At 61.9% G+C, this 67,012-nt stretch overlaps 3 protein-coding genes and 1 long non-coding RNA gene across 8 annotated transcripts; all 4 read right to left on the reverse strand.

Annotated features, from left to right (window-relative positions):
- Positions 1-5,385: 5,385 nt before the first annotated feature.
- Positions 5,386-7,469, reverse strand: LOC139008173 (uncharacterized). 2 transcript variants are annotated; one of them, XR_011471113.1, is made up of 4 exons: positions 7,328-7,469; positions 7,044-7,149; positions 6,162-6,491; positions 5,386-5,587 (listed from the first exon to the last, which is right to left on the reverse strand). It is a non-coding gene; the product is annotated as an uncharacterized lncRNA (long non-coding RNA). The 2 variants fall into 2 exon arrangements; XR_011471112.1 differs by having other exon boundaries at positions 5,386-6,491.
- Positions 7,470-19,875: 12,406 nt separating this feature from the next.
- On the reverse strand, positions 19,876-31,349 carry TNFAIP2 (TNF alpha induced protein 2). Its single transcript, XM_070411505.1, has 11 exons — positions 31,004-31,349; positions 30,069-30,699; positions 26,793-26,907; positions 26,509-26,631; positions 26,249-26,349; positions 25,645-25,743; positions 24,949-25,057; positions 24,028-24,150; positions 23,637-23,792; positions 23,351-23,472; positions 19,876-21,578 (listed from the first exon to the last, which is right to left on the reverse strand). The coding sequence occupies exons 1-11, from the start codon at positions 31,338-31,340 to the stop codon at positions 21,437-21,439; spliced, it is 2,058 nt and encodes a 685-aa protein (XP_070267606.1). The 5' UTR covers positions 31,341-31,349; the 3' UTR covers positions 19,876-21,436.
- An 11,760-nt stretch (positions 31,350-43,109) lies between these two features.
- On the reverse strand, positions 43,110-53,268 carry EXOC3L4 (exocyst complex component 3 like 4). 2 transcript variants are annotated; one of them, XM_070411516.1, is made up of 12 exons: positions 53,241-53,268; positions 51,639-52,072; positions 50,155-50,809; positions 49,173-49,284; positions 48,770-48,892; positions 48,337-48,437; positions 48,008-48,088; positions 46,497-46,611; positions 45,462-45,581; positions 45,205-45,357; positions 44,626-44,747; positions 43,110-43,604 (listed from the first exon to the last, which is right to left on the reverse strand). In XM_070411516.1, the coding sequence occupies exons 2-12, from the start codon at positions 52,054-52,056 to the stop codon at positions 43,424-43,426; spliced, it is 2,181 nt and encodes a 726-aa protein (XP_070267617.1). In that variant the 5' UTR covers positions 52,057-52,072; positions 53,241-53,268; the 3' UTR covers positions 43,110-43,423. The 2 variants fall into 2 exon arrangements, with proteins under 2 accessions (XP_070267617.1, XP_070267623.1); XM_070411522.1 differs by lacking the exon at positions 53,241-53,268 and adding an exon at positions 52,554-52,592.
- An 8,196-nt stretch (positions 53,269-61,464) lies between these two features.
- Positions 61,465-66,380, reverse strand: LBHD2 (LBH domain containing 2). Of its 3 annotated transcripts, none has more exons than XM_070399967.1 (4): positions 66,293-66,380; positions 64,448-64,534; positions 62,881-63,037; positions 61,465-61,803 (listed from the first exon to the last, which is right to left on the reverse strand). In XM_070399967.1, exons 1-4 carry the CDS (start codon positions 66,365-66,367, stop codon positions 61,649-61,651), a joined length of 474 nt encoding a protein of 157 aa, XP_070256068.1. In that variant the 5' UTR covers positions 66,368-66,380; the 3' UTR covers positions 61,465-61,648. The 3 variants fall into 3 exon arrangements, with proteins under 3 accessions (XP_070256068.1, XP_070256236.1, XP_070256153.1); XM_070400135.1 differs by lacking the exon at positions 66,293-66,380 and adding an exon at positions 66,140-66,213; XM_070400052.1 differs by lacking the exon at positions 66,293-66,380 and adding an exon at positions 64,903-65,506.
- Positions 66,381-67,012: the final 632 nt, after the last annotated feature.

A 67,012-nucleotide genomic window follows, 5' to 3' on the forward strand; every position in this document is an offset into this window, starting at 1 on the left:
TGAGCTGTGTGCTCACATGAGAGTGTGAGACGGTCCACAGGTTTCAAGATGCTCAGCGAGGGCTTCGTCTCCTCCCCGCGTTCCCCTGGCGGCTTCTTGCCAAGTGGGTCCGGACTCTGCAGACACCGGCTCCTACATCGCCACCTCCAGGAGGCCGGGGAGGGGAAGGGACGTGCCCAGGACAGAACATCCCGGCCCGCCACCAGGGGGCAGAGCCGGCTCAGGGGAGGAGGAGCTGCTGTTGTGGAACCTTCCAGGGCGAGGTGTCCAGACAGGGCCTGCGATCCCCCAGAGCCCGCGGCAGAGCCTCGGCAGCCGGGGTCCCAGGGACCTGCTCTCCAAGGCTCCCCTGGGGGAGGGGCCCCCTCCCAAGAGCCTGCTCTGTGGCCACGGTTTCTGTTGCCCCCTAGTGTCCAGGACACTCACTGAGGCTGTGTCCCCACCGTCCTGCGCAGTCTCCGGGACCACGGAGACACCCCTGGAAGGTGGCCACACCCATCCTCCATGGAGGTCCTGTCCCAGGATGTGGGGAGCTTGTGGCCTTTGGAGGACCCTGGGCTGCATCAGCACCAGAGCACACAGGGAGGGCTGGGCAGTCTGCACCCCATACCCCGATCCCCACAATCAGGTGATCAGGGTCGGGGTGAGTGATGTGGACAGGGGGCACGGGATGTATGCCAGCAGGACAGCTATATATATACACACACACACATACATACATACTAAAGGCCGGTGCACAAAATTCATGCAAGGGGTTTGACACCCGCCCCCCCCCACGCACCTGCCGTGGCGGCTGCCTCTGCCTTGGCCCCCACTGCCCCAGAAGGTCGTCCTGAAGGATGTCGGGTCTAACTAGCATATTACGCTTTTACTATTATAGATTAGAGGCCCAGTGCCGTGCACCAATGGGGTCGCTCAGCGTGGCCTGCAGGTATCAGGCCAAAACCGGCTCTCCGACATCTCCTGAGGGGTCCCGGATTGTGAGAGGGCGCAGGCCAGGCCATGCACTGGGGCTCTAGTATGCATAGAAGATCTTTGGTTAATCTCTTCCTGCCCTCTCCCCTCCCCCCTCCCCCCTTCCCCCTCCCCCCTCCCACCCTTCTCTCTGAGATTCATCAGTCTGTTCCATGTTTACATGCCTGTGGTTTCTGCTCCTGCATTGACTGTCTGCCCCCTGGTGGTCAGTGTGCATCATAGTTACTGGTCGGCTGGTCACTTAGACTTTTATATAGAGATATATATATTTTTTAAAATATATTTTTATTGATTTCAGAGAGGAAAGGAGAGGGAGAGATAGAAACATCAATGCTGAGAGAGAATCATTGATCGGCTGCCTCCTGCACACCCCTTACTGGGGATTGAGCCTGAAACCGGGCATGTGCCCTTGACTGGAATCAAACCTGGGACCCTTCAGTCTGCAGGCCGGTGCTTTATCCACTGAGCTGAGTTGGCCAGGTCAGGACAGCTTCTTGTTAAAGCTAATCTCAAGTCCACAGGCAGCTCACCCTGCAGAAGGGTCTGGAAAAATCCTTGGATTGCTTTAGAAGAATAAGAGTTCCCCTTTCTCCTGTTCTTCCAAATCCCACCTCCGAGTGGTGGGGCCTGGGTGCCCAGGGACTCAGGGCAGGATGGACAGACGCTGTGGGGAGCTGAGGCAGAGCCCCTCGCTGGGCTGGGGAGGACTAAGGACACAGAGGGTGGAGGTCAAGGCGACAGAGGGCCTGGGGGACAGTTCCTGCCGTTGAAGCTTCTGGCTCTGCCACCCTGAGAAACAGGAGCCCCTCTACTGGCCCAGCCTGACCCCATGACCCCAGTGACTTCTTCCTGGGTAAACGCCTGCTTGGGTACGTGGCTGCCCCAGCATGGTCTCCTCCTCTGGGTGGCTCTGCCCAAACCAAGACCAGCTGCTCATAACCGGGCAAGACCAGGCAGTGAGGGAGATGGGATTTCCTGCCTGTCCTGGGGTCCACAGCGCCCCCCTCCTCTCCTGGCCCTGCCCTGCAAAGCTCCAGGCTGGTCCTAGGCTTTTTGAGGAGGGAAGAGGAGCCCTCCTCCCCCTCCCCTCCCTTCTCCCCTTCCCTCTCCTTCCCCTCCTCTCCCCTCTCCCTCCCCTTCTCCCTTCCCCTCCCCTTCCCCCAGCCCCTCCTCCTGGACCTTGACTGAACTCTCGCAGAATACCTTGCAGAAGGATTGGCCAATCCTGGTGGGAGGAGGCCCAGCCATGCCTTCGGGGGCTGGTCCCTCCTCCTGCTTCATCACACAATCAATATGTCCTTGTTAGGGGTCCCATTTTTTGTAAAATCCTAGGCATTCTTTCCTCTGTTTTATAGACTTAAAAGTTTTTTTTTCTAGTTCCAAAGCACTGCATTGGAGATGTCCAAATGAAATAAGATCCTATATAATAAAAGGCTAATATGCAAATTGACCAAATGTCAGATCGACCGGTCACTATGACACGCACTGACCACCAGGGGGAAGATTCTCAATGCAGGCGCTGCCCCCTGGTGGTCAGTGCGTTCCCACAGAGGAATCCTGCTCAGCCAGAAGCCCTGAGCCAGGCTCACAGTGGTGAGCGCAGCAGCGGTGGCAGGAGCCTCTCCCATCTCCTAGGCAGCACTAAAGATGTCCTACTGCTGGCTTAGACCCACTCCCCGAGGGAAGTGGGAGTGAGCCTAAGCCAGCAGTCGGACATCCCCCGAGGGCTCCTGGACTGCAAGAGGGCACAGGCCGAGCTGAGGGAACCTCCTGAGTGCACACATTTTGTGCACCAGGCCTCTAGTATCAAAATAAGACATTTAAAATGACTCATAATCCCAACACTCAACTACTACAGACATGGGTGAGTCTTTTTTTGGGGGGGGGTCTTTGTTGGGGTCCAGCCTCAGCAGGTCCAGGGGTTCCCCAAGGTGTGGACGGAGTCAGCGAAGAAGGAATGACACGGAGGTAGCGTTCAGGTGATCATCATGGCCATGTTCCCCTCTTTTTTTTTCTTTTTTTTTTTAATTCTTTATTAGTTAAGATATTACAAATGTGTCCTCATCCCCCCCATTAACCCCCAACCTCCCCCCCCCCCCCCCCCCCCCCCGCACACTCATGCTCCCAACCCCCTGTTGTCCGTGTCCATTGGTTTGGCTTATATACATGCATACAAGTTCTTCGGTTGATCTCTTCCCCTTACCCCCGCCCGCCCCTACTTTCCTTCTGGGGATTGATAGTCTGATCCTTGTTTCTCTGTCTTTGGATCTGTCCCTGTTCATCAGTCTATGTTGTTCTCTATAATCCACAAATGAGTGAGATCATGTGGTATTTATCTTTCTCTGACTGGCTTATTTCACTTAGCATAATGCTCTCCAGTTCCATCCATGCTGTTGCAAAAGGCAAGAGTTCCTTCTTTTTTAACGCAGCATAGTATTCCATTGTGTAGATCAGCTGTGGGCAAACTACAGCCCGCGGGCCGGATCCGGCCCATTTGAAATGAATAAAACTAAAAAAAAAAAAAAAAAAGACCGTACCCTTTTATGTAATGATGTTTTCTTTGAATTTATATTAGTTCACACAAACACTCCATCCATGCTTTTGTTCCAGCCCTCCGGTCCAGTTGAAGAACCCATTGTGGCCCTCGAGTCAAAAAGTTTGCCCACCCTTGGAGATGTACCACAGTTTTCTAATCCATTCATCTGCTGATGGGCACTTAGGCTGTTTCCGGATCTTAGCTATGGTGAATTGTGCTGCTATGAACATAGAGGTGCATATATCCTTTCTGATTGGCGTTTCTGGTTTCTTGGGATATATTCCTAGTAGTGGGATCACAGGGTCAAATGGGAGTTCCATGTTTAGTTTTTTGAGGTAGCTCCATACTGTTCTCCACAATGGCTGCACCAGTCTGCATTCCCACCAGCAGTGCACAAGTGTTCCTTTTTCTCCACATCCTCTCCAGCACTTGTTGTTTGTTGATTGTTGATGATAGCCATTCTGATAGGTGTAGGATGATACCGCATTGTCGTTTTGATTTGCATCTCTCATATAATTAGTGACTTTGAGCATGTTTTCCTATGTCTTTCGGCCTTCTGTATGTCCTCTTTCGAAAAGTGTCTATCTAGGTCCGTTGCCCATTTTTTGATTGGATTGTTTATCTTCCTTTTGTTAAGTTTCATGCGATCCCTGTAAATGTTGGAAATTAAACCCTTATTGGTAGTATCATTGGCAAATATGTTCTCCCATGTAGTGGGTCTTCTTGTTGTTTTGTTGATGGTTTCCTTTGCTGTGCAAAAGCTTTTTATTTTGATGTAGTCCCATTTGTTTATTTTCTCTTTAGTTTCCATTGCCCTAGGAGCATTATCAGAGAAGCAATTCCTTTGGCATATGTTTGCAATTTCGCTGCCTGTGGATTCCTCTAGTATTTTTATGGTTTCCCGTCTTACGTTTAAGTCTTTTATCCATTTTGAGTTTATTTTTGTGTATGGTGTGAGTTGGTGGTCTAGTTTCATCTTTTTGCATGTATCTGTTCAATTTTCCCAACACCATTTATTGAAGAGACTGTCTTGACTCCATTGTATGCTCTTGCCTCCTTTGTCGAATATTAATTGAGCATAGTGTTTTGGGTCGATTTCTGGGCTCTCTATTCTATTCCATTGATCTATATGTCTGTTCTTGTGATTAACTGCCGGCCTGGCACTTAGTTAAGGGGTTTTACTGATAAAAATCCTCACCTGGGGCAACAACCTTTCTCGGAGAGGTGACCTTGGTTAAAACACATAGCGCTTAAGAAGGGGAGCAAACATATTAAGAACAGTATGCCATGTAGGCCAGGTCCCTTGAAACCTAAGCTTTGCAGATGTTTCTTCCCTGCAGCGACTGTGTCAAGCAGCAAGGATAGATTGGCTTCCAGCAAGTCTTAAATGCCTTTCCCCATCCTGTTTGTACAAAATACTGTCTTCTTTTTAAAAACCTGAACAAAGAGTCACACACACCCCATTCTCAGGATTCTGTGAGCACCCCTCCCTCTTGGCCCCTCCAGTTGTCTCAGCCCCTTGAGGCACAGGCCGTGCTAGCATTTGGTACAAACACGCATATTCCTGCAGCAACTCTGCTCTAAACTGTCCTCGGACCCGCACTTCCCCCTTCCCGCCCTGTCAGGACGCCCCCACACAGACCCGCACTTCCCCCTTCCCGCCCTGTCAGGACGCCCCCCACACTGACCAGGACCCACCCCTCTGGACGGGCCACCTGCCCTGCGAGTGAGAGTGTTTGCCTTCTTCTCTTTGGCTGGATGTTTTGGGATTTTCCAGTTTCCCTACAATGAGAACCCTGTAGACAGGAGACAGATGTCGGCCCTTTTGTTTCTGACATGTGCATTTCCTAAGGGGAGAATTGTTACCTCGGAGATCTGGTTTAAGGCCGTCAAGATTCTCAGTCTCTTCGTTCCCAGAAGAGGTCTAGCGGAGGCAGCCATTCTCCTGCCTGTCCGGGAAGTCTCCGGGTGCGTGACCATGTCGGAATCCGGAAATGTCATTCCAGGACCCAGCTACCATGGCGACAGCTCTCCGTGGGACTAGCAAGCAGAGGTCCAGGTTTCTGTCTGAAGTTCCTGCAAAAGCCATGGCAGCCAAGATGAAAGTCTTAGAGACATCGTAGGACCTTCTGTTCAAATCATGGACTTTTGTGGAACAGGAACGGCACCGGGACCTGGCTCAGCGCCCTCAGTACTTGAGTTCTGGCTAAGAAAGAATTCAGAGCCAAGACTCCAACGATAAGAGAACATTTATCTAGGAAATCACAGAGGCAGGAGGAGTATCCCGCAGAAGAAACAGCTCAGGAAACAAGTTAGAGAGGCAACGGAAGGGCCCTGGGAGCCTGGAGGGCGGAAGGTCCAGGTGACGCCCTGGGGGCAGGGGTGGGGCGGGGCGGGGCAGGCCCCCTTGGGAGCTTTTAAGGGTGGAAATCCTAGGGGAGGGCCCGGGAGGGTTTCTTTTTCTTTCTTTTAATGTGTTTTTATTGATTTTGAGAGAGGAAGTGAGAGAGAGGGAGAAACATCAGCGGGAGAGAAACACAGATCAGGGGACTCCGACAGGCCCCCATTGGGCCCGCAACCCGGCACGTGTCCTGACCGGGAATCCAACTGGAATCGAACCAGACCCCTTGGTGCCTGGGTCAACGCTCACCCACTGAGTAACACCGACCAGGCAACTCAATGGAACCTTCGTCCGCTCTCCCGGTGTGCCCTTCAGGGTTGGTCCCCACGGACTGGCTGTCGGCCCCGGGCAGGGTCCTCACTCTGAGCTCAGCGGCGAGGCGGCTTCTCCGGTGCTGCTGCTTTTCTGGGCCTGGAGCTGAGACACCGGCGAGGCCTGGACGGCATCTCCAGGGAGGAAGGGTCAGCCACTCCGCACCTGGGCCCACGTCCTTGCTCTGCTCACCTCCCTGCCCACCACCATGGGACACAGCAAACGAGGTGTCGGTGTGTCTCAGCAGCAGCTGTGAGCTGGAACAGCCTGCAATAAGGTGCATGGACTTGACACACGTGGTTTGTGAATGTCCATATGTGCATGTGCTCGTGAAACAGTGGTAAAGGCAGAGACCCACCCATCAGCACCCACGCGTGGCCCTTCATAACCGTTCCGTCCGGCCCTCCCCACTCACCCACCCCCAGCACCCACTCCCCTGCCTCTTAGCAGCGAATGGCAGGCTGGAGACCACCAGGGGCTCTCACCCACAGCTCCTGGCACAGCCCCTGGGCAGGCCCTCCGCCAGCATCACAGACCCGAGCCCCAGCCTCCCCTCCCAGGAGGAGCCTCACTGAGGCCCCAACATCCACACACAATGACGCAGGCGCCCGGCTGCTGACTTCTTAACAATTGATTTCCGAGAGGAAGGGAGATGGAAAGGTCGGTGATGGGAGAGAATCACTGATCCGCTGCCTCCTGCACGCCTCCCGCTGGGACTGAGCTGCCCCGCACACGCCCTGGTGGGACTTCGAACCGGGCCCTCCTGGTTCATAGGTCGACCCTCAACCCTGAGCCAGGCCGGCCGGGCTGGCTACTTACTTTGTTTGTAGCGAAATATTGGAAAGTCCCTCAGTGCCCGGCAACGGCTGAACAATGGAGCCGAGAACGAGGAGGGAGTGCTCTCTGCTCCGAAGCAGAAATTGCTCTGAGAGGAATGGGAAGGGGAAAGCATGTGTACCCAGCAGAGGGTGGCGTGCGTGCCGCTTCCCTGGGGGGGGGGGGGGGGGCATTCATGAGGGCCGTGACCCTGCCCGCCTCTCTTATCCCGCCCCCCGCCCCTCCCCACCCCTCCCCAGAGAGGGACCAGGCACTCACTCACTCACTGGCAGCTGGTGGAGGGATTAGGCCTCTTTCCCTTGGTTTTATGTTGGGTTTGTTCTGCTTTTCTCCTTGTGTCTCTGTGCAGAAGGGCGTGTCTGCCCGGCGGTCAGCACTGGAGGGCGAGGCCTGCAGGCGGGAGCCACACTCTGCGCCCGCCTGTCAGTACTGGCTGCGCGAGCCTCCCCCCACCCCCCCACCCCCCACCCCCCGCCCGCCTGGCCATCTCAGGTGGCACCTGGCAGGAGCTTTTGTTCCCCCAACCGTGTGGCTGTGCCAACCGCTTACGCACCTGCTGTGCCTGCGGGACACGGTAAAGCGCACATGACACACACGGTGCCATCCGAACCAGTGTGTCCTAGTTACAGCTCCGCGACGCCCACAGACGCGAAGTGCATTGATGGTAGTGTGTTCACATCGCTGTGCAAGCATCACCACACCCGCCCAGCAGCGCCGTCCATCTTGTAAACGAAACCATTCAACAACTGCCCGTCCTCCCTCCGCGTCCCCTGGCAGCCACCACTGCACTTCCTTTTCTTTTTTAAATATACTTTTATTTTTTTCAGAGAGGAAGGGAGGAGAGACAGAAACATCAATGACGAGAGAGAATCATTGATTAGCTGCCTTCTGCACGTCCCACACTGGGGATTGAGCCCAAGACTCAGACATGTGCCCTGACCGGGAATCGATCCATGACCTCCTGGTTCATAGGTCGATGCTCAGTCCCTGAGCCTCGCCGGCCGGGCATGCACTTTCTGTCTTTATGGTTTTGACAACGCTGAGTACTTCACCTAAGGAGGGTCCTGTCATGTCTGTCTTTTGTGACAGGCTTATTTCACTCAGCATAATGGCCTCGTCTCATCCCTGTGGGAGCATCGGTCAGGATTTCCTTCTTTTTTCATTGATTGATTGATGGATGGATTGATTGGATTGAGAGAGACACAGAGAGAAACATCGACTTGTTGTTCCACTTATTTATGCATTCACCTGTTGATCTTGCAGGTGCCCTGACCAGGGATCAAACTTGCAACCTTGGCATATGGGGGGCAGGGGAACACTCTAAGAAACTGACCCAGCCAGGGCGGTCCTTGATCTATTTTGAGTTTATTTATTTATTTTATTATTATTATTTTAAATATATTTTATTGATTTCAGAGAGGAAGGGAGACAGAAAAAGAGAAAGAGAGAGAAACATCAATGGTGAGAGAGAATCATCTATCGGCTGCCTCCTGCACCCCCGCCCCCTCAACTGGGGATGGAGCCTGCAACTCAGGCACATGCCCTTGACTGGAATTGAACCTGGGACCCTTCACTGCAAAGGCCGATGCTCTATCCACTGAGCCAAACTGGCTAGGGCTATTTTGAGTTTATTTTTATACTAGAGGCCCAGTGCACGAAATTCATGCACGGGTGGGGTCACTAGGCCTGGCCGGCAATCAGGGCCTATTGGGACCATCTCGCCCAGCCCCATCAGGGCTGACGGACAAGGCCTGCCAGCTACTGGCCGGTGCCTGTCGGATGGGGGGAGAGGGACAGGGAGAGGGACCACAGGAGGTTGACTGGCTGTGGGAGCACACTGACCACCAGGGGGCAGCTCCTGCATTGAGCATCTTCCCCCTGGTGGTCAGTGCACATCATGGTGACTGGTTGACCGGTCATTCCAGTCACTCGGTCGTAGCGTTCGCTTAGGTTTTTATAGATATAGATAGTATGAATACAGGTACAATTTCATTTTTTTGCATGTGGATGTCCAGTTTTCCCCGCATCATTTGTTGAAAAGACTGCTCTTTCCCCATTGGATGGTCTTGCACCCTTGACAAAAATAACTTGACCACATATGTGAGGATTTAAGTCTGGGCTTTTCATTCTACTCACTGGCCTGTGTCTGTCTTCATGCCAAAACTGCACTGTTTGATCACTTTAGCTTTGTGGTAGTTTTGAAATAAGGAAGTGTGAGTCTTGCAGGTTTGTTCTTTCTCGAGATTGTTTTGGCTGTTCGTGGTCCCTGTAGGTGGCATGTGAATTTTAGAATGGGTCTTTCTGTTCTGCAAATAATGCCATTGGGATTTTGATAGAAATTGCATTGAATCTGTAGAGTGCTTTGGGTAGTATTGAGATATATATATATATATATATTTAAATTCTCACCCAAGGATATTTTTTCCACTGATTTTTATTTTATTTTTTAAAATTAAATCTTTATTGTTCAGATTATTACAGTTACTCCCCCCCCCCCCCATAGCTCCCCTCCATCTGGTTCCCACTCCACCCTCTGCCCTTACACTCCCCCACTGTCCTCATCCATAGGTGCACAATTTTTGTCTAGTTTCTTCCCGCACCCCCCCCACCCCTTTCCCCCCGCCCCGAGAATAGTCAGTCCACTCCCTTTCTATGCCCCTGATTCTATTATAGTCACCAGTTTATTCTGTTCATCAGATTATTTATTCACTTGATTTTTAGATTCACTTGTTGATAGATGTGTATTTGCTGTTCATAATTTGTATCTTTACCTTTTTCTTCTTCTTCCTCTTCTTAAAGGATACCTTTCAGCATTTCATATAATACTGGTTTGGTGGTGATGAACTCCTTTAGCTTTTTCTTTTTCTTAAAAATATTTTTTTATTGATTTTTTACAGAGAGGAAGGGAGAGAGATAGAGAGTCAGAAACATCGATCAGCTGCCTCCTCCTGCACATCTCCTACTGGGGATGTGCCCGCAACCCAGGTACATGCCCTTGACCGGAATTGAACCTGGGATCCTTCAGTCCACAGGCCGACGCTCTATCCACTGAGCCAAACTGGTTTTGGCACCTTTAGCTTTTTCTTATCTGTGAAGCTCTTTATCTGACCTTCAATTCTGAATGATAGCTTTGTTGGGTAAAGTAATCTTGGTTGTAGGTTCTTGGTATTCATCACTTTGAATATTTCTTGCCACTCTCTTCTGGCCTGCATAGTTTCTGTTGAGAAATCAGCTGACAGTCATATGGGTACTCCATTGTTTTTCTCTTGCTGCTTTTAGGATTCTCTCTTTGTCTTTTGCTCTTGGCATTTTAATTATGATGTGTCTTGGTGTGGTCCTCTTTGGATTCCTTTTGTTTGGGGTTCTCTGTGCTTCCTGGAGTTGTAAGTCTATTTCTTTCACCAGGTGGGGGAAGTTTTCTGTCATTATTTCATCAAATAGGTTTTCAATATCTTGCTCTCTCTCTTCTTCTGGCACCCCTATAATTCGGATGTTGGTACGCTTGAAAGTGTCCCAGAGGCTCCTTACACTATCTTCATATTTTTAGATTCTTTTTTCTTTTTGTTTTTCCGGTTGGGTGCTTTTTGCTTCTTCGTATTTCAAATCTTTGACTTGATTCTTGGGATCCTCTAATCTGCTGTTGGAACTCTGTATAATATTCTTTATTTCAGTCAGTGTATGCTTAATTTCTAGCTGGTCCTTTTTCATAACCTTGAGGGTCTCACTAGATTTCTTGAGGATCTCACTAAATTTATTGGCGGTTTCTAGAAAATTCTTGAAAAACCTTATAACCATGGTTTTGAACTCTATATCCAGTAGTTTGCTTTCCTCCATTTCTGTCATTTGTGACCTATTTCTTTGTCTCTGCATTTTTTATGCTTTGCTGTGTTGATAGAGTGGCTTTGTGTGCTAGGTGTCCTATAGGGCCCAGGGGCTCAGCCTCCCCAATTAGCTGAGGTGGACACTCTTGGTGCACCCCTTTGTGGGCTTTGTGCACAGTCTTGTTGTAGCTAAGCCTTGATTGTTGTAGGTATCACTGGGAGGAATTGACCTCCAGGCCAATTGGCTGTGAGAATCAGCTGTGTCTGCAGTGGGAGAACTTCTGTGCTGAAGACACCCTTCTGGGGCAAGACTTGCTTCAGTGGGGCTTTGGTGCTCACTGAGCCTGCCCCCTGAGTGTGTCCCTTATGGATCTGAGGAGTTGTAATCTGGATGGTCCCACTCTGACCACTGGGTACACTGGCACTTGGATCTCTAAGGAGGTGCTAATCTAGCCTCTGCCTGAGGCTACCCAGCAGGGGCTATGGAGAGATCTGCAGATTCCCCTTCCTTGTTTGGGGTTTGGAGGTGCCCAAATGAGGCCCAGCTGTGAAGCAATGCAAGCTACTGTGGGGCCTTGGGCCTTCTCTTGGAAGTTCTGGGTCTGTCTGGCCCAGCTGCAGTTTGTTAGATAATTTTCAGATTGCAAAGGGCCAGGCCTTTCATATGCAAAAGCCTCTGCCACAGCTTGGGTGGAGCGGGGTCTCAGGGAATCAACAGGGAGGAGCAAACAGCTATGGCTGATCCTCAGCCCTGCCCTAAGGGGCCCCGGGTCTCAGTGTCCCGCGGTAATCGCTGCAAGCACCTCTGAGAGAAAGCCGCCCTTGAGTTCCGAGTTCTGCCCGCTGCCAGACAGTCCAGTTTCTCCCCGTATGAGTCTGGGTTCCCAGAGACTCACCCAGAACTGGAGTTCAGAGCAGTCGGGAGCTTGAGACTCCCTTCCGATTGAAAAAGACAACCTTGTCCTCAGTTGCCAGCCCTTTCCACATGCGCCTCCGTACCTCTGCACTTTACTTCCACACCTCCTCTGAGTCTCAGTGTGCTTTTCTCTTTCCTTCTAGTTGCAGAATTTCCACTCGGCCAGCCTTCCTGTGGTTCTGGATGATGTCCGTTTTGTCTTTTAGTTGTATTTTTGAATTTGTTGTGGGAGGCAGCAATTTCCGGTGTTTACCTATGCCGCCATCTTGGTTTCCCCCCTCTACCCACCCTTTTGGCTGCTGAGACACAGAACCACATCTGTGTGTTTTGTTGTTGAGTCAGACCCCACCTCCTGATGGTGATACTCTCAGTTCCGTGTGTCAGGGACACTGGCCTGGGCCCAAGCCCCTCAAGGGAACCCCACAGCCATTTCTCCTTCCGGCCAGCATTGTGGTTGGGCTGGTTGTTGTGTTTCTTATTATGATTGTAGGATGCACGTCAGTAAAAAAACCACAGGGAACTTGAGGAGTAGCTTTATTACTCACCGGTGCTGGAGGACACACAGCACGCATGAGGGTCACGCGGCCAGGCGCTGGGGAGAGAGGAGGACATGGGCCCGGGGGTCTGCCATTGTCGGGGTCTGAGGGTGGGGTGTCTGAGATTTTGCAGGGTCACTTATTATGGGCTAATTTGAAGCATAAGTGTGGGAACTAAAGGGAGCATTTGAGATCTTGCTACCCCGGTATATGTCGTCAGTTTGGCTCAAATAAAGTCTTTTTTTAAAAAAATAAAGAGTGGGAATGAAGGTGTGGGAGAGTGGAGGTAGGTCACTTACATGACCAGCTTTCTAGGTCACCCAGCGCTTCTGAAAGGGGAACTTCATGGGTGTGGGCGGCCCAGTTCCTTAGCTGGTTGATTTGCTAATAGTCATGCCGTGTGTTTTTTTAAATGGATATCATTCTAAACGGAGGCCTCAGCAATCCAAAGCTCAAGGTACAGTTACACAACACTTGTGTTCTCAAAGACACACAGAAATAATTCCATCACCGTCATTAACCTCCTGAACTAGAAAACAGTAACAAACAAGATCTGGAGTAATACACCAAAGCTACAGTAGGACTAGCTTTTACAGTAATGTTTTTTAAAAATATATTTGTATTGATTTCAGAGGGGAAAGGAGAGGGAGGGAGAGATAGAAACATCAGTGATGACAGAGAATCACGGATCGCTGCCTCCTGCACGCCCCACACAGGCTCACCCTGGCCGGGAATCCAGCGCGACCTCCTGGTTCATAGGTCGACGCTCAACCACTGAGCGACCTGTGCTGATTTGACAGCTGCTGACTTTAGGCTGGAGGGTCAGGGACTTGGAGAGAACAGAATCGGGAGCCTGGTGACAAGAAAACCTGGGGAAGAGTGTGAAGACGGCCTCTCCGAGTGGGTGCCTGCGTGTGCCCTGACTGCCCCACGGGCATCTATTGGCAGCAGCTCTCACTGACTGGGTGGAAGGCGTTCCCCGGGATGTCTGGCAGCCGCTGCGGGTTTGCCAGGGCTTCTGTCACCAGGGCTTCTGTCACCGAGGCCGCAGGCCGGGTGCGAACATCTCACAGCGCAAGAGGCTGGGAGCCCAGGCGCACAGGGCACCTTCTGAAGGCCGAGCTCCTCACCTCGCCTCCACCTCCGGGGTTCTCTGGAGATCCTTGGTGTGCCTGGGCCCGTGGGGTCACCCCAGGCAGCGCTCCATCTTCACCTGCATCCTTCCCAGGTGAGCATGTCTCCAAAGGCCCCCTGTGAGGCGGGCAGTCGTCGTTCATCCGGGGCCACCCCAGTGGCCTGGTGGCAGCTCGCTCAACGCCAGAGCGATCCCAGCTCCAAAGGAGGTCGAATCCTGGGCGCTGTGCTGCAGGACTTCAATGTGAATTTTGGGGGACACAATGGGACCCGTAATAGCCTCTTTCCCCAGCCACCCAGGGCTTCCACATGGACCACCGACACTGTAGCGACGGGGACAGAGATGCGGGCTACCTGTGGGCGCACAGCACGCGCTTTCTCTGACCAGCGGCTCTGGCCTCGCTGGGGTTGGCATACTCATTCTGGGCTGGCACCGCGTCTGGGAACGGGTGGGTGGCCTGGGCAGGGCCGCAGCCTCCCTGGAACGTGGATGTGGCTCCTCATCCATATGCTCCTGTGGGACCAGGCCCCCAGGATCCTTAGCCATCAGCACGTGATCCGCACAGTGTGGCTTCGGGCCCGAGGTTCATGTCAACGCCTGGGAAATGCAGCAGAGGCGCCCAGGCGGGAGTCCCTGCTCTCACCTTGGGTCCTGTGCGGGGGAAGGGCCAGGTGGCTGATGGCTGGAAGACAGCAGTCAGGGAGGGTGGCCCTGCGTCCCAGGACTCCGTCCCCTGCCCAGGAAGCAAGGAGGGGCTGCGGGTAGGTCCTCCCCTCTGGCCTACAACCTTGACCTCAGGGCGAGGGCTTCCACCAGGACACGCAGTGTTTCATTGCATTGGAAGATGGCACTGCCCCCTTGGGCTCCTTATGCCAGGCCTAAGAAGGGATGCTCTCCTGGGAGCGATGGAGTGTGGTCACTCCAGGGAAGTGGCGAGCTGACAGGGAGGGGGGTGGGGTGGGGGGTCCCTGCAGCTCTGGGGGCGACATGCTGGGCCCAAGGTGGAGACCACAGAGGCAGCACCACTAGGACAGGCCCTGGGGGACGGCTCAGGTCATTCTGTCCAGTAAAGACCCCAAAGGGGCGGTTCTGGCTTGGGGGGGGGGGGGCGGTCAGGCCGGGTGACGGGAGGAGGACGCGCAGGCATCACAGGAGATGGGGGTTGGGGCGCGTTGTCGCACTTCCTGGGCTTGTCCGACGGTGGGCGCGTGTGCTAACCCCCCTGCCTCCTTTCTCCCGACTTTTTCGTTGGTCCAATTAGCTGGAGTCAGCGTTACACGCCCGTCTTCGGGGCCTGAACCTGCGGGTGCCGCGCGCAGGGCGGTGGGTGCGGTGGCTCCCGGTGTTTGGAGACGTGGGGGGCGGGGGGCGTTTTCCCGGCAGGAAGGAGAGACGTGGGGTTCAGTGGAAATGCTATCAGAGGGGAGCTGTGTCCACAGGGGCCCCGGGAAGCTGAGCATCGAATCCACGGCCTCTGCCTCCCCGCGCATCGCTTCGCCCGGCGGGGCCGCGGGCTCCGGGCGCTGGTGCGCAGCGGGCGCTGGAGGGGCAGGAAGGGCTCCGGGTGTGGGGGCCGCACCTGCGATCCCCTCGAGCCGCTGCCCCGCCTCCTCCTCTGGCCCCGGGGCCCGCGCACCCGCCGCGCAGAGCGACCCGGCAGCTGCACCCTCGGCGGCCCGAGCCCCAGGGCGGCTGGGGCGGGGCTCGCGGTGGCTCCCCTTGGAGTCCGCCTCCGCCCGGGGCTCGGTCCCTCCATCCCGCAGCTCCAACGCGGCTGAACGTTTCTTCTCGAACGTCCCCCAGTGGCTTCCGGCTCGGGTTGGCCCCGAGTGGACGCAGCGGAGACAATGGCTCAGCGGGAGGGTGCGCGGCGGGGGCGGAGGCGGAGGGAGCCCCGGGAGGGCTGAGCCTCCACTCAGGGCACCACGCCCCCTCCCCCTCCCTCCCTCCCGGGTCTCCCCCCTCCCTCCCTCCCGGGTCTCCCCCCTCCCTCCCTCCCGGGTCTCCCCGGAGGCTCCAGCACAGCCTGACTGCCCTCCCCCCCGCCCCCGCCCCCGTTATACCCAAGGGCGCCCCTCGGGCTGGCGGGCGAGGGGCCGGAGCCAGGGACCCGGCCGGCAGGCCACCAGGCTGGTGCGCGCTTCCCCCTCCCGCACCGGTGCCCAGAGGACATGGCCCTGCCCAGGCCCCACCCCTGGGTGCGAGCTGGGCGCTTGGGGCTCCACATTGGCCGCCGCGGCCAGCATCCCCGGTGTCCACCTCCCACAGCGGGGACTCTCCCACCGTCCGCTGCTCCCACCACCGTGAGCAGCGCCTGCGTCCGGGCGAGATGCCCAGGCCCAGGCCTTCCCGGAGGGCGGCGCCGGGTGCGCACAGGGCCAGGGCAGTGCGGTCACCTGAGCGTGGACACTCCAAGGAGCCCACACAGCCCCTCCCCGCAGGCCCTCCAACCTAACTGCCCTCCTCCCCGGCCTCCCCCTCCTCCCAGGCCATCCCCAGCTGGGACCGGGCTGGCCGGGGTCTTGTCCACGGGCTGGTCGGGGTCTTGTCCACGGCTCAGGGAATGGTCCCCCCCCACCCCCCTGCCTGGAAGCGAGCTCCTCTCCCTCCACGTCGCCCACAATAACGTCTGTCCCCGGCAGCCCACACACACATGGTCGCCTGGCCTGCCCCTTCTCCACGCCGCAGCCAGAAGGATCTTTTTAAAATAGAAATTTCTATTGATTCCGAGAGGACGGGAGAGGGAGAGAGAGAAACTTCAGTGCTGAGAATCACTGATCCGCTGCCTCCTGCAGGCCCCGCACTGGGGATCGAGCCGTAACCCAGGCAGGTGCCCTGACCAGGACCAAACCAGACCTCCGGGTTCATAGGTCGATGCTCAGCCCCTGAGCCACGCCGGCGGCCAGGAGGGTCTTTCCAAGGACCACACGTCTCATCAGCCCCATTGCCTCTTCCAGACCCTCCGTGCTTCCTTCCTTACAGCTGAAGTGAACCCTACTCCGCCCCAACTAAGGCCGGGGAGCCCTGCCCCCTTCTGTGCTCTGCTCGCTCCCTGCCTTCACCCACCCCTGCCTGAGCGCGCGCTCTCTCGCTCTCTCTCTCTCTCTCTCCCCCTAAAACAGGAACCCTTCCCAGTCCTCCTGGCCTTCCCCAGCGGTTTCCTCCCCTGCACTGTTCCTTGCGGGCTGGGGGGGGGGGGGGGGGGGGCAGGGGGTCCCCTCCCCAGTGAGCACGCCCAGGCCACAGGCTGCCTCCCCCCACCCCACCCCCTGCACTTGGTCCAGAAATGTCAGCCCTGCAGGGAGGGCCGTGCCGCCTTCCCCACTGTCCCTCCCCCATGGATCACACTTGTTCCACATGCACTGCCCCCCTTCTTCCCCCCCTTCCCTCCCTGTGCCCGCGACTCCTGCCTCCTCTGAGGCAGAGGTTTCAGGGCCACAGCTGCAGGAAGTTACTGAGGTGGAACCTGGGGGTGGCCCACACTGGTGACCAGAGTGGGACCTCAAGCCCCCCCACCCCCGCCCCACCCCGCCCTCCCCCACCCCACCCACCCCACCGCACCCCTCCCCACCCCACCCCACCCTCCCCTACCCCCACCCAACCCCACCCTCCCCCACCCCCACCCCTCCCCACCCCACCCCACCCTCTCCCACCCCCACCCCGCCCCGCCCAACCCCCACCCAGCCCCGCCCCACCCCACCCCACCCTCCCCACCCCACCCCACCCTACCCCGACCTCCCCACCCCACCCCACCCAGCCCCACCCCACCCCACCCAACCCCACCCCACCCGGTGGCAGGAGCAGCAGGAAGGACAGGAACCTGGAGATGCCACCCATGTCCCCTCCTCCCGCCCCAGCGTGGTGGGTGGGCACCTGAGAGTCACCTGCCCTCCGCCCCCCTCCCCACCCCAGTGCTTCTGGACCTTTCGGGTTTAAATTCACCCTCTGGGTCCCTACACACCTGCCCCCATTTAAAATGAGGCAGCCTGGCCGGCGTGGCTCAGGAGTTGCGCATGGACCTGTGAACCAGGAAGTCACGGGTTTGATTCCCAGTCAGGGCACATGCCCGGTTGTGGGCTGGATCCCCAGTGTGGGGCGTGCAGGAGGCAGCCGATCCATGATTCTCGCTCATCAGCGATGTTTTTATTTCTCTCTCCCTCTCCCTACCTCTCTGAAATCAATAAAAATGTTTAAAAAGTAAATAAATAAAAGGTTGACGCAGCCTTGGCTGGTTTGCTCAGTGGATAGAGAGCGTCAGCCCCAGGACTGGAGGGTCCCGGGTTTGATTTCAGTCAAGGGCACCTGCCTTGGTTGCAGGTTCCCCGGTCCTGGTCAGAGCTCGTGCAGGAGGCAACCAATCAACGTCTCTCTCTCTATCGGTGTTTCTCTCTGTCTCTCCCTCCCCCTTCCACTCTCTCTAAAAACTCAGTGGAAAAATATCCTTGGGTGGGCATTAACAACAACAACAAAAATTGTGGAGGTAAGAAACCTGTAAGAATTGTTGTGAGTTTATTTGAGCCAAACTGACAATTGCCAGGAAGCAGACTCTCCTGAGGGAGAACATGCCGGAGGGTGGCGGTTTTGCAGCGTGTTCCACATGTTAGCACCAAAGCGGGAGGCGGAAGGGGTCACCTGAGATCCCTGGTGGGAGGCTAGGGAGGCGGGAGAAAGCACGGGGACCTCTGGGATTGGATAAAAAGTAAAAAGGGTGGACACACCCTCGGCGGGGACAGGGCCGCTAACGTCCCCAGCACATGGAGGTGGTATGCAGGGAACACGACGACATGAGGCTGCTCTGGGAGGAGGGTGCGCCCGGAGGAAGAGATGCTGTGGCGTTTCTAAGGCATGTTGTCTTAGAGGCCACAAGTCCAGGGAAGGGACAGACTGGCCTTCGTCAGGAGCTGCCGGCCTAGGACGTGCTGACCCGCCTCGACCCGCGTGTAGCCAGGAATTTTAATTCCAGCTCATCCTGTGTGGCTGCTGTGGGTCTCTGGGTTTGTAAGGCTACCACCGAGCTTGCCAGGTTTAATATGTGGCTTCAGCCCGGCCGGCGTGGCTCACTTGTTGAGCGTCGCCCTATGAACCAGGAGGTCATGGTTCGACTCCCAGTCAGGGCACATGCCTGGGTTGCAGGTTTGATCCCCAGTGTGGGGCGTGCAGGAGGCAGCCGATCCATGATTCTCATCATTGATGTTTCTCTCTCTCTCCCTCTCTCCCTCTCCCTTCCTCTCTGACATCAATAAAAATACATTTTTTAATAATGTGACTCTGTTTTTCATCCCAAAACGTCCCCCTGGTCCTGGCTCTCCCATCCTGTGCCCCAGCGGTCCCATGAGGGTCACTGTGCCGCCCCCTCGCTACCCCACTCGGTGCTCCACTGGGAGGCGGAGGGCAGAGTCTGCAGCCCAGGTGGCACATGGACAGGGACCGCCAACCATGGGGCGCCCGTAAGGGTCTCCTGGGGCTGCCATCCCCCCCTCCGCCCTCCCCGCTGCTCTGTGGGCTCTGCCCATCCCTGTTGGCCCCACAGATGGGACTGGCCAGAAAGGCCTCCCTTCCCCTCCAGCTTCCTCTGACCCTGAGCCAGGCTGCTGAGGTCAAGGGCTTTCCTGCAGGTCCCAGACCCCAAAGGTGGTGCCCTTGCCTGCCTCTCTGTGGAACGGATGGTCAAGGTACCACCTTCCTTGCCCAAATCCTGGGCCAGATGGGAGAGATCTGATCTGCCCACTATTTTGTTTTTCCTTGGACTCCAACGGGCCTCCCTGACTCACCCACCGCCCCACCCTCGCTACGCCCTTGGGACCATGAGGCTCTGGTCTTCATAGCCCAGCCTCGGGCTGTTGACCACAGGGGCAGTATTTACGGTTACGGGTTACGCCCAGGCCTCAGCTGTGCTTCAGCTCCAGAATGACCCACGAACTGCATCCTGGGAAACCAGAGCAGGCGCTGCCCAGCGACATGGGCCCAGACGCCTGGCCCACCCGCCTGCTCTAGCCCTCCCAGGCCGTCCGAGCATGAGCACCTGCGACGCTGGTTGTGGCACCACCAACTCCCAATAAGCCCGCGCTTCCTGGCTGCAGAGTCCTGTGTGTGTCCTGTTGGGCTTTGCTGTGCAGGCAAACGGGCCTCCCTGGTGAGCCCGGCCTCTGTCCGCCGACAGCTCTTCAGGTCAGTCCCAGACACAGGAGTACGTTCCCTCTGAGCCCTGTGCGTGGAGCTGACATGATTGTCCAGAGTCCTAACCTCCCCGCTCCCCCATCATCCTCAGTAAAGTGTGTGGGGAGGTCATTACAGGGAAGGACACTGCGGACCTGGCACAGAGCCAGGAGGACAGGCCTGCCCAGACCCCCAAACCCTGAAAAAGCCGCCGAGGCCCAGCCCTGCTCCCCAAATGAATCACTCCACAGCCACTTCTGAAGTCAGCTTTATGTCAAGCTATAAAAACACGGATCATGTCCCGAGGACACGCATACAAAAGCAGTGCTATAAAAAATAACATCAGTGACATCCAACACGTGAACGACAAATGTACAAAGGCTCTGTGCACCGTTTTCGCGGCCAGTTCCTGGCCAAGTACCTGGACGGAGGGACGGACCCTGGAGAGAGAGCTCGCCCGACCTGGCGGCGCCCTCAGAGGCCGAGTCACACCTGAATCTGCTGAGAGGGCCTATGGGGTGGGCCGAGGCCAGGGGGGTAACTGAACACGTCTTCCTGGGGTAGGACCAGGTGCTCTCCAGGGCAGGGGACGAATGGAGGCCGTGGTGGGCAAAACCATGGCCCCCCAAAGATGCCCACGCCCTAACCTCTGGAACCTGTGACCATGTGAGGTTCGCGGGAAAGGGAATGAAATCAGGCTGCCAACCAGCTGGCTTCACAGAGCGCGTGGTGCTGGGCTATCCGTCTGGACGGGCCAAAGGTAATGGCTGGGCTCCTTGCGAGTGGAAAAGGGGGGCGGGAGCGAAGCCCTGAAGCCCTGCCCTGTGAACGGCTTTGAAATGGATGGGACCACAAGCCAAGTCGTCTGGGAAGGTGGTCTCTAAAAACCGCAAGAGGCCAGGAATCCTCCCCCGGGAGCCGCCAGCAGGGCCGAGCGCCGGCCCCTTGTCTTCAGCCCACTAGACTCGCATCAGAACTCTGACCTCCAGAACTGAGACTTAGTCTTGTTTTAAGATACTAAGTTTGTGGAAATTCGTTATAGCAGCAGTAAGAAACTAATATAGGTGCAGAGGGGTCAGAGGTCAAGCTTGCCCAGCCCAGTGGAGGACCCAGGAAGGCACCCCTGGGCCTGGGTCTGCCTGGGGGGCAGCCTGAACCCTAGAAGACCCAGGAAGCCCCTTTCTGGGCAGGGGGTGCCTTTGGGCAAGGCAAGTAGAGAGGGGTCGGGGTCTGAGCTGCAGGGGTCACAGGGCAACCTGGAGGGGCTCTGGTGCCCGCTCTGCCCCAGCCTGCGGGTGACTGCCCGCCCCTTCCCAGGCCCAGGCAAGAGCTCATCTTGCCCTTCTTCCCTCCCAGCTGCCTTCCATTCCAGACTTGCTGAGCCCAGCTGGTCGCAGCCCTGGGTGAAGGTGGCAGGTAGGTAAGGCTCGGCATCCGGCCCTAGGCACTCAGCCCTGGCCACGAGGGCAGCTCTGAGGTGGCCGGGGAGGGCCCCCTGGATAGGAGGTGACCCAGGGTCGCTGACTCCTGGCCACTCTGCTCCTTTAGTGCATGAGGATCAACGGCCACTTCTCAGGTATGGTCTCTGGCTTCTCAGAGGTGTGCTCCCGCCCCACCAGGCTGGTAACGAACTGGGAGCCGTCCGTTCCAGCTGCCCCCGGGCCTGCACCAGGCCGGGGCTGGGCGGCAGCAGCAGCAGCATCAGAAGGCAGGAAGCCCGGGAGGCCGGAAGCCAAGTGGGGTGACTGGCTCGAAGTGGGGTGTGTCCGAAGCTCGCTGGGGCTCACAAGCGGGTCAGTCCACAGGAAAAGCTAACCAACCTTTATAAGTGAAAATAGGGCCTTGGCGGCCTCGGGAGCTCCCGTGTGGACGTCCAGGATGCTCCGGATGCTCTTGACTTCACTGCTGGACAGGTTCCCCTTGATGGCCAGGATGGCGCTCAGGTGGCCTTTGCTGTCAGGAGGAAGTCCCGTCAGTCCAGCCGGTCACCGACGCCCCTGCTCACACCCTTCCCGCTCTCCAGCCTCCGGCCTGAGCCACAGCGCCCCACAGCAGCTGCTGCCCGCTCTCCTCCCATGAGCTCCAGCAGCATGGCTGCCCGGCCCCCCGAGGGCACGCCTGCTCCTGCCACCTCAGGCCTTTAACCGGCTGTCCCTCCTGGAATCTCTTCCACACGCTCTGCAGGGCACCAGCTCCTCTCACCTTTAAGTCTCAGCTAAAATGTCACCTTCCCCAAGAGGCCTTCCCGTCCCGAAAGCCAGCACCTCCTGCCGTGAACCCTCCGTGGACTATAAGCCACAGGAGGGAGAGCGGAGGCCTGCTCCGTCTTGTACGTCATTGCATCCTGGTACCTAGAACCGAGCCTGGCACCTGGGAGACCACTGCTAATTGTGGGTGGGCTGGTGGGTGGGTGGGTAGATGAGTGAGTTGATGGGCAGAAGTCGATGGATAGATGCATGGATGGATGGATGGATGAATGGATGAATAGGTGGGTGAATATATGGATGGAAGAGTGAGTGCATAAGTGGATGGATGGGTGGATGGATGGATGAAAGGATGAGTGAGTGGATGGAAGGCTGAGGGGTGAATGGATGGGTAGGTGAATGGAGAGATGCAGAGTTGGGTGGATGATGGATGGATGCATGAAAGGATAGGTGGTGGACGTGTAGATGAATGGGTGGCTCGATGGGTAGACTTGTGGATGGTGGGTGAGTCGATAGCTGGATAGCTAGATGGGTGTTAGATGAGTAGATGGGGAGATGCTGCTTGTATGGGTGGGTGAGTGAGTGGGAGCATGTGGAGGTGAGTGGGTGGCTAGGTGGATGAGTGCAGTGGATCAGTCAGGGGCTACACTAGGCTGAGCTGTCAATCCAACTCAGGGCCCATTCAAACGCTCTCCTCCATGCCAGAGGACTCAGCCCCAAAACCCATTTCCTGGGCTCACAAGATCCTCAGGCAACCACCACTCTGGAACGGGGGACCAGGACCCAGGGCCCAGGTCCAAGCCCCAAGCCCCCGAGGATCCCTAGGCTGAGTGGTGGACCCCAGTTCCATCACTGACCTGCTACAGCCTCTAGCAAGTCCCTGGTCTCTCTGGCCTCAGTTTCCCCTCCAAGGGGCAGTATCATCAAAGGCTAAGAGTGTGGACTGTGGAGCCAGACTGCCTATATTTGTCATCTTAGCTCCACCACTGACTCACTGTGTCGCCTCGGACACGTGCCTCTGGCTCTCCAGGCCTCATGTGTAAATCAGGAATGAAAAGCATCAGTCTGGCCTAGCCCGTTTGGCTCAGTGGGTAGAGCATCCACCTGCGGACTGAAGGGTCCCAGGTTTGATACCGGTCAAGGACATGTGCCCGGGTAGTGGGCTCAATCCCCAGTAGGGGGCGTGCAGGAGGCAGCTGCTCAGTGATTCTCGCTCATCAGTGATGTTTCTGTCACTCTCTCCCTCTCCCTTCTCTCTGAAATCAATACAAATATATGTTTAACGAAGGAAAGCGTCAGCCTGGTAGGTGGTGGTGAGGGTCCAGTGAGTGAGCCGCTGTGAGGCTTTGCCCGGGCGCCAGCAGTCACAGCCCTCAGCAAGGTCAGCACCAGGACTGCGTTGCGTGGTCAGTACTGGAGCGCCACCCACCCCAAAGGGGCTGACGCAGCCAAGCCAGTCTCTGACAGTGGGGACCGGCAGGGCCATGCTGACTGCCCAGGTCCCGGGCTGCCCGGTCTCACCTGAAATCAGGGTACCAGGTGGCATAAGTGGCCACCTCGATCTTGATGGCACTGGGGTCTTGCAGGCGGATGATCTCCGCGAGCGTCGGGAGGGCGTGGTGCAGCCAGGTGGCCGGGGAGCCCTGCAAGCACAGACCTGGTTGGAGGGAGGCCGCCCCTGCTCCAGAAGTGCCCCCGGGCCCAGAGTGGTTCTGCCAGAACCGATGGAGTTTGGAGAGGCCCAGAGGGCAAGGGCAGCCCATGGGGGACCGGGGTGGGTGGTGAGGGGGGTGGAGTCGGGGCTTACAATCTGAGTGCAGAAGTGCTGGATGACTTCGGCGTTGGCCAGGACCTGCCTGGCCAATTGCTGCTGCTGCTCCGCCGTCTTGAGGACCACGCGCCGCTTGCAGAGCCGCACGATGTACTCCTTCACCAGGTGCAGGTGGACAAGCTCCATGAGCTCCTGCGCGGCCAGGGGCAGAGGCAGGGCCGTGAGCCAGCTCCCCGCGGAGCTCACACCCTCCCCTGACAGGAGCTTGAAGCCTCGGGGCCAGGAGTTCAGGGAGGACAGACGCCAGGGCAAAGGAGTGCATACATGTGTGTGCGTGTGCAGTGCTGTGGGTGCGTGCACAGGCCTGTGTGAGCCCATGCCCGCTGCACCGCTGCCAGGCCCAGCCCAGCCCAGCCCAGCGCCTCACCTCCTGGAAGCACTGGCGCAGTTCTGAGAACTCCGGCAGCCTTGTCTCCACGGTGGAGACGATTTCCTCCAGGGTCTGCGCAGAGGCCGCCCAGCGGGTCTGTGTGAACCTCTTGAACAGCGGCTGCAGCGGGAGAAAGGCAGGATGTCTGGACCCGCCCTGCAGGGGAAGGCTGCCAGCCAAACACGAAGACACGCACACTGACTCTCGGGGTGGCCCAGGGGCCAGGGACCCAGGACAGGGCTCAGGTCACGGGCAGGAAGTGGAGGGGGGGTCTGTGTACCCTCCTCCAAGGACACCCAGCAGGGGCCCCTGCATCGCAGGCCAGGCGGCCTGCGGAGGCCTTTTCCACCCTCCCCCACCCCGCCGCCCCCAAATAAATTCCTGTATAAACAAAGCCTTGCGCCTGACTGGTGCCAAGTCATCCCGGGTCACTGTGCGGCCTTCACCGCCAACTGGCCACCCACGCCTCCCACTCTGGTCGCTGGGCACACGGCGGGCAGGCATGGAACCCCTCCTGCTTTTCTCCGGGGACCCTCACCCTCTGCTAAAGTAACAAGGGCTTTCTGTGGGTTTCTTGGCCCAGGCAGACATGGCACAGCGGTGGCTGCCAGAGGCTCTGAGCATCACAGCTGGAGCATGGCAGGGAGGGAGGGAGTGTATGCAAGCTTAGGGACTGGGTGGGGGCACGCTGAAGCTTTTCTGTGTCCTCCCAGCCCTGGGCGGCCCCTCTGAGGCCAAGCACCAGGCCAAAATGGTGGGGGCGAGGTCGAGGCCTCCATGGCCCCTCGCTGGGCACACCAGCCTCTCTACACCCGGCCCCACGCCGTGCCTTCCACATGCCAGCCGGGCTCCTACCATTCCTCCCACCCCCATGTCCTATGCACAAGCCTCAGCGGGCCCAGGGCAGGGCGTAGCTACCTTCAGGTCCCAGAACAGGCCCTGGAGCAGGGTGTCAAAGCCGTGGCTCTTGAGCTCATTCAGGGGGCCCAGGGGGCCCTCTGGCGCCTGCCACTTCTCCAAGGATATCCTGGAAGGACATGGGGCAGGGAGGCCAGTCACACCGGCTCTGCTGGCCCATGGCCCGTACCAGAGAGCCAGTTAGCCCGAGGCCCATCTTCCTAAACCACCTCCTCACTCTGGAACCCTCAATGGCTCCCCATTCCCTTGGGAGCAAGTCCAAGTCACTCCATTATACCCGCCGGGCAGGCCCAGTCTGCTCACTGCCCGCACACCCCCAGGCCACATCCTCTCCTAACTGGGGGCGTGTGGCTCCGCCTCTGCACACCTGTGTGCTCAGCTGCTTAGCGGGCAGAATCACTGCCCGTTGTTCGAGGATAAAATCACCAGTGAATCCTTTGCCTGAGGCGGGGCCCACCACACAGCCGCTTCCGCTGGGCAGGCCTCTCGTTTCCCGCAGACCTTCCTCATTTATTCCACGGCTGCTTCCGCTGCTGTAACCTCACCCCCCACCACGCACTCTCCTCTACCTCCCAGCAGCCCCTTCTTGCCAACAGGCAGGCTGGTGCTCTGCTCCCACACCCGCTCCTGGCCTCCCAGCCTCTCCGCCCTCACTCCCCTCACCGCCCTCACCGCCCTCAGCCCTCACCCTCTCACCGGAAGGACAGGCAATTGTTGATGTTCGCCATGACATTGGCCCTGTAATGTCGCAGCTGTTTGCACCTCTCCAGAAAGTCCTCAAAGGCTCGCTGATAGCTGGTGAGACAGGAATAGGCACTTGCAGGACAAACACTGGGACAGGAGCAGCGCCCAGGTTACAGCGCACTTTCCCGGGGGTGGCCCCTCAGCTTAAGGCGGCAGCTGGCCCCCGGCACCACGCGGCTGACTTCGCTCTCGGGGCCAATGGAGCCAGGTCCTGCCGAGCTCCTGAGCAGGGGGCCGCCAAGCTCTGGGAGCCTGGAGGGGGCCATGGGTAAATGGAAGGGTCCTCAGAAGGGGGGGGACAGCCAGGAGATTGGGGGGCGAGACTGGAGGTGCCACCTGAAGGGGAGGCCGGGGTCGCAGTCCCTCGGGAGGCATCCCCTTGCAGCTGGAGGGTGCTCCGCTGGGAGCTGTGCCCAGCAGAGTGGGGGCCTCAGTGCCCTGTGCAGGGGGACAGACACCCCTAGGGCCCGGGAGGGCACTAGTCTAGCCTGGACCCCCAGCCGGGCGCAGGGAGGACGCTGCAGGGCCCTCTGTGCACGCCTGAGCACACACCCACCTCCTCAGAAACGCAGCCAGCTCCGCCAGCAGCATGTGCTGTATCTGCTTGCCCAGGTCAGGCGTGATGCTCTCGGCCTTGACCTGGCCCTGGGAGATGATCTGCAGGGAGGGGGGTAAGCTGAGCAGGGCCTCACCAGCACCAGGGCTGGGGTGGGGGTGGGGGCCTGCTGGTAAAGGGGGCGGGCTCAGAGGCGGCACGTGTGTGCACACAGGGAGGGACTGGGTGCGCTGTCCGTGTACACGGGGGGGGGCTGCTACCTGAATGATGTCAATGGCCAGCTCGCTGTGACAGTGGCCGTTCAGCCTCTCGGGGGCCACATCCTGGGCCCAGCGCTGTGACTCCAGGTCCAGGGCTCGGGCCATCAGCTCCTTCACGCTGGCCTGGGGGCCGGGGAGAGTCAGGTCAAGGTAGCAAGGAACCCATCAGCCCTGCCCACGTGGGAGCCCTGTCAGGCTCCCTGATGTCCTGACTGTCCCAGAGCCTCCCTCCGCTTCCTTCCTGCCCCTCCCTGGCCAGGCCCCGGCGCTGTCATTGGACTCACCACCTCGTTGTACAGGAACGTGGCCTCCAGCAGCCGGACCTGCTTGGGGGGCAGAAGGCTCCCCAGGTTGATCCCCTGCAGCTCACCGGCCAGGCTGGCGCTATTGATGATGTCGCTGTGGGCAGAGGGGCTGGCGTGAGGCAGACGGCCCCACCCAGCACCATCCTGAGGTGAGAGTACCTCCCTCCCTGCCTCTCCACCTCAGATGATGGATCCTCTATCTGTTCAGGTAAAAACCTTGGAATCATCATGTCTCCTTTTACTCTCTCATCCACTCAGGCTCCAAAACACGCCCCCCCCACCCCCCCGCCCCGGCCCTGCCCCCATCAGCCTCCAGCCACCCAGCCAACCACCCCATCTCCCGCCTGGCTCATTGCAGGAGCCTCCTCCCAGGCTCCTGCTTCCGTCCTTGTCTACCAGCAGGCAGAACCTACTCGCCTCCTCCTGCAGATCAAATCCCAGCTCCCCTCTCACACACAGGAAACCCCACTCCCTCTGGCAGCAGCCTGAGACCAGCCACCCCTCCTCCTCTTCCTACCCTGTCCCTCCTTCTTCCCTCCCTGCACCCCAGCCCTAGGCCCCCTCCCTCCCGGCCACCCCTGCTGCCTGCAGAGGCTGGACCAGCCAAGCAGGAAGGGCTGCTTGCAGGGCTCTGCGGAGGCAGCTCCCCTCACCCTCCTGGCGCCTCTGCGGGGTCCAAGGCCCCCAGGGACGGCCCAACCTTGGCACTTCCTCAGGGCCTTTGTCTGCAGGAGGCTCTGCCCCTCCGCAGCCTGGACACCATGTCCCTTTGCTCCCTGCACTTCTGCCACACAGGCCTCAACAAAGCCTCCGGAACCCCCTCAGGACTCCCCACCCAGCCAGCCGCTGTTTCCGCTGTGTCAACCCCAGTGGGCCCCAGGCTAAAGGTCCCCGGTAACCTGGTCACCGGGACAGGAAGGCTGCCTGCCTGGCAGAGGTGTGTGTGCCCAGCGTTTCCTGTTGAGTCAGGCCCGCAGCCTCTGCCCTGTGCCACTGCCCTGTGCCCTGCTGACTCCTCACCCATCACCCCTTTGGCCCCTCCTCCGCACCTGCTGACCACCGGCACCAACTGAGCCCACTGGCCACCCAGGTGGGTCCCCTTCACGCTGCTCAGACTGTCTACTCCTCCGGGCTTCCCGCGGGCTGCCCACTGGGGGCTGGGCCAGCCCTTCAGGCCCCCCTAGCCTCTGCTGGGCACTTCCACACTCCGTCTCCCCTACCCAGCTGTGCGGAGACCCATGGAGTCTGGGTAAATCGGGACTGTGCCTACGGCTACCAGGCCCCCTCCACGGGCACCACCAGCCTCCCACCGAGGTGCTCCAGGCCCCCCGGCCGGAACTCAGCTCAGCTGTGGGCTCACAGGGATCTTTCCGTGGCCCAGCCCAGCCCTGCTCTCTGAGCTTCCTGGGAGGCCCCCATCACCTGTCCATAAAGCCAAACACTGACAAGCTCCACACAGCTCCCAGAATGCCTCCCAGCTCCGCTTCAGGCCCAGGGAGTGACTCCCTTCTCCGAGAGCATCACCCTCCCTCTGCCTTCTTCCTGGGCCCCCGCCCCTTCCTTCTGTGGGATTGGGAGCTGGCCCTGTGGGTGGACTTTGGCTCTGTGGGTGAGGGGAGCCGCCTCCTGCAAGCAGCCCTTCCTGCTTGGCTGGTCCAGCCTCTGCAGGCAGCAGGGGTGGCCGGGAGGGAGGGGGCCTAGGGCTGGGGTGCAGGGAGGGAAGAGGGAGGGACAGGGTGGGAAGAGGAGGAGGGGTGGCTGGTCTCAGGCTGCTGCCAGAGGGAGTGGGGTTTCCTGTGTGTGAGAGGGGAGCTGGGATTTGATCTGCAGGAGGAGGCGAGTAGGTTCTTTCTGAGGCCAGCAGAGTGGGAGCCTCAGTGCCCAGTGCAGGGGGACAGACACCCCTAGGGCCCGGGAGGGCACTGGTCTAGCCTGGACCCCCAGCCGGGCGCAGGGAGCACACTGCAGGGCCCTGTGCGCGCCTGCGCACACACCCATCTCCTCAGAAACGCAGCCAGCTCCGCCAGCAGCATGTGCTGTATCTGCTTGCCCAGGTGAGGCGTGATGCTCTCGGCTGCCTCCAGTTTCTGAGGAGGTGGCACTTGCAAGGGGATGCCTCCTGAGGGACTGCGACCCCGGCCTCCCCTTCAGGTGGCACCTCCAGTCTCCGCCCCCCAATCTCCTGGCTGCCCCCCCCCCCCCCTTCTGAGGACCCTTCCATTTACCCATGGCCCCCTCCAGGCTCCCAGAGCTTGGCGGCCCCCTGCTCAGGAGCTCGGCAGGACCTGGCTCCATTGGCCCCGAGAGCGAAGTCAGCCGCGTGGTGCCGGGGGCCAGCTGCCGCCTTAAGCTGAGGGGCCACCCCCGGGAAAGTGCGCTGTAACCTGGGCGCTGCTCCTGTCCCAGTGTTTGTGCTGGTCCTGCAAGTGCCTCTTCCTGTCTCACCAGCTATCAGCGAGCCTTTGAGGACTTTCTGGAGAGGTGCACACACACCTCTGTCCCTGAGCAGCCTGCAGAGTGGGGGCCTCAGTGCCCAGTGCAGGGGGACAGACACCCCTAGGGCCCGGGAGGGCACTGGTCTAGCCTGGACCCCCAGCCGGGCGCAGGGAGGACGCTGCAGGGCCCTGTGCGCGCCTGCTCCAGGCAGACCCTGCTGGCACCTCCTCAAACCCACTTCCTGGACTGACCAGGCCAGGCTAGGGCTCTGCCCTGGGCTCCCACAGTCCCTGGCCTCCTCTGCCACAGCCCTTCCAGCTCTGGATTGCCATCATCTGCCCACCCTTTGCCCAGTTCACAAATGAATGAAGTTCTGGGCCCGGCGGGCGTGGCTCAGTGGTTGAGCGTTGACCTATGAACCAGGAGGTCACGGTTCGATTCCCAGTCAGAGCACATGCCCAGGTTGCAGGCTCCATCCCCAGTGTGGGACGTGCAGGAGGCAGCCGATCAATGATTCTCTCTCTCTCTCTCCCTCTCCCTCCTCTCTAAAATCAATACAAATGTATTTTTTTAAATAAGTGAAGTCCCTGCCTTTCTCTGCACCTCAGTTGCCCCAACTGCACCTGTTTCCCCAACTGAGGCCCTGGGAATGAAGGGTTCCAAGTGCGAAGCAGACCTCAGCAGGCCTAGGCTTCACCGCCCTGCTAGCTGTCCGCCCATGGGGACCCCTCCCCGCTGCCCAGGGCCCCGCCCACGGGGACGCCACCTGGGGGACCTGGTTTCCCCCTCCCGCTCCCCACGGCGCAGGCCCGCACTCACTTGGGGTAGAGGTTCTGCACCCAGAGCAGCAGCATGTAGGTGTCGCGCTGGCACAGCTCGAATTGCGCCACGGCCGCGAGCTGGGCCGCGAACTGCGCGTGGTAGCTCTCGGCGTAGACGGCCACGACGCCGAACTCGGCGGGGAAGAGCGGCTTCAGCCGCTGCACCACGGCCTCCAGGTCCTCCTTCATGGTGCGGCCCATGGACAGGAACGTGCGCTCGGCCTCCGAGAGGCCCTCGGCGGGGGCGGCCGGCCGGCCCATCCGCTCCTCGACCTCCTGCGCCACCGTGCGCTGCCACAGCTGCAGCCAGTGCCGCGGGCGCGTGGCCGCCAGCGCCGAGGGCTGGGGCCCGGCGGCCGCCACGCGGCGATCCTCGCGCTCCTGCTCGGCCAGCACGTCCAGCACCTGGCGCAGCCGCTCGGGCGCCGCCTCCAGCGGCCGGCGCAGCGGCCCCAGCACCTGGTCGCGCAGCAGCACGTACAGCGCCTCCACTTTGCTCTGGCGCCGCACCAGCTCCTCCTCGCTCAGGCCGCCCGCCGCCGCGGCCTCCTGCAGCTCCCGCTCCAGCCGCATCAGCGGCCCCGCCGCCTCCAGCCGCCCGAGCTCCAGGTCCGCCTTGAGCTCCTCCACTGCCACAGGGGACACGCGTTAGCGCGCCAGCCACGGACCAGGGGCACGCGGGGCCAGCCCACCCCACGGCGCCCGCTGGAGAACCCAAAAGGCGAAGCGATGCGCCCCGAGAGCCAGTCGGCGTCCCAGACAGGACTGAAGCCTGGTTCGCCTCCTCCCAGACCCGCAAATTAGGCAGCGGTGCAGGTGGAAGCAGGAGGGAGAGACGGGCGAGCCCACCATTCTGCCCTCCCGGTCCTGGACGAGTGAGCCAGGCCCCGCCAGCTCTGACCCGGGACCCTCACCCACGCGGCCCCAGCCTACCTGTGGGCAGCGGGCCCCCCAGCCCCGGCTTGGCTTCAGGCTTGCCCTCGTGCTCTGCAGCGCCGGACTGGCCCTTCTTCTTCTTCCCTTTGGTGAAGATGCTGAACATGCCGGCCAGGCCTTTTGGCTTCTTCTTCTTCTTTGAAGCCTCCTCCTCATCCTGGGCCACCTCAGCCTCCGGGAGTGGCACAGGGTCCTCGGAGGAGGCCTCGGACATGGAGGCCTCTGACTCCGCCTCTGATGCAGAGCGAAACTTCAGGGTGCTTCCAGGGAAGTCAAGGGCCCCTGGCACCCGCTGCTGGCCGGGCAGGCCCTGGAAGGTCATCGTCTGCAGCATCGCCCCGTCTCAGGCCTGCGGTGGGCGAGGGGAGGGGAAGGACAGGGTCAGGTGGCAGCACCGGGCGTATGGCAGCAGTAAGTGGGCTTGCTCAGTCGTCCCTGGTGTGGCCGCCAGGGCTCTGGCCTTCTCCTGGCCCACGTGGGCACCAGCTCAGCTCCCTCCCTGGACACGGGTTTCTCAGCACCCACAGCTCCCCAGTCCCCACCACCACCACCACCGCAGCCCCCCAGCACCACCAGGCAGGGACCAGGCTGAGGAGGCCCCACCCGCCTCCCAGCTGGAGGGGCCTCCCTTCACTTGCAAAGCTTCCTTGACAGCCCACCCTCTGGGCAGGGGCTGCAGAGCATGCACCCTGGATCCGGGGCCTGGGAAGAGACAGCATGGCTTCGGTCCCATGGCACGGAGCACGGACCGAGGTCCAGAGGGGCGCGTAGCAGCGAAGGCTGGCTGAGGCAGAGGCCCAGCCCGGCACACCCTCCATCTTGCCCAGCTCTTCTCTGTCTTGTCCGGCTGTGGGGTCCCAGAGGGACCCTGTGAGCAAACATGGAACCACGAGGCAAGCAGATCCCCCCTATCCTGGCTGTGGGGCTCAGTCTACAGACACCATAGACCCCCTCCCACTCTAGGGGGGAGGACTTTGGAGAGCTGCCCACGTGGTAAGATTGGGGCTGCCTGCTTCTCCCTGCTCCAAACGGGGTGATGTCACCATCACAGCAGCTTTCACTTTCTGTGCCTTCCCGGGTGCCCACCCATCTCTTCCTCATTCCCACTGGGGGGGGGGGGGGGGGGGGAGGTCCTCATCTCACAGAGAGGACGCAGGGAGGCTTAAATGCCCCTACAGTCAGCAGCGTGAACTCAGAACTCATCCCCTGCCTCCGGGCCCCCCACCACCTTGCAAGCTGCACCCAGAAAGGCAGGACCCCTGTGCCCAGCAGTGCGTGGTCACCGTCAGAGCGAGGCCAGGGTCATGGAGGGGAGCATGGCTGACCCCAGGGAGCGAGCGGGGCAGAGCTGGGGACGGGGAGCAGATGGGCCAGGCCTTCCTGGGAACTGGGGTGACCCATAACCATAGTGCCTTCTCACCACCCAAGAGTAAATATACCCAGTCATGACGCACACAACGCGATGACTTAGACGGCCCCTGCTGCAGCCCCGCCATGCGGGTGGGCTGCCCACCATCCAGGAGAAACCGAGGACTGGGTGATGGGGAGGCTGCGGGAGGCTCAGCTTAGGCCGTCAGACCTTCCGGAGGCCCTGCTGCCTCTCCACCAGCCCACACACCTGCCCCCCTCCCCCCCCCCCCCCCCCGGCTGCTCACCCAAACCCCTGAGCTTGGCCAGAGCCACTCTGGGGGCCAGGGCGCCTGGGTTGTTCCACCTCCCACTGGCCTCTCCAGATGCCCTGGGCAGGGTCCTCCAGTGCTTCCCATGCCCCTGGGCCTGGCAGTCCCACTGCAGAGCCCAGCAGGGGTGCTCTAGGGGGCCCCCAGACCAAGGTCCCCATTTCTGCCTTCCCACCCACTGCCCCAGCGTCCCCTCCCAATCCACCCAGTTCATGCCACGCACCCAGAGGAGCTGGTCTGGCCATCTGGCTGGGGGTGCTCAGGGCCTCCCCCACCTCTGCCCTCCTCCTGGGGTGAGGGAGAGGCCATCCTGACCAGCAGGGCCACCAGCCTTGCCTCTGCAACCTCGACCCCATCTCCCTGTTCCCACACAAGCTGGGCTCCTCTGACCACCAGACCCTGCTCTGCGGTCCCCACATGGTCCCCGCCTCCTCCCCTGGGCACAGACTCCTTCTCAGTGCCCTGCGGCCCCCAAAGACTGCAGGCCCACCCCAGTGCCAGCCCCACGCGGGGCCAGGAAGGGTGTGGGGGTCTGTCAGGCCAGCAGGGAGGGCAGGAGGGGCATTCGGTTAGGCACAGCCCTGGCTGGGCAGTGAGGGGAAGAAGGGGCTGCCCAGTCATACTGTGTGGCAGCCCCCCTTCTCCTCAGGCCCGCATCCCCCTCCTGCCCTCCTGCCCTGGGGGTCGGGGCGGGGGTCACACAGCCTCCCCCGCCTCTGCTCCTGGGGTGGGGGGGTCATCCCCCAGGTGAGGACAGCAGGCGCTGCAGGTGGAGCGATGGCCAGGGCACACAGCCTCCCTCCCCTCCTGCTGTGAGACCAGGGGGACCCGCGCCCCCCCCCCCCGCCGCCCCCTCCGGCCTTTCCCAGGGGACCCCCCGCTGGGAGCGCCGCCCGCACCCGCAGGGCCCGGGGCAGGGGCCTCAGTTCCCCTGGAATCGGCCGCTCCGTCGGGGGACCGGGTCATCCGGGGGGTGAGCGGTCCGGCGGCCGGGCAGCCGCGCGGAGCGATGGGGACGGACGCCGGACGCGGGGAGGGAGGGAGAAGGTCACTTACTGAGCCGCCGCCGCCTCTGTCCCGGCGGAGCCCCGCGCGGCCAGAAAAAGCCCCCGACTCCGCCCCCGCCCCGCCCGCTGTCACCGCGGGGGCGGAGGCCGGGGGAGGGCCACGGGGCTGCCCGGCCCCGAACACGGGAGCGTCCCCCCTCCCCGTCCCCGGCGGGGCTGGGCCGGTCCAGCAGGAGGTGTGTGGGGGTCACTACCTCCCACCAGCGGGGCGGGTGGCCGGGGCCACCCCGTATTTGGGGCGCGGGGACCCTTACCCAAGGCCCACAGGGATCGGGTCTGGCTCCCACCCATTGTCCAAGGGCTGCTTCTGATTGGCTAACTGGAAAGTCCCCTCCTCTCCTCTCCCGTACCCCCGCGCCCCCCCTCCCCCCCAGTTCAGGACCACGCTTCTGCGTCACAGAGCCACCCCTATCCCGGCGCGGGATCCCCTCCCCACGCTCGGGGTGCCGGGACAGTCCCACCCCAACTCTCTGGGCCACAAGGGGATCCCACTCTGGGTGGCACTGTGGCCTCACCGAGGCGCAGGGGGCTTCCTGGAGGAGGTGTCCTAGGGGAGGCTGTAGGGGGGTTCGCTATGGACAGAGCCCTCACTGTCAGGCCTCGCGGGAATGGGGAGACGCCGAGGGCACGCAGGCGGGTGGCGGAGTCGGAACTCACACCCAGGCCGCCGAACCCCTACTGAAGGGCCTTCCCTTTCTGGGACCCGGGCTGGGCCGGGACAGGCTCCTGGGGGCCCAAAGCCCGGACCCCAGCAGCAAGGGCTCGAGCATCACTCAGCCCAGCTCTGTCCTCGCCGGTGTGGCTTGAGCAGCTCACCCCCCTCTCTGGGCCTCAGTTTCCCCGCTCAGCCCGGTTGCCCAGGTCTGGTATGGGGTGGGGAGAGGGTGCGGCGGAGAGCACCCCCCAGCGGCGCGCCCCCTGGCTATGGCACATGCCAGGAATCCCTCTGGAAAGGACCGAGTCATTCAGGAATTTCCCGGCTTCGCCTGCTTCCCTTTCGGGGAGCCGCTGCCCCTCCCCCTTTTGTTTGCTCCGTGACCCCTCCACCTCCTACGGCCGCCGCTCCCCCGTGGGCCTGGGAGGATGGCAGGGTGGGCGGGTCTGGGAGCTGGGGGTGCCCCTGGGGACCGAGAACTTCCTCTTCCTCTTGGGTGGAAGTGCCAGGCTTGGGGGGCTTGAGAGGAGGGGAGGGGCGTCAGGAGTGGCAGTAGGTGGACCCCCTTTCTCTCCCTGTCGCCCGGGGATGCATTTTTCAGAGGAGCCTCCCATCTGCTCCCCAGATGAATGGGAGAGAAAGGCCAGGACCCCAAGGCCATCAGCTGCCAGAGGCTCATTGTGCAAACCTGCTTTCCTGTCAGCTCCCCTGCTCGGCCCAGATTGGGACACTCGCGAAGCTCCCGGGGAGGCTGCCAGCCGGGCGAGCACCGTCCAGCAGAGCCGGTCCTGGTCAGCAGGGGCAGGAACGCTCCTCCACAGGCCGCAGCCTCGCCTGGCCGCCCAGCCCACCTGCCCCCTTCACAGCTTCACCTGAGCAGTGGCCAGGGCGGGGGGCAAGGGGGTGAATGGGGGGAGGCTGCCTTGCCCTTGTGTGTTGCACCAGTCACTTCCCGAGGGCACAGGGCGTGTACGCGAAGCCCTGGGCGCGAGGGAAAGCCTCTCAAATGGGCTGCACAGGGGCAGGGATGACAGCTGGGAGGAGGTGGGGGGGAGGGGGGCTGACTCGGCAGGAGCTATTCTTGACACGTGAGGACACCTTCCAGGGGAGCCAGCCAGGGGCCGGCCAAGAATCGCCCTCAGCAGGAGGGAGCAGCCCATGCGGTGGAAGTGCTGCTGGCCAGCTGCTGGCCCTCCCGTCCCAGTCCCGTCCCCCATCCTGTCCCCTTGGGGTTCCGGCAGGGAGGGCGGCAGCAGGGGCAGCCTGGCAACAGACCCGCAGGCCAGCCCAGAGGTGGTCGGCCAGCTCAGGGCCAGGAGCCGTGGTCTGCTTCGCGCATGCGACCAGGGCCTTGGCCCCACCACACGCGTGGGAGCTGCATGCCTATGGCTCTGCCTCCCTTCCTGCCGCTCAGAAGTGACAGCTGACTTTTTTCTTAGAGCTGTGGTAACAGATGCCTAACAAAAAGGACCATTTTGATCGTGGACGCGTGCAGCTCAGCGGCATTAAGCACCTTCGCCCTGTGGTGCAGCCATCGCCGCTGCCTCCATCCGTGAGAAACTCATCAAACGCGAACCCCTCCCCCTCCCCCAGGCCCGGGGACCAGCATTCCACTCTCCGTCTCTATACATGTGATGTTCTAAGTGCCTCCCGGAAGTGGAATCATACAGTGTCTGTCCTGGGGACCGGTTTATTCCTCAGCATGATGTCAGGGCTCCTCCCTGTCCTGGCGTGTGTCGGGCTTTCCTTCCTTTGTAAGGCTGAACGCCCATTGTTTGCGCATTCGCACCGGTGGGCACGGGCTGCTGCCACCTCTGGCTACTGTCAACGCGGCTCAACGCGGCTCTGCTCTGCGAGGGGGAGCGCGAGTCCGCGCGCAGCCGGCTCTCCACGCTCTGGGGCAGACAGCTGACTTCCGTGACCCCACAGGCCCCAGGCTGTTCTGAGGGCTTTGTGCGCGTTAACTGCTTCCATCGGGCAATCTTCTGAGATGGGTGCTCGCTCACTGTCCCCTTTCTCAGGCGGGGAACCCGAGCACACTCCTTCGCAGACAGGGCCTGCCCTGTGCGGGGCAGTGGTGGAGCTGGGCGCCCCACGAAACATTGCTTCCCCCCAGTGTCGATCAATGTGGGAACGCAGGTTTATGTGTTTAAGTCACAAGGAGGGACTGCCAGGCCAGACAGCTTAGATGCAGAAATGGGAGGTTTTACTGCCTTCCTCCTTGTTTACATCTTTGGGGGGGGGGGGGGGGGGAGTCCCAGTATTACATAATCTTCTTCATTAACTGAGTCTTCCACCGCTCCCTCTGGGACCCAGCCACATGGGGGGAGGGGGGAGGGTGGGGAGCCAGTGCCGGCTGTGCTGGGACTGTCAGGGGCAGGGCTGGGCAGGTGGGGGGTGGGTAGGGGGCTGCCAAGGAGAAGCTCCTGGGAAGAGGGGCATGGAAGGCAGAGGGGGCACAGTCATGGGCAGAGGCTGAGGGCCTGTGGGTCGTGGGGCCGGCTGCACCCAGACTCCGGGAAAGGTGAGGTCCAAGCAGTGGCCTTCGGCACAGGGGGGTGCTGACAGTGGGGTGGCTCCCCGACCAGGAGGCCAGGGCACCGGGCTGTCGCCCAGCCTCCCCCAGGCCTGGCCCACTTCCCTCTGTGGGATGACTTGCATTTCCACTGCTGGCCTGTCAGTCCTGCTTCTCCCTCTACCTCCCAGGCCATCGCCTGACTGGGGGACCCTTCCTGGGGCCCCTTGTCCCCTGGGGCTGCCCCCTCACTAACTGCGCTGCGCAGCGCCCTCATGTCCCCTGCTGACAGGGGAGGACACTGCGTCTCAGAGGGGCGAGGGGACTCGCAGGTGGAGGCCTTGAGGCTGGGGCCTGTGGTCACTGGGAGGAGTCACTGACTTGGGGTCACTGGCAGCTGCACAGTCCTGGGCTGGAGTCAGCCGATCTCCCTGGGGCCACGGGACAGCTGGCCAGGAGCCACCTCCCGGGCACCCTCTCCTTCGGGGCCACTTGCCCCATGCGAAGATGTTTACTTGTGAACAGCCCCTCCCCCTCCTCCCAGGAGGAAGCCAGGCCCCACACTTCCTTTTTTGTCTGGCAGTTGGGGAAACTGAGGCCTGAGGAGAAATGGCTTCTGCAGGGTCCATGGGGCAAGAGGACCCCAGTACGTGGCCTTCCACGGAGTGCAGCGCAGGAGGAACCGCCCCAGTGGCCCAAATTCTCTCCTAAAAAGGCCTGGCCTTACGCAATGGCTTTTGGTGGTGATGCAAAACGGTCAAGTCCAGCTCCTGTCCCTCCAGGCCTGGGCTGCCCTTGGAGCCTTCCCCTAGCCGGCATGATTTCTAGGAAGTCATGTTTGCTCTCCACTGGACTCCACCCAATGACAGAGGCAGAACGCTCCTGGGAATCCCAGCACTCTGCAGAGCTGGGCCAGGGCCCAGAGGCAGGGAGGCTGCCCAAAGCACCAATGGCATGACCTTTCCGGGAGCCTGGGTGCTGGGCTTTCCTCCTCATTTGACACTTGAGAGCTCTGGGTGTCTGGACTTTGGAAAAGGAAGGCATAACATTGGTGTTTTTATTTTATTTTATACTAGAGGCCTGGTGCACAAAATTCGTGCATGGGGGGAGGGGAGAGGGAGGGGATCCCTCAGCCCAGCCTGCACCTTCTCCAACCCGGGACCTCTTGAGAGATGTCCAACTGGGATCAGGCCTAAACCGGCAGTTGGACATCCCTCTCACAATCCAGGACTGCTGGCTTGCCTGCCTGCCTGATCGCCCCTAACTGCCTCTGCCTGCCAGCCTGATGCCCCTAACTGCTCCCCAGCCAGCCTAATCGCCCCCTAACTGCTCCCTTGTCAGCCTGATCACCCCCTAACTGCCCTCCCCTGCCGGCCTGATCGCCCCTAACTGCCCTCCCCTGCTGGCCTGATCACCCCTAACCACCTCTGCTTTGGCCCCCCACCACCATGGCTTTGTCCAGAAGGACTTCCGGTCTAATTAGCATATTACCCTTTCATTAGTATAGATTATTATTTTTAAATATATTTTTATTGATTTCAGAGAGGAAGGGAGAGGGAAAGAGAGATAGAAACATCAATGATGAGAGAGAATCATTGATCAGCTGCCTCCTGCATACCCCTCCCCCACCCCCCACCTCCCCATTGGGGATCGAGCCCACAACCTGGGCATGTGCCCTGACTGGGAATTGAGCTGTGACCTCCTGATTCAGAGGTCAATGCTCAATCACTGAGCCACGCCGGCCAGGCTACATAGATGTTTTTAGACATGTGGCTTCACCCCCGGGGCCTCAGTCTTCCCTCCTGGAAATGGGGCTGGCACGCACTCTGGGTTTGCCAGGGAAGGCTGCAGCACCCGTGCATACAACCAGCAGTATCTGCTCCTCTCCGGACACTGCTGCCAGCCAGGCCCTCATGAGCCACGTTTGCATTTTTGCACAAATGTTCCCCATTTTACCCCAGGAGACAGAGCCAGAGAGGTGGAGTCCTTGCCCCAAGTTACACAGACAGGAAGGTGCAGAGCTGGGATCCCAGCCCAGGGGCCTCGGAACCCAGAAGCCGATTCCTAACCCTGCAGGGAGGGAGGGAGCCGGGCGCACGGTGGCTGCGCCCTGACAGCCCCACGGCCACGGACATTCCTCTTCCCTAAGATCCAGAGATCCCATTACTGTATTTGGGGACTTATTCTTACCCGGCTCAAGGACTGCCCGCCCCCACCCAACGACCACAGCAAAGGCGGGCTCTTCGCCATTCAGGTTTCCCCTGTTAGCCTCGGCTGTTTACATGCAGGTGTCCCTCTTGGCCAGGGAAGGACACAGTGGAAGGAATAGGAGACTTTTTACCTTATATCCTTCTTATACCTTTTTAATTTTGAACTAAGTGAATGGACCACTATCCCAAAACATACCAAAGTCACAGATGAAAACATGTAACACGTTTCACTAGCCGCTAATAGGTGTGTGGTATATACAGCTTGTGGCAGGGGGAGAGCAGTGGGCCAGGTGTGGGCCTGACATGTCCATGTGTCTGTCCTCCCTCCAAGCATTTCACTACAGTAGGGGTCCCGAGGAGGCCGGGCTATGACCTGGTGGCACCTACCCTTGGAGCTCCAACTCCCAGCACATCCCCCCCTTGAGGCCAGGAAGGGCCCCTGCACTCTGTTGCCATGGTGCCCAGGACAGAGCCACTGCCCAGCACTCTCACGGACTGGAGGGGGGAAGGGCAGTGAGCAGGCGGAGGCCGAATCCCTGTTCCTCCCTCCAGGCCTGAGCACAGACAGACACTGACCACCATGGGGGCCCCGTGGGTCTGTGGGGTTCCTAAGGGGACTTTGTGGTGGCAAAGGAAGGAAGTGAGATTGGGGAAGCAGGTTGCTCTGGGAACCAAGCAGCCTCCTCTCCCCTCCTGTGCCGCAGTCTTTCGCAGCAAGGGTTCAGGAACCTGGAGAAGGGCCGCGCATAAATGGGTACACTAGACAAGAAATATAAATTTAGAAGGCATGGGAACCAGGCGGAGACTCTTCTCTGGTGGAGTGGGCTCGCCTCATCTCCGGACCCACAGCTTCTTATTTACACACTAGAGCAGTGATGGCGAACCTATGACACGCGTGTCAGAGGTGACATGCCAACTCATGTTTTTGGTTGATTTTTCTTTGTTAAATGGCATTTAAATATATAAAATAAATATCAAAAATATAAGTCTTTGTTTTACTATGGTTGCAAATATCAAAAAATTTCTGTATGTGTCACGGCACCAGAATTAAGTTAGGGTTTTTCAAAATGCTGACACGCCGAGCTCAAAAGGTTCGCCGTCACTGCACTAGAGGCCCGATGCACGAAATTCGTGCAAGAGTAGGCCTTCCTTCCCCCAGCTGCTGGCTTCTCTCTGGCACCTGGGATGGCTTCCCTCCAGCTGCCTGCAGGTACCTGAGACCCCAGGGCTTTTCTCACAGCCCCGGCTTCATTCCCAAGGTTGAAGCCCGGTCTAATTAGCATATTAGCTCTTATTATTATAGGTTTTGTCCTTTAGTAAAGCAAACATACATATCAAAGGTAAGGTTGGTAAACAGTAAAAGATGATCAGGTTAGGGGATTGCCCTGAGACATTCAGCCAACATTGTCTCCACAGAACAATCGGTGCACAGCCTTTAGCCCTTGCTAAAAGCCCCAAGGTCCATGAGCCCTCTGAAGGACTTCTTGCATAATTATGAAAGAAGTCTTAGCCTCCAGCACTCCTGGACAGCGGTGAGGGGCCCTTCAAGGGGGGCTGTCCCGGTGTATAGGTGAGGTGCAGGGCCAGGCAGGAAGGGGCCTGCAGCCATGGGGCAGGGTTCAGGCCTAGCTCTGCGCTTTCCAGCCACGAGACTGTAGGCCAGGTCCTTGCCTCTCTGTGCCTCAGTTCTTCCAGCTGTGAAATGGGGCGCTGTCTGTGACTCCCAGGCTGGGGAGGGTGATGTAAATGCCAGCCATAAGCCAGGCCCCTATGACTGCATGTTCCCAGGGGCATGGCCAGGCCGTGGTCTGCAAGAAAAGCTGGGGAGACCCTGGTGCAAGGCTGGGGGGAACTCCGAGTGGCACAAAGCCGGAGGTGCGTGGGGCAGCGTGTGGGAGGCCCCAGGAGGACTGAGCAGCCTCCTCGCGGCGCGGGGAGCACTGAGGCGGAGACCACGCTGTCTCCCTGAGCTTCCAGGTTCAGAGACAGGAAGTCAGAGTTTCCTGGCAGGAACTCCATGCCCGGGCAGGCCTGGTGCGTGTTCCTGTGAGCCCAGCCGCGTCTGGGGCCTGGAGTCAGCTTCCCAAGGCCGAGTGGGGATGAGCCGCTCCTAACGGTGCAGTCGGGGAGGCTGGGAGCCACAGGGCTGGCTGAGGTGGGGACACCCTGCCTGCTGCAGGCCCAGGGCTCTGGCCATTGGTCATTCTGCCCCAGGGGTGGGTGGGGGCTGTGCCCAGGACCCTGCCACCCTCCCTGTCACCAGGTCCCATGAGGCCCTGCAGAGAGGAGAGCTCAGAGAACCTGGCTCCGTGGGCTAGGGCCTGGCTCCAGAGCTGCTTCCGGCCATGCTGGCCAAGCTGTCTGGCCAATAAGGAAGTGTGTGTGTGCGTGTGTCCCTGGAATGTGCCGGCCCTGGTCCACACCCGAGGATGGAGGGACCGTGCCCCGTGTCTGCGGTCCTCCTGAGGCAGGACAGCCTGGGAGCCCGCCGTGCCCCTCCAGCTGGAGTCCCGGCTGCGTCCCCTCCAGCGGGTCCCTGGTCCTGCCTCTACCTGGCACTCTCCTCCTGGCAGCGCCCTCTCCTCCCTCTGCTGGTCTTCCCCCAGTGCCCACGTTCCCGGGCTCCTCCATGGACAGGGCTGTCCTGTCCACCCGAGCTGAGGGGCCTGGAGTCGGAGCCTGCTCCGTGAAGTCTGGGGGCTCCAGCCCAGGCCCCCCTGGAGGGCATGAGGAGGTGCAGAGGGCAGCCTGCAGCCCAAGCGCAGTCCTGGGGTGAGCCCAGCCTGGGCTCGCACCCTCTGTGGCCCCCTCCCCGTGGCTGAGCATCCCAGCCACCTGGTGCGAGGCAGGGCCAGCTCACGCTCTGCTGGCCGCCCCCCCTCACCCCCCAGGATTGCTGGTCAGTGGCAGTTCTCAAACATTCCCTGCCACACCCCCAACCTGGAACCTGAGAACTCCAACCTGTCCTCTTCCTCATTCCACCCCCACCCACCCCGCCCCACCTGATTCCCACCAGGGAAGTCTGGGCACTCACTCTTCCCCCACCTCTAGCCCCTGAGCACCCATGCGTGCCTGCTCCCACCCCTGGGGCCCCACCAGGACTCAGCCCTGGCTGTGCTGCAGCCCGGGGGAGGGAGCAGGACAGCCCTGCCTGGGCTCTGCTCAGTGCGGTCGCCAGTGCAGGGAGGTGGGCCCGGAGGGTCTGGAGACACACGGCCCCTGCCCCTGAGTGCCAGCCCTGCTGCCTTTCAGGACCCTCGCCCTGTGCTTGGGAGACAGCTTCCTGGGGCTCCAAGGGGCCTGGCTCCAGAGGGATAAACTGAGGCCTGGCCGGGAAGTCCTGGCCCCCCTGCAGCCACCTGCTCCCTCGAGCTGCCATGGTCAGGGCCAGGCCGAGAGGCAGTGGGGCCTTCTGTGCTGGGGGGAGCGGGGAGGCCTCTGCCTGCTTCCGTGACTCCGGTCAACTCCCTCACCTCACACCCAGGTTCCCGCTAAGCTGAGGTTGCCAATGCAAATGAGGTTCCCAGCAGCCTCGCCCGAAGCTGGAGCCAAATTTCGGTGCCAGCTTTCGGTGAGACGATGGGGTGGGGAGGAGGCAGGTGCCCAGTGGAGGGATCTCCTTTCAGCCCCCCTCTGAGCCCAGGCCTATGGGGTCAGCCCCCACACACCCGAGGGTTTCACTTGCCTGGCAGGAGCCCCTCAGCCTGAAGTCCCTCATGTCTAACCCAATCCCTGATGCTACACAACAAACCTTGGCGGTTCCTTGTCTCCCAGGCCCCCCGCTGAGCGGGGCTCCCGGCACCTGAGACAGCGAACCCCGAATTCCAGGGCGGGAGTCTGTTTTGCTCGGCAGCCACAGGTGTGGGCCTTCCCAGCTCTGGGCCTGCCTCCGGCCCCGCATCCACTAAATGGGGCCACAGAACCTTCCCTGGCACATGGGGCCCCAGGCCTCCTGCTCCCAGCCATCTTGGCCTGCCTTTCTGAGGGGAGCACCGCTGCAGTTCACGTTTATTTTTTAAAACTCTGTGTCTCACGCTCAGACTGGGGTGGTGCCGACACCATGGACGGGAGCCCCTGCCCCACACTCCCCAGCAGATGCCTGAAATGCCTTCTGGCCCAGCGGCCACGCGTGGCTGAGGATGGAAGTTTCATGACTCTGGGCTGACATGGGGCAGGGCTGGGAGTGCCTCGCTGGACTCCTGGAGTGGGGCTCAGGCCTGGGGGACAGTGGCTGAGCCTCCGCCTCCTGCAGCGCCCCCTGAGGTCAGCTCTGCTCAGCCCGCCCGGAGCACTAGATACAGGTGATGAGCAAGTCCACTGAGGCGGGCACCTGGATCTCCTCAAAGAGCACGCGGCCCCCCGCGGTGTCGGCGCGGCCTGCGCTCAGCAGGTCCTGGGCGCGCTGCAGGAGGCGGTGGTTCCGCCGGCGGCCCAGGCGGCGCAGCGCCAGGATGGCCAGCACGTGCTCATGCCTGCAGAGACACGGACCCTCATTGCAGACCCAGCACCTCCAGGGACACCCCAGGCCCCGGGTGAGGGGGGTGAGGGGAACGGCTGCTGGGGCTGGTCTGAGAGAGGCGGGCGGGGCAGCGCTCCTGGAGGAGCTGGCTGGCTGGAGGGTCCGTCTGGTGGAGAGAAGGGGCCGCCAGCTGGGGAAACGCCTAGGCAGAGGCTCAGGAAACGCTAGGGTGGGGGTGGGGGCGGGGGCAAGGGAGGAGGATGCGTGTGTACAGGGTGGCGGGCCAGGGGCATCATTGGCCTGGGAAATGGGGGCCGTCCTGAGAGCACTGTGCAGGGAGCCCAGCCAGGCAGCAAGGGGAAAGGCCGGTGGAGGAGGGAGGTGGAGGAGGCCTCCTTAGTCACCCCTTCCTGGCCAGGGCACCCCGCCTCCAGGAGCCTGGGAGGGCAGGGCCACTGAGGGTAGGGGAACCCCACGGGGCCAGGAGGGGAGCCCCAGAGCGCTGAGGGGGGCCACTCTGAGTCTGTCAGAGAGACAGGGCGGGCGGGGCAGAAATGCTCCCCGGGTGGGGGCTCTGTGGGCTGCAGAAGGAGCTCCTGCACCTCCACCATCCCATCCCCAAGGCCATGAGCTGGGATTCCCATGGGTTGATGACTCACCCCTCTGCCCTTTCCCCCAAACAAAGCCTCTTTCCTCCTGGCAGGGCTTCCAGAGAGGGCTTTGTTCCCCAAAAGTTCCCCGCGGGGGGGGGGGGGGGGGGGGGGGGACATGTTTCCACCATCAGACACCGAGGAGGGACAGGACCGCTCAGATTCCAGGGGTCCCCCATCCCACCACAGGACGGAGTGAAAACCACAGAGAATAGATTATGAGGCAGGGGAACCCCCTTTTCCAGGCGCCCTCTCGCATAAGCTCGCATCACCCTCAGGCTCCTCACCTGCCCACCGACGGCCTCAGGGATGGGACCGTGGGAAGGCGAAGCCCCGCCCCAGGGCCCGCAGCCTGTGGGAGCCCGGGCAGCAGGGGGTACAGACCTGATGTCAGGGTAGCTCCCGATGAGCGCCTCCAGGTGCCGCTGGATATCGTCTTTGTAGGTTTCACCCAGGATGTCAGCTACGCACGGGATCGCCTGGTCCAGCCACCTGGCCTCCGAGCCCTGCGGAGGCAGGGAGCCGCGCCTGAGCCTGTGGGCTGGCCACCTCCCCGGGCCCCCTGCGGCCCTGCCTGCAGCCCCTGCGTAGTGCACCAGCGGCCTTCCCGCAGCCCCCACCGTGACCCTTCCTCGGGGCTCCGCCAGGTAGACCTGCACCTTACAGGATCTTCACACCTCTGCTCAGAGGGTAAACTGAGGCCCAGCCGGAAGTCCGGTCTGGAGTCAGACCAGCAGCCGGGTGAGGGGTGGCTGTGTCGGGAGGAGGCCCTCGGCTTCAAAGGCTGGAGGTCGGGGTGGAGGAAAGGCCTCCCACAGCCCCGTGCCGAGCCTCAGATGCAGTGGCGACCCTCGCTCTTGGAGCCCCACAAAATGTATGTGAATATATGCAAATGTATGCAAAGCGCCGCCCCGGCCCCGCCCCTCTCGCAGCCCCAGAAACCCGCGGAGGGGAGCCGCTCACCAGGCCCCGGAAGGTGTCCCCGATGGCCTGGGCGTCCAGGCCCATCTTCTGGGAGCTGGTCAGGCGCTCGGCGCCCCGGAACCGCTCGCGAGGCCTCAGCGCCTGGGCCAGGTACTCGCGGACCACGTAGCGGTGCGCCTCCTGCAGGGTCTCCTGGGCGGGACGGGTCAGGGTCAGGGTCAGGGTCAGGGTCAGGGTCAGGGTCCCGGGCCTGGCTTTGGGCAGGAACCCACCAGGGCCACGCTCCTCCCAAATACCTGCGCACGAGGTGGCGCCACGCGCTCCAGGTGGCCGGCGAAGGCCACCACCTTGTCCATGAGGGGCTGCAGCGTGTCCTGCGTCAGCCAGGCCTTGGTGCACAGGAGCCTGAAGAGCGGCTGGGCGAGGACGAGGGGGGCTCTTCCAACTGTGCCCGCCCAGCCACTGGGCCTCCCCTGGAGCCACGCGGGGCTCCTGACAGCCAGGCAGGGCGAGGCCGGTCTGTCCACAGGAAGAAACCCTGGGGGTCTCTCTGACCCCCTTCTCCGGGCGCAGGGTGCCCCGGGCCTCCCTACCGGTGATGCACGGGCTTTCCCAGGGACTCGGGTTTGGGTTGGAGCCTGCAGCCAGGTCTTGCTGGGTAAGGGGCCCGGTTTCTTTCTTTTTTATTTGCTTTTATTTTTATTTTTTTAAGTGATAACGTTTTTTAAAATATTTTTTTTATTGATTTCAGAGAAGAAGGGAGAGAGATAGAAACATCAATAATGAGAGAATCATTGATCTGCTGCCTCCTGCATGCCCCCTACTGGGGATGGAGCCTGCAACCCGGGCATGTGCCCCTGACCACAATCGAACCCAGGACCCTTCAGACTGCAGGCCAGCACTGAGCCAAATCGGCTAGGGCTCTTTTAAAATATATATATTTTATTGATTTCAGAGAGGAAGGAAAAGGGAGAAAGAGAGAAACATCAATGAGAGAGAATCATTGATCAGCTGCCTGCTCCAGGCCCCACACTGGGGATCAAGCCTGCAACCTGGGCATGTGCCCTGACCCGGAATCAAACTTTGACCTGGTTCTTAAGTCGATGCTCAACCACTGAGCCATGCTGGCCAGGCAGATCTGGTTTCTTGACCTGCAGTCTCCAGGAAGTGGAGACTGACCATCCCTGCCCAGCTGGAACCTTGTCTGGGTCACCTGCCCCACACCACCCCTGAAACTGCCCCTGGAGTAATGAATGCTGTGACTCGGGCCCCAGGGCCCAGGGGCACTCACTGGGTGTGGAAAGTAGGCAGAGAGGGCCCGTGCCACTCACCTGCACATTGTGCTGCAAACCCTGGAGCAGCCGCTTCTGGAAGATGCAGGTGGCAGCCACGAGGGGCTGCTCCAGCTCCGTGAAGGCTCCTGGGAACCTGGCCAGTAGGTTGGTCCTGGGGAGGGGCCAGGACAGGTTACAAAGTAGCAAGGGTGCGGGACAAGGCCCGGCATGCAGTCATGCGGGCTAGGTGTGCGGGCTAGGTGCCATGCAACTTCACTCCCTTCGACTGGAGAGGGCCTAGGCCACACAGGTAGTAACCCTGGGAGCAGAGCCAAGTGAGGGGACAGCACCAAAGCCCCAGGAGCCAGTCATGGAAGCGCAGGTCAGGGGCACGGGGGTGGCCCCATTGCACGCAGAGCTCCCCTGCGGCAGCTCTAGGCCAACCCACCATCCCTCCGGGAGAGTGCAGCCCAGCCCAGCCTGGCCCAGGGGCCCTTCTTGGAGCCTCGTGACCGCCTCCCTGCAGGTGCCAATGCCCATTTCAGTGTGGAGGCAATTGAGGGCCAGGCTATGCCCAGGCCCCAGGACAGGGACACAGAAGGGCGGGCTAACATGCCATCAGGGGCTGGGCCAGGGGCTACCTGCCCACCAAGGTGCAGAGGATGTTCCCTGGGGCCGCCCGGACAAGCCGGACCCAGATTAGAGACAAGAGAGTGGTCTCATTGTGGTCTTGCTTTGGATTCAGACAGGCCTGGTTCCGAGTCCGGCTGCAGCACATACTGGCTGCAGACGATAGACAAGCGACATTTCTTTTCTAAGCCTCTCCTTTCCATCCGTACATGGGGACGCCACCCTCGGGATGAAAGGCACCAGGTGGGTAAAGCCCTGGCACATCACAAGGGTTCCTGAAGCCACTATGCACGGGCCCTGGAGTGCACTGAGTCCCAGGGAGCAGTGGTCTGACCTCCCCGGGGCAGGTCAGGAAAGGAGGCGCAGAAAGCGGAAGTGACTCATCTCAAGGCCCACAGCCGGGAAGTGGTGGGGCCAGGTTCTGAACCCGGGGCGGCTCAGCGTCTGCGTCCACCGTTGCTGGCTGCCCTGCAGCCGCTGGTGCCTCCACAACGGAGCACACTGAGCCTTGGCCTAGGGTTGGAGGCACAGAATGGGGCAGCACTGCCAGCCCAGAAGGAGGGCCTCTGGCTTCTGGGGGCAGAGGGACCCAGGCCCCACTCCCAGCACAGACCCGCTTCCCAGAAAAGGGCGTGTTCTAAAGAGAACGAAGGCTGCTGGGATGCAGGGAGGAAAGCAATGGAGCCCACATTGGCAGGATGTGGACCGAATTGGCAACAGAGACCGGCGGCTGGAACTGCTCAGCCTCTGCTCAGCCTTGGAACTCTCTGCATCTCTTCCCGGAACTCGGCCCCGCGGTGCCCAGGCGGCCTCCCGGGAATTCCCCCTTTTGCAAATTTGTCTCCTTTGCGTGCGCCTTCAGTGCCCCGATTTCCAGAGCTCGCGCGCCCCCTGCTGACCGTGCTGGGCACCGCGCCCAGGAGGAGCGGGAGACCCACCTGAGCTCCTCGCAGGCGTTGATGTAGGCGCCCAGGTGCGGCTCGCTCACCGCCTCCGACTCCAGAAAAGTCTTTTCAAACCTGTGGGCGGGGTACGCAGAGGCCTTGGGGAGCCTTCCTGGCCGCACTAAGACCCGGGTCCTCCCTCCCTTCAGAGCCACCATCCCCTGGAGTCCCATCCAAGCTTCGGGCCTTGGGATGAGGCTCCTCCCTCCCACGTGTCCGGACCTCCCACTCTGAGCAAACAGGATGGGCTCTCCCCCGGGGAGACACCATCCACACCGGCCTGGCCACTACCCCCACCCGCCCTGGCCGAGGACGGCCCGCACCTGGGCAGGAAGAGGCCAAGCGCCCGCGCGGAGATCCGCAAGGTGGTGGCCTCCAGCTCCGCGGAGATGGCCCCCGCCGCCTTCACGTGCTCTGCCACCAGCTAGGAGCGAGGCCACGCGCTGAGCCCGCCTCTGAGCCCTGGACCCCCAGGCCCCAGCTAGTGGCTCCAGCCCGCCCTGCTGTCTCACATCTGGGCTCCAGCTTCCAGCCGCCTCACGTGGAGGCCAACCCTCCCAACGCCCCACACCCACGGCCAACTGGGAGCTGTGGCCTGGCGTTCCCTGCCTGGCCATGCGACCAGGGGACCCCATCCCGCCCCACGTGGGCCTTCAAGCTCTCGTCTGAGTGGGGTAGGGGGGTGCTGGATTTTATAGCTTTGGGTGTCCCTACTTCCAAACACAGGTCCCCTCCTCAGCCCCTCCCGGGCCGCACCATGTGGACGTCGATGGACAGCGACGAGTGGTACCGGCCTTGCAGCACCTCTGGGTCCACGGCGGCTGCCCAGCGGCTCTGCTCCAACTGCAGGATGCTCTCGAAGCAGCTGGCGATCTTGGTCTGGGGGGGGGGGGGGGGTGGGAGGGAGAGCGGGGAGAGGGCGCGGTGAGACCCTGCCGGAAGGAGATCGGGTGTCCCCTACTTCAGGAGCCGCACCGCACGTCCTTGGGGACAAGGGCCACCTCGCCAGGGCTCAGGCCGCGGGGAGCCTTGGATTGCTACCCTGGGCCGCCGGGCGCTGAGCGTACGCCGACCCCTGCTGTCTAGCCACGCCCCCATAGCCTAGCCCCGCCCTTGCCGTCTAGCCCCGCCCCTGACGTCTAGCCACGCCCCTCCTCACCTCTAGGAAGCTGGTGTAATCACTCTCCAGTTGGGCCCACACTTCTGGGGCCAGGAGGGGGGGCAGCGGCTCCGTGGACAGAGTCAGGTCCGGGGCGCCCAGAAAATCAGGACTAGAAGGCAGGAGGGGGTGATGAGGCAGCGGCTGCCCCCCACCCCACGCCCCTCTGGCCGGGCTCAAAGGGTAACACAATCACCACCATCAACGCAGGGCCCCAAACCTGAGTCTCCAATCACACATTCCACCCCGCCCTCCAACCCCACCTCACCCCCAAGCTTCTCCCCGCCGGGCTTCCTGGCACCGGCCCAATCAGCTGTGTGCGCACAGAATGTATAGGAACGGCTTCCACATGGACCTTGGCCAGGCTGCCTCGGAAGTGACCTCTACCCTCATGGTCGGAGTACACCCCCAACGGAGCTCTAAGCGCCCCAGTGCCACGCAGCTCAGGCACCTGTTGCTATCCAGCCCACCCCAGGGAAGCCCAGAGAGGGGCGAGTGTCTCTCCGAGAACCCGTACTGCGCCCAGGACCCTCCTCCCACGCGCTCTCCCGCTGTGGGCTGCGGGCGCTCAGCGCAGAGGCGACCCGCCCATCACACTGCAGGGCCCGGGGTGGTCGGCCTGTGCCTGCTCCTCGGGGGCATCCAAAGGAGAGCGTGCGTGCGGGTAACAGCCCACCCACTCCGAGCAGTGTGAGCCCGCGGTTGTGTGCCGCCTGGAGGGTGCCCTTCTCTAAGTCACTTACTAGTAGAGGCGCCCTGGGGACCAGCAGAGGCCCTCTGGCGGGGTTCCCTGCCCTGGTAGGAGTCCCCCTGACGCTCTCCAGTTTCGGGAGCCGGCGCCTGGGTGGCCCCTTGTGAGCACCCCACGGCCTAGAACCGCAGGAAAGGATGCCAGAGGCCTGCGGGACTCTCACCAGCCCTCGCCCAGGAAGGAAAGGGAGGGGGAAGGGGCCCGCCCCTCTGTGCCGCCCGGGACCCTCACCTGCCGTAGACATTGGCGGCCCAGTCCAGCAGGATGTAGAGCTGCTCGCAGCCGCGCGCGTCCCGCGCAAGCTCCTGGAGGCGCTGGGCCACAGCGCCGTGGTAGGCGCGCAGGTAGGTCTCCCAGGCCGGGAAGCCGGCGGCCGCGTACGCGGGCTGCACCTCCAGCCGCACTTTCTGCAGGTCGCGGCGAACCAGGCCGCCCAGCTCGGCCAGCAGGCGCGCCAGGCCCGAGGCCCCCTCCGCGGCCTCCCCGGCGGCCTCCCCGGCGCCCGCCCGCTGCACGCGCTCCTGCGCGCTCCGCCGCACCTCGTCCTCCCAGTGCTGGCGCCAGCGGCGCGGCGTGCGCAGGAAGTCGCCGTCGGCGGGGGGTCCTGGGTGCGCCTCCTCTTCGGCGCGCACGACGCGGGCCAGCTCGGCCAGCGCGTCCGCAGCCACGCCGTCGGGACCCAGCGTTTCGCGCACGATGGCGCGGATCTCCGCGGCCAGCGCGTCGTAATGCAGGCACACGTCCATGGCCCGCCGCGCGAAGCCCGTGGGGTCCCGCTCGAAGGTGTGCGACGCTTTCTCGGCCACCAGCCGCGTCTCCAGGCGCTGCAGCTGTTCAAAGGCCGCCAGCAGCTGCCACTCGGTGATGAGATCCGCCACGGACTTGCCTTTTCGCCAGGAGGCAGGAGAGGGGCAGTGAGGGGACCCCGTGAGCCTATAGCCCCCAGTCTGACCCGGGAGCGGCGCTGCCTGGCCCCAGAGCTCGGCTGAAGGCCGCTCCGGGAGCAACATCCCCAACTGCCGGAACCCCCTGAATCACGTTTGAAGAGGCAGAACCCCAGGCCCAAGCCTGGCTGCAGACAGCATGTGGATCAGCCCCTGCCCCCCACCCCCCTGCGCCGCCCCCCACCTCTGCTGGGCCATCCCAGCTCTGCTGAGCCCTACCTGGGCCTCAAGTGCAGCCCCTCCTTGCAGGTCCAGGAGTCAGACTGCAATGCCCAGGCTGCTGTCCCGTGTCCAGCTGGAGCACTTTGTGCTGCTCCTGCTCAGGGCCAGCCCCCTGCTCTGGGAGCCTCTACTTCCCCCTGTGCCCTCCTTCAGGGCACAGCACCTGTGTGTCCTCTCCTGGGCTGCCCCGGCCACCCCTCCAGGCCGCCATGGCTCCCTGCAAGCTCTGTGACCCGTGACCTAAGAGGGCAGCGCCTTGCCCATCACTAGTTCGGCCAGGAGCCAGGGAGGCTGGAAGAGGCCAGGGCTCTGGAGCCGCAAGTCTGGATTCCAGTGCCATTTCTCCCGTCCCAGCTGTGAGGCGTGAGAGTCACTTCATCTCTCTGAGCCTCCCTCTCCTGCACCCACAGGAAATGCCAGAGGAATTTAAAATGCAACTGTGCGGGGGCAGGGGTGGGGGGGCTGGGGAGAGCCTGGCCGGCCCGGGCTGCTGTCCGCCCTCTAGCCTCAGTTTCCCCCCCGGCTTAGTGCTGTTGGTGCCGCCCTCACCTGCCTCAGACTCCAGCTCCTCCGGCTCCTCCCTGGGGGATGCCTGCTGGCGGACGCCGTCAATGGCCCTGGAGGGCTCCTCGGGGCCGGGGCCTGCCCCTGGCACAGCAGTGGCCTGGCCCTGGTCCACGGCCGGCCTGTGGTCCTTGGAGCGTCGCAGGGACCGGAACAGGAAGCGGGAGCTGCGGCGGAGCAGGCCTGGGTCCTCCTCCGAGGCCCGGCCCGTGGCCCGCTGGCTCACCCGGGAAAAAGCCCGCTGGAAGGTGCCCAGGCCTGGCATCAAGGCCTCGCGCTGGGTGCTGGGCCCTTCCCCGCTGCTTGCCCGCCGAGTGCCCGGCACTGGGGTCGGTGGCTCCCCGGGCTCCTTGTGGCTGTGCAGCTCCAGCCCAGCGGCCACTGTTCGAGGTGTGGTCTGCATGGCAGCAGCAGGAGGGCTGGGGACGAAGAAGAAGCACAGGAGGCCTGAGGGTGCCCAGCCATGGGGAGTGGGACAGAAGCGCGTGAGCGCCTGGTGGGGCCTGGCGGGGGCCCAGTCGCGTGGTCAGGGAAGCTTCCCCCAGGAGGAGAGTCCTGGGCTGTCACAATGGCGTGTCACCAGGCAGCTCTCAGGCCAGTGCTGCCTGTGCCAGGCTGCAGCCAGCGCGGAGAGGTAGACAGCCACTTCCTCCAGGCAGCCCCCCTGACACCCCTTCCAGGGGTCTCCCCCAGGTGCCCATCCTCATCGCTCTGCCAAGCCAGACCCTCCAGCAGAGGTGGAGAGGGGAAATGGGCAGGCAGTTCCTGGGGCCCAGCCCGAGCCACGGTCCCCTGGGCTGGACTCAGCAACCACATCCAGGACTTCCTAGACCTCAGGTCCTCGGGCCTAAAATGCCAGCCACCACCACAGCGTTCGCCGCCCCCCAGGCCTCAGCTCACCCCCATTCGGCCTGTCAGGCCTAACTGCTCTGCTCAAGGGGCACTCAGACTCCCTTGGGAGCCCCCCTTCCTAGGGGGAGTCGGAACCAGAGGGAGGAGGGGTCAGTTTGCGGGCATTGGAGGAGGCAGCTTATCGGGGACTTGCAGCCAGCCGGGGAGATGGTGGGAGGGGCCCTGGTCTATATTTAACTAGGAACTGGGGGTGCCCGAGGCAGTTTCTCACCCATTACATCTGCCCCCATAGCAGGTGAGGGAAGGGGCCCTAGGTTCTGGGGGTGCAGATCAGAAGCTGGCCCTGCCCACCCAGAGCTTGGGTTGCCCTCACCCAGGCCCCCCAGGCTCTGGCACATTCCCTTTCAGCCAGCATGGCTGTGGTTGGCTTTCGGGCTTTAGGTGAAGCTCTGGGTGGGAGAGGAGAGAGCCTTTTCTGCCAGTTGGACAGCTGAACAGGAGGTCCTAGCAGGGGTGTGTGGAGGGTTTAGCCTCAGAGAAACTGGGGCAAAGGAAGGGCAGGATGTGCTGAAGTCACTGACCAAGAGGCTGAGCCCCAGCTCATTCCCAGCTCCCACCCCCCACAAAGGCCAGCTGAGGGCCAGCACCCGGTCCTTGGGCATCTTGGACATCGGGCAGGAACAGCCTCTCCCCAGGCCCTCACCCACCCCCGTCCAGGGGCCAGCAGAGACCTACCTTCCTCTCCTTGCAGAGGCTGCGGGCAGCTGGCAGGAGGCCCTGCTGAGGGAGGGGCGGGCCAGGTGATTGATGGTGCCTTGTCAGCCCCGCCCCGGCCACAGGTCACCGTCCTTCTGGTGCCAGAGCTCAGCGACCCTGCCTTGACTCAGACCCACCCACACAGGCAGGGAGCATCGCCACAGGAGCCGGGTCCCCTGCTCTCCCCACTCCCTGGCGCCCCAGCAGGGGCAGGCGTGGCGGTGAGGACCGTGCCAGCTGGCAGAGGGGCCCAAGATGCGGGCAGCTCCCAGATGCCAGGAGGGGGTCAGACTTAAAGGTCTCCCCGGAGCCTAGAGGCAGATTCGGGGGGGGGGGGGGGAAGGGGTGTTGTAGTAATATATAGAAATGTTTAAAAACGTCTAATAATGTTAAAGAAGGTTTTTAAATGTTTGAGTTAACTTTCCTGAAGCTCGAAGTGTAATATTAAGGACACATACTCCACTATCCTGAACGTGTGTATCCCTTAGATAAGGAATTGAACTTCGATTACTGACTTAGAGTGACTTACTATGATAGACATACGTTCGCCTGTGTAATTGCTGATTAACACTTGTAACCCTGACGTAGCTATAAGATAAACACCTGGACTGCTGTGGGTGCGAACAGGCTGTAAAAATGAATCCCCGAAGAGACCCCCCTTGATCATCGCTTGGTGAAAGAGCTTTGTAGTTGCGATTGCTTTGATCCCTGCACTGCACTGGTGGCTTTGATGGCTGGAAGTTTACCTTCGCCGATTGGGTGCAGTTCCCTCCCCATTCCTCCGGGCCTCGATCTCTGTGCTACACGCAACGCCCCCTGAAACCTGAAACTCCTGACCTGACTTACCATTCAGCCCCAGAGGAAAGCCATGTTTTGGGATCCTGCTAAGCCTATACCCACAGCGCCAGGAATTTTGTGAGTAACAGTGTGTTGTGTGCTGTTAAAAGGAGAATAAATTGCAGTGTGAATTGCAACAGTAACTATTTGTGTGGTGTAATTCCTCCGGCAGCCGTAATGATCTATACCAGTGGTCGGCAAACTGTGGCTCTCAAGCCACATGTGGCTCTTCGTCCGCACGTGGTATTTTGTGGAAGAGCCACACTCAAGGGGCCAAAGAGCTGCATGTGGCTCGTGAGCTGCGGTTTGCCAACCACGGATCTAAACTAATAAAAGGGTAATATGCTAATTAGACTAGGTCAACCGGCCATCTTCCAGACGGACGTCCGACTTCCTTCCCGACAAAGCCAAGGAGGAGGTTGTTAGGGGTGATCAGGCCGGCAGGGGAGGGCAGTTGGGGGCCATCAGGCCGGCAGGGAAGGTCAGTTGGGGGCCATCAGGCTGGCAGGGGAGGGCAGTTGGGGGCCAGCAGGCCAGCAGGGGAGTGGTTAGGTGGTGATCAGGCCTGCAGAGGCGGTTAGGGGCATCAGGCAGGCGAGTGGTTAGGAACCAGCGGTCCCGGATTTCGAGAGGGATGTCTGACTGCGGGTTTGGGCCTAAACTGGCAGTTGGACATCCCCTGAGGGGTCCCGAATTGGAGAGGTTGCAGGCCGGGCTGAGGGATACCACCCCCTCCCCCCTGTGACCCATGCACGAATTTCATGCACTGGGCCTCTAGTACTAATATAAGGTCAGGTGAAAATGCCTACTCCCGGTCCTGCCAGCTCAAAGGAGTCTTTTTGCTGGCAACTGCTTTAAATGTCCAGATACCTGCACGGTTAAAGCTTATCTCAAGGGACGCCTTGGATAAACGCCCCTCTTCCTCGGACAATGGGGCACCTGGGGGTGGTCTCGTGGGAGGTTACTTGGGGCCCAGCCTGCTCAAATCAGAGCTGCAGCACAGGCCCATTGGGCCCAGCCAGTCCCCCAACCCTGTGGCCCTGCTCCTGCAGCTTCCCAAGCCATTCTTGACCTCCCTGAGGGACAAGGCAGCCGATCACTCCCCTACTCTGAGCCCCACAGAGGCTCCCCACCCCGCTCGGGCCACGCCCCAGCCCGCAGCCTGGCATCTGAAGCCCAGCATCGGGGAGACCTTCAGCCTCACCTGCAGCGCCCTCACCTGCACCCACAGCTCTGGCTGTGGAGCCGTTGGACTGTGCTGCACCACCTGTCGGCTCAGTGGCAGTTGGGACTGTCCCCTCCTACTGGCCTGAGAGCCTCTGAGCACCAGCCGCCTCCCCGTAACCCTGGAGCCAGCCTGGAGGAGGAGTGCACCCTGTGTCAGGTGGCCCTGCCTGGCCTGCCTGGGCTCCACGGTGGGGCCTGCTGGGCTGAACCCTGCAGACTCCACCTTGGCCCTGCCCAGCACTGGCCTCCGCACATCCCTAGGGCATCTCTCTGGCTCCCTGCCCCAATGCCCTGAGTGTCCAGAGGTCCAGCTTCAAGGCCCAGAAAACCCAGGCCCAGCCGGAGCCCTGGTCCCACACTGCCCAGGTCAGGCCAGCACAGCTGCAGAGCCAGCGGGGGGCGGGGGGTAGCGGCAATGCCACCCAGGAGCCATGGTCATTGGGAGCTCCCATCGGGTGCCACCCAACTGTGACCAAGAAGCCAGGCCTGGGCTTCCTCCCTTCCTTACCCCCAGCCTCAGCGTCCACCCCTGTTCCTAGACCTGCCCTCCACCCTCCTCATCTTCTGTCAGTGCCCATCCCACCCCCAACCTCCCCCCTCCCCCTCCCCTGGGCTGAGCCATCCCCCACCCTTGAAAGCTCCACACCAGCCACGTGAAGCAGGTGACTGCTTGCACCCTGGGCCGTACCCCGGGGCGGACTGTCTCCCCCTGTCACCTCCCACCCGCCATCCCCCATCACCTGGTCACAGGTCCTACCTACTCCCTCCCGGACCCCCTGGATCCTTTCTCCTCAGAGCAACTGGTGGAGAGAAGGGGGGCGGGGGGGATCCTGCCGAAACATAAACCTCCCTAGAAACCCTTCCTTGCAAGCTAAGCTAAGAGTCTCCTAAAAATAAGACAGGTGTGTTCTCACCATACTACCCCCATGTGTCTGTTAACGCTATAAGGCAGTGGTTCTCAACCTTCTGGCCCTTTAAACACAGCTCCTCATGTTGTGACCCAACCATAAAATTATTTTCGTTGCTACTTCATAACTGTAATGTTGCTACTGTGATGCATCGTCATGTAAATATCTGATATGCAGGATGGTCTTAGGCGACCCCTGTGAAAGGGTCGTTCGACCGCCAAAGGGGTCGTGACCCACAGGTTGAGAACCGCTGCTATAAGGCAAGAAAAAGAAGTAAGAGGTAGAAATATTGGAAGGACCTGATAAAACCGTCATTATTCATAGGAGATATGATCGTCTGCTTAGAAAATAGCTGTCCTGTACCCCAGAAAACCCGTGGGCTCCCCTCGATAGCCACAAACACAGGAAACCCTCGGGGCTGCCATCACCCAGAGAAGCAGACTCTCCTTAGCTGGCGCTCGAGCCCCTCTGGCTTCTTCCCCACTCACCACCTCTGAGCTCAGAAGCACTCACCTCTCCCCTCCCTTTGCACAGGCTGCGCCCTCTGCCAATAGTGACCTCACCCCCACCTTCCCCAGCTGCCAGCTCCTTCAAGGCTCAGCACAAGTGACTCCTCCTCCAAGAAGCCTTCCTGGAGCAGCTGAACCGCAGAGCGTGGTCAGCACCTCCTGCTCTGAGCTGGTCTGGCCCTGGCATACCTTCTCCCGTGACTAAGGGACAATGACAGGGTCTGGGGCACCTGCCCTCTAACCAGGACCCCCTCAGGGCAGGGGGTGGCCTGACCCACTGGGCAGGTGCCCAAGGAAAACAGATAAGCAATCTAAGGCAGGAGCGTGAGCCCGTGGGTGTGCCCACACTTCTGTGTGGGCCTACGTGTGTCTCCTCGTGTGCGCCTCTGATCTAGAACGAATGTGCCTCCGGCCGTCTGCGAGTGCTCTCCCCGAGTCCGTGTGTCTGTCTGCGCCTGCATGCGTGTCTTTATGTCCCTGCCTGTCTGCCTGTGTGTGTCCACTGTGACTTAGCTGGCGCGCTGGCCTGGGCTCCGGGCGGAGCGGAGTTCCGGAAGGCCACTGGGAGGCCCGGAATGGTCCTCAGTCCCTGAGTCCCCGCCCACCGGCCACGGCACCCCTGTGACCCTCCTGCTCCACCTGCAGGGGACATACCTGCTGAGGATGGAGACACCGGGCCCTGACAGGACAAGCCACCAGGAGAGGCCGCCGAGCGGGCCCTCGGAGCCGGCCGCGGTGAGGCCTCTGGCAGCCAGGCAGCCAGAGCCAGTGACCAACAGCTGGGACTTCCCAGCTGCAGCCAGCAACCCGCCACTGCCTTGCCCCCTGCTCTCCCCCCAGCCCCCCTCCCCCCCCATACTTTCACTTTCAGAAACATTCCAGCCCTTCCTTCCCAGCACAATCTCTCCAACCTTTGAGTCCAGCAAGCCCAGGGCTCAGGCTGAGGTTCAAGACCCAGGAGGCGGGCTCCGGAGCAGTGGACGCCGCTGGGGACAGCTCTCCCTGCCAGCTCCTCCTGCGGTCAGCCCCGGGCCAGCAGGGGAGCCCAGCCCACTGATCCCTCCAGGACAGAGGTGCCAGCACCAGGCCTGCCCGCCAGGCTCACCCCAGGGGCCCTGCCTGAGAGCCAGGAGAGCAGAACCGTGGGCCCGGCTGGCAGGGTGGGCGACACGGTGACAGCGCTGGGCGCCCTGTGAGCCACGCGCCAGCACAGAGGGTGCAGGAGCTGGAAGGGGAGGCTCCAGAGCTGAGGAGGCGGCTCCCTGGGCAGGGAGGGGTCCACCTGGGAGCCGTGCGTGGGGCAGGTCCGCTCCTCCCAGGTCAGGCTGAAGAGCTTCATGGGGAGGGTCACTGAGATTTCCCAGAAGCCGCCCCCACCTTGCTGCGGGGGATTCCGCCAGGAGCAGCCGGAAAAAACTTAGGGAAAATCCGGGGAGGACAGATCCAGGCCTGACTGACCTGGGCGGGAGCCACCAGGGAGGGGGACGAAGCGGGGTGCTGGGAGAACAGACACCAGCTCTGGGCTGGTGTCCAAAGGCCCTCCAACACAGACAGTTATTTCTCCCCGCTCTGGAGGCGGGAGGGCGGGCCCCAGGTGTGCGCAGGCTGGTGTCTCCTGAGGCCTCTCCCCTCGGCTTGAAGGTGGCCGTCCTCTTCCCGTGTCCTCGCCTGGCTTCCTTCTGTACGTGTCTGTGTCTCCTCTTCTGATAAGGACACCGGTCCTGTTGGGTTCGGACCCCCCTGCTGGCCTCACTGTGACGGAAGCATGCCTAGAGACCCTCTCTAAGTGCAGGCGCCTCCTGAGTGGCGGAGACCTAGGGTCTCACCAAAGACTGTTACGAGAGCGAAATCCAGCCACGGCAGATTGGAAGGCACCTGGGCTGCCGGAGCGCCTCTGCCATCGGCAGGTGGGCCCCGTCGGGGGCAAGTTGCCAGCACCTTCCCCGGGAAGCCCTCTGTTTACCATGGAGCCGTTAGCCCCCTGAGCCCTGGGCTCCCCTCTGTGAAGTGGGGTCCTGAGAGTCCCAGCTCAAGCCCCGGGGGCACCCAGCCGGCTGGGTGGGCCTTTGCCCTCGCTCAGGCTGCCTGCCCGCTGGCCTCCCATTCCCTGCATCTCTCAGTCAGAGACGGACAGATGGGAGGGGCAAGCACCATCCCAGAGACTCAAGGTGACCTCCCGGGGCTGCTCAGTGGGGGTCCTGGGGCAAGTCTGTCCTGCTGGCTGCCCTGTGGGCAGGTGACCGCTACCCATGCTGCACTGGGACACTGACTCAGAGAAGCACAGGGACCTGCTCACGGCCACACAGCTGGCGAGAGACCAGGCCTCCAGCCTAGGTTTCGGCCTGGGAAAACGGGGCCTCCCCTGGGGACAGGCCCTGGGGGACCTCAGTCTGACCCTCCTGCTCCCTCGCTCACAGGGCGCGTCCTGGGACCTCCACCCGACAGACAGGTCCCTGCAAAGCTGGTGGTGCCCAGGGCCTGGGATGGCGCCCACACTTCTCCCCAAGTCCCAGCTGCACCCACATCTGCCAAGCTGGAGGCCAGCCTTCAGCCAGAGGCTGTAATGCGCCCTCTATTCCATTTCCACATTGCTTCCCCAGCATTCTGAGTGGAATCCTCCGGTCTCAGGGGAGCCTCCGGCCAGGGCTGGTCTGGCCGGTCGGGGATGGCAGGCAGAGGTCGCAGTCCGGAGGCTGGGCTGAGCCCTTGGGAGAGGCCCTTCTGACTCTGAGCCCTTTACTCCGCCATAAAGCAGGGCTGCTGTGGGTCTAATGGGTTCGCCTCCGTGGAGGGCCTGGTCCCAGGGGGGAAGGGCAGGACACGGACCCCCAGCACCAGTGCCTGTCTGACCTCGTGTTCCTGGGAAGCCAGGCTCTCCCCGCAATGCAGAGGCCACGCGGCAGATCCCACCCGCCCTGCCGCCGGCTCGGGGCGGAGACGGGCTGAGAGCAGGAGGCCTGGGCTCCAGCCTCGGCCCCTAACTGTCCGCGGTCCTTGCTGAGCTTCCCTCTCCCCAAGGTGGACACCACAAACACGAGGAGGCCCATCCGGGAGCCCATGGGGCAGTGACGGGGCGGGGCGGGACGGGGCGGGGCTTGACCATGGGAGGGGCGTCTTCTCGGGCAGGGCACTGCCCCCGACCTTTACCAGAGAAGCAGAGGTGGTGGCGGTGGTGGCGGTGGTGGGCGAGGGCCCTGCTGGGCTAAAGGCGCCTGTGCGGTGGCTTCGGGCTCCTGAGCTGTTCCGGGGAGCAGATGACGGGGAAGAGATGCTCTGCCCACCCCCACTGGCTGCCTCCCTGGGTCTGCACCCCCTCCTCCCAGCTCGCCCGGCATGGGGAGCTCCAGAGTGGCACGGTGGGCACCGGCCCGCTTGGGTCTCAGGCGCACCTGGGATTGCGAGCTCAGCTCTCTGTCGCTGTGGGACCACGGGAAAGTCAGGTCTAAATGGGCTGGGAGGGTGAGGATGAAATCTCTGCATGTGGCACCATTGCCCACCCCCGTGCCACATGGGGAACCTGGAAACCACCCCCGCTTCCTCCCTGCCTTGCCCGATATTCCCAGTGTCAGCAAGTCCAGCAGCACTTCCTGGGGAATGTCTACCCCTTTCCCACCCACTTGGGGACCAGACCTCAGGGGCTTGAAGGACAGCCCCACACCTCTCCCAGGCTGCAGGCCAGGGCCTGTGTGGGGGGTGCAGGGGTCCCAAGGCTAAACCTAAAGCAGACCCCAGACCGCAGGCAAACTGGCACTTCTGCCTCCCACCTCCCCTGCCTGTGGGGGTGGGGGCGGGTGTTGGGGTCCAACCCCAACGGGTCCAGGGTGAGCTATTTTTAGAAGGAAGGGGCAGGGGACAGGCCCTCGAACAGAAGGGCCTGTCTCCTGCCTCCCCTGACGGCCTCTCACTGGCCTGTCCCACCGCCTGCGCCTGGGTGTTTTCTGGGGCTGACATTTATGCCACGCTGCCCCTGCTAGCCCTGAGGCTCCTCGGGCCTGGGGTCAGGCTTGCTGAGGGCAAGGGCCAGGTGGGGAGGGTGGCACACCTGGGGAGTGGCCAGGCAGTGATCAGGTTTCTGCCCCCCAGCCAAGCTGCCCCCTGTTCTGGTGCAGTGGGACAGAGCCCAGCGACAATGAGGCTGGAGCCCATGGAGAGACGGGACCCTGACATCACGTGGCACAGGAAGAGGTGCCACCTCATCTCCCAGGTGGGCTCTGTGTCTAGCTGGCAGCTTCCCAGCCTCGGGGACCCCATTATAGCCTTGGACACCTCCCTTCACACCTCAGTTACCTTAACTGTAAAATGGGACTTTGTAGGATTTCAGGAGATCCAGCCTGGAAGAGGGCGCCCACCCCGGACCATTCCTGCGCCCTGGTGCCCAGGGTAGTAGGGATGACAGCACTGACTCCTGCCCTCAGGGCCCTGCCAGGGCTGCAGGCCCCAAGGAGGGTGGCACGGTGAGTGAGGGAGCCGGTCCTGCCCGCCCCTGGGCTGGGGCAGAGCAGACAGCCCTGGACAGGGGCCCGAGGAGCCCGAGGAGCCCACAGCACAACCCCTGGGGAGCCCCACCCCCCGTCCTGGCCTTCACCCCACACAGACACCCACGTGGTCTCTCCCAGCACCCGGCCTGGCCAGCCAGGGCTCAGAGCCGAAATCCTGGCCCAGGAGGCCAGCAGCAGGACCCAGATTGTCCTTGGCCCCTCGAGTCCCCACCGAGGTTACTACTCCCAGGAAATGCCTTTATTTCTGCTTCAAACCACAGAACAGGGAGAGGGTGATCCCGCCCTTGATCCTGGGCGGGAGAGGGTGGGGCGCCTGGCCAGAGGAGGTGAGTGGAGGCTCGGCCCAGCTTTATTCCCGGGGGCTGGGGCCCTCCCAGCGGTCAGGGGCAGTGGGGCCCTCCCAGCAGTCAGGGAGCAGTGGCAGCGTTGGCAGGGACTGCAGAATCTGGCCCTGGTCTTGTCCTATCCCTGGGCCGCGGGACCTGGGCCTCGGAGCTGGCACACTCGCTGCCGGGGTGGCCTGGTACGTCCCTGGGTGCTCCTGGCAGGCTGGGCGCGTGGGCTGTGAGACAAGAAGGCCCCTGTTGGTGGGGCTGCTCTCCTGGCAAGTTTGCAAAGAAATGTGGGGGGGGGCTGCACCTGGGGGGGCTGGCCGCAAGTTCCCCCCGCGGGAAGGAGGGGTGCCGATGCGCACCCCTGGGCAGGGAGGAAGGACAAGGTCAAGCTCTGGGAGCAGGAGCACCCCCTGCCCTGATCCCCCCAGAATAAGGGGTGACAGATGAGTCCAGGACAGACCTGGGGACTCCCCAGCACCCAAGTCCCACCCACAGGAGGGGGTGTCCTGGTGCTCTTCTGAGTGGGACCTGACAGAGGGTGGGACGGTGTTGGGGGGACGGGTGGGTTATGGCGTGGACAGGCCCAAGCTTCAGGAGGCTGCTGTGTGGGTGTGGGGGGAGGGTGACACGCGAGGAAGGGGAGAGGGCAGGCAGGGTGCTAAGCAACCCCAGCTGAGGCCAAGTTCATCTCCAAACCAGGCAACAGACCCCCACCCCACCAGGGCATGCCCTCCACAGAGGCCCCACCACCCAGCTCCTCCCCCGCCCCCCACCCATCCCCCCGGCTCTCCTGAGCCTCAGCTGGCTCCTGGGTGACCCTGCTCCCCTCACTGCTCCCCAGCCTTGGCCCCGCAGCCTTTAACCAGGCACCTGTGGGCAGGACAGGGCCTGCCATGGGCTGGCCCATCGCCCCAAGTGGTGGGCACCTGGGCTGGGCCTGCTCGGCACCCCTACCCTCACCCCTTCCAAGCCCTAGTGGACAGCGCAAGAGGGAGGAAGGGGAGGGAGGAGGTGGGCCTGGATGCTGAGGGTGGAGACCCCGCAATCATTCATTCAACAAGTGCTCCCTGCTCACCACCCTGTGCCGGACTGGGCCCCCACAGTGGATGCAGGGACTCTGTGCGCAGGTGACAGCGGGGGTGGTGGGAGGAGCCTGCAAGGCCAGGCAGTGCCTAGGCACCAGGCAGAGGCTTACAGGGGGGCTGCTGGGCGGGCGAGCAGGTGGAGGGGGGGCCTGCCTGCGGGGCGGGTGGGGAGGACACCTGCTCTGACTCCCTTTGGGGGCACAGGCAGCCCTCACTCACCGGCAGCAGCCTGGCTCTGCGGGGAAGCCCTCTGCACGCCCTCCGGGGGCCACCGCAGCTCCCCACTCTCCACAGCACCCGCCTCAGTGGGCTCCACCACGATGGAGGGCAGCCGGGGGCCCAGCCGAGGGCCCTTCTCCCTCGCACCCACCGCAGCCTGCGGGCGGGGGGCAGGGGTCAGCGCAGTGCGGGCCCTGGGCTCCCCACTCCTGTGCTGGACCCTCGCACACACATCTTTGAGAGGGTCCCAGCCCCTCCTCCACCCACCCTGGGGCTGGGGCACTTGGCACTGTGGGTCACAGCTCTCCCTGGGCCCATTCCACCGGCAGGAGCCGGAGGCTGGCAGGGCCCCATCGCCCCGTGACTGCACTCCCACCCACCACCTACCCTGCACCGCCCCTTCTGGGGTCTTCCCTGCTGGTCCTTGGCCTCCTCCCTGCTCCGAGGAGCTGGGGAGCGGTTGTCATGGCGACTTGAGCAGCTCACTCCAGGCTCATTGTTCAGTGCCCACCAGAGTGTGCAGGGCGCCTCCCACGCCCTCCGTGCCCTGGCATCTCCGCCTCCCATTCAAGGCCTTGGAGGTAGAGGCTCCGGCCACCAGTCCACTGCGCGCCCGCCCCGCCCCGCCCTGCCGGACCCCCCACCCCCCCACCCCCCAAGCCCAGCAGCCCGGCTAGCCTGCGGGGGGCCCCCTCCATGCCCCTGCTCAGGCTGGTCCCTCCTGGAGGCCCCCCCCCAGCAGGGTGGCAGGTGGTGTGCGGTCCACCTTCCCCAACCACATGAGAGCCATGAGGAAGGCGGGCGCACACAGGCAGGGCTTTTCCAAACAGCCTGGCACCCCCTGCCCTGCTCTCAAATGCCCACCCCTGTGCTCCCGCCCAGACTCTCCTGGTTTGCACCAAGTACCAGGGGACCCTGAAGCGTGAGAACAGGTGTCCCTGGGCTGGGCGGTCTGTGGGTCCAATGAGCCTGGAGCAGCAGAGCAGGGATGCAGCCAACCCCAACGCCGGGCTGGGCCACCCTGGGTCTTCCTGTTGGCACTGCAGCTGCAGCCCTGGCTGTAAGGGCCCTCGGGGAGCCCTCCAGCCCGCGTTCCCGCCTGCCTCCTCCGGGAGGAGGAGGGGACAGGGTGTCACTCTGCCCTCGGGTGAGGGAGACCCAGGCAGAGAGCACGGAGCTCCAGGCCTGGGGTCCCCCTCTCTGTCTGCCCTGCCAGGGAGGGAGCTGGGTCTGCAACCCAGGCTGCAGGCTGCCCCCACAGCGCCAGCAAGGGGAGCACAGGGCCCCAACGGTGCTCCTGTGCAGGGAGCAGCCACACCTCCTCCCCAAGCCCAGAGCCGAGAGCAGGGCCCTGGCATGGCCTCGCCTGGCAGAGAGCTGCCCCAACATCAAGCCCTGGGGCCCGAGGGTGTGAACTAAGCCAGGGCAGCTCAGCCTTCCATCGCTTTCTCCATCAGACTCCCCCCCCCCCCACTGCAGGTGGGTAAACTGAGGCAGGCCCCAAGCCACTGGCATCCCTCCTGCCCCTCAAGGCTGAGGACTGGCACCACGGGCCCCAGGTCCATACCTTTCCAGCTCGGCCTCCAGCCCCTTCCGCTGGGCGGGGCTCGGGCACGCTGGGCGGGGGGCCACTCATGCTGCGGCCGCTGTGGGGCTGAGGACAGCGAGCAGACAGACGTGAAGACAGAGGCCTGCTGTGGCCAGAGGCGGGGTCTCCCTCCCTGGGAAGCCTCGCACCCCAGCCAGGCCAGGCAGCTGGACCTCTGTCCCTGCCCAGCCACCAGCGGAGGGCGCTGGGCAGCACCACGAGTGCCCAGGGCTCGGAGGGAGGCAGGAGGGCTGAGGCTGATGCAGCCTTAAGACCGGACAAGGCTTCCTGGAAGAGGGTCAGCTGACCTGAGGCGGGGGCTGGGGAGAGGGAGCCAGGCCAGCGGGGAGGAGAGTTCTGAGTCAGGAAACAGCGGGGAGGGGAGGGGGAAGGAGAGCGGAAGTGGGGAGGGGGGACCCAAACTGGCTTCTGACCTGGAGTCTGGGAGCAGCAGGGCCAGGTTCAAGTCAGCCTCAGACTCTCCCCCTGCACTAAGCCAGAGGGAAAAATGGGGTGGGCCCTGGCCAGCGGCTCAGTGGTTAGCGCACCAGCCCACACACCCAAGCGTCATGGGTTCCATTCCTGGTCAAGGGCACGTATCTGGGTCGGGAGTCTGCAGTCAATGTGTCTCTCTCACATTGAAGTCTCTCTCTCTCTCTCTCTCTCTCTCTCTCTCTCTCTCCTCTCCCCTCCCCCCTTCCACTCTCTAAAAAATCAATGGGGAAAAAAAATATCCTCGGTGAGAATTTAAAAAACAAGGAAAAAAAGAGCTGGGGTGGGTCTGGCAGGCAGAGGGTTCCCTTTGGCACTGCTTGGGAGGCAGCCAGGGACACAGGCAAGGGCAGGATCCGGGGACTGGGCAGAGGGTGAGCGGTGATCAGCAGGGTGCCCTGCCCGGGAGGCCCAGCTGGTTGTGAGGAGGGGTCCTGTGGGCACCCAGCGAAAGAGGGGGGTGGAAAACGAGGTTTCTTTCAGCGAACACCCAGCTCAGGTCCGCTCGCCGGCCCAGTGAGCTGCTGGGAGGCGTCCTCGCTTGGTGGGAGCCAGCCACACCCACCTGCCTCCGCTCACCCCAAAGCAGGTGAGAACCCCACCCCCCAGGTCTGACCTTCCAAGGGAGCCCCGCCCCCAGGGGTCTCATCCCAGGAACCCAGCGCCCGGCTGGGGCCCAGGCCTGGGAGGGACAGACGTGAGAGGCAGGGAAGCGCCCCAGACGAGCAGAGATGGGCCCGCGGGGAAAGAGACCCAGAAAGGCATCCCGGTGGAGAGAGGATGGAGACCCGGGTGAGAGCTGTCACCGTGGGCCAAGCCCGGGGCGGGCAGCGGAGGGCCAGTGCCCAAGGGCTCCCCCCTCACTCCCCCCCAGCCAGGGTCCAGTGCCGGCGGGCACGGAACATGGAAGGCTCCCAGCACCCCCACTTCTGCAGGCTGCCAGGTGTGTCAGGCCAGTTACGGGGTGCGGGGTGCACAGCCCCCGGGGCACTGCTCTCGCCCGAAGCCTGGCGTCTTGCAGCCATGAGCTCACGGCGGTCCCCGCGCCCTCCTCTCTCCCGGGATCTCCGACTCAAACCCCGTCCACCCGCTTCCCCTTCTCCCACTCGCGCCGCCAGGGCGCACCGGGGCACGGGCCGGGCACGGGCCGGGAGGGCGCCCTGCTCCGCGCACACTCACCGCGCGCTGATGCGGGCGCCTGGGTCGCCGCGCTCTGCTTGGCGGTCTGCTTGGCGCTGCCTGCCCGGCGCGGTTCGCCCTCCCCCACCCCCCTCCCTCCACGTGCTCCCCGCCCACGCGCTCGCTGGCCCGGCGCCTCATTCATGCTCACGCCCCTGTTTCGGTCCTTGGGCTCCGCTCCCAGGTAGGACCGCGTCTGCCGTTATCCTCCCTTTGACAAGACCGCATCCCCCAGGACCTGATCCCCCCGTCGCTTGAGATCGAAAGCGTCCAGCCTGAGGACCAGGAATTCAGGCACAGACTTGGGTGGCGCCAGATGCGCAAGGCGTGGAGAGGACGAGGGGGAGTGGACGCGGAAGTGGAGGGCCGAGGTGTGTGTGTGAGTGTGTGTGTGTGTGTGTGTGTGTGTATGTGGGTGTGTGTGTGTGCGTGCGTGCGTGCGTGTGCAGGCTTAGCCACACGCCCCTCTTGTCTTCATCTCCACCCCATTCCCAAAAAGCAGCAAACAGCCCTGGGACTCGGGTCCCACTCAGCTGGATGTACAGCCCTGACACCTGAGGCCACGGCGCACCACCTCCATCTGCCCAGTTCCCCACCCTCCCACCTCCCAGCAACCATCCAACTTCCATTCAGCACCCACAACCCTCTTTCAGCATCCACTCATCCAACCACTGTCATCTACCAGCCAACATTCACCCACTACCCACCAGGCACCAGCCATCATCCACCATCCACCATCCATTAACCACCCAATCCAGTCACCATCCACTCTCCAACCACCAGCCACCCATCATGCACCCATCCATTACCACCCACCACTTACCAAGCATTTGTACACTATGAAAATACCCATCATCCAGCATTCATTCACTC

Source organism: Myotis yumanensis, unplaced genomic scaffold, assembly GCF_028538775.1.
Source record: "Myotis yumanensis isolate MYYU_CA2020_CCGP unplaced genomic scaffold, mMyoYum1.0.hap1 SCAF_1, whole genome shotgun sequence".
Lineage (NCBI taxonomy): Eukaryota > Metazoa > Chordata > Mammalia > Chiroptera > Vespertilionidae > Myotis > Myotis yumanensis.

Bases quoted from the DNA above. Each gene is read 5' to 3' on its own strand.
- LBHD2 (XM_070399967.1), bottom strand. From the start codon at position 66,367: ATGCGGTCTTGTCAAAGGGAGGATAACGGCAGACGCGGTCCTACCTGG. The intron at 64,535-66,292 runs GCGTGAGCATGA...CGCTGTCCTCAG, and splicing joins GCCCAAGGACCGAAACAGGG to CCCCACAGCGGCCGCAGCAT. The intron at 61,804-62,880 runs GTGAGTGAGGGC...CTTGTCTCACAG, and splicing joins GCAGAGCCAGGCTGCTGCCG to CCCACGCGCCCAGCCTGCCA.
- TNFAIP2 (XM_070411505.1), bottom strand. From the start codon at position 31,340: ATGCTGCAGACGATGACCTTCCAGGGCCTGCCCGGCCAGCAGCGGGTG. The intron at 24,151-24,948 runs GTAGCTACGCCC...CTCCCGCTGCAG, and splicing joins GCCTGTTCTGGGACCTGAAG to CCGCTGTTCAAGAGGTTCAC. The intron at 23,793-24,027 runs GTGAGGCGCTGG...CTGGCCGCGCAG, and splicing joins TGCGCCAGTGCTTCCAGGAG to GAGCTCATGGAGCTTGTCCA.
- EXOC3L4 (XM_070411516.1), bottom strand. From the start codon at position 52,056: ATGCAGACCACACCTCGAACAGTGGCCGCTGGGCTGGAGCTGCACAGC. The intron at 48,438-48,769 runs GTGCGGCCCGGG...CCTCGCTCCTAG, and splicing joins TGTCCATCGACGTCCACATG to CTGGTGGCAGAGCACGTGAA. The intron at 45,582-46,496 runs GTGAGTGGCACG...GTCCTCGCCCAG, and splicing joins GTTTGCAGCACAATGTGCAG to CCGCTCTTCAGGCTCCTGTG.